General features: G+C 37.3%; 1 pseudogene; it reads right to left on the reverse strand.

Moving 5' to 3' along the window:
- Nucleotides 1-5,095: 5,095 nt before the first annotated feature.
- LOC110562963 (regulator of chromosome condensation-like) lies at nt 5,096-51,415 on the reverse strand (annotated as a pseudogene).
- Nucleotides 51,416-72,089: the final 20,674 nt, after the last annotated feature.

The following is a 72,089-nucleotide window of genomic DNA, read 5'->3' on the forward strand; positions in this document are numbered from 1 at the left end:
CTGCATTCACTCTTCAGTTGAGGGGCATCCAGGCTCTTTCCAGCTTCTGGCTATTACAAATGAGGCTGATACAAACATGGTTGAGCAAATGTCCTTATTGTGTACTTGAGCCTCTTTTGGATATATGCCTAGGAGTAGTATGGCTGGATATTGAGGAAGTGCTATTCCTATTTGTCTGAGAAAGTGCCAAATTGATTTCCAGAGTGGTTGTACAAGTTTACATTCCCACCAGCAGTGGAGGAGGGTTCCCCTTTCTCCACAACCTCTCCAACATGTATTGTCACTTGAGTTTTTCATCTTATAACCACACTTCTTAATGGGACTTCATAAGCCAGAAGAGCTGGAACAGAAATACTGTAGACTCTAAGTGATCAGAGAAGCCAGCCTAGATGACTCTACCTAGCAAGCATTGCAATCACCATATATGAATAAAATAAAATATCCCATGATCAATTCAAATTTAAACAGTATATATAAATGTCTCCCTACAGATGGTGCTTGAATGAAAAAATCAAACTGAATGAGGTTAACTACACACAGGGAAACCCAGGGTATTAATAATGTCACATCTGCAAAATCTAAAGGGAAAACACACACATATAATCTCACACAAACACATCAACAAAACCAATAATAACAATAGGAATCAATAATCATTGGTCATTTATATCTCTAAATATCATTGGTATTATTTCCCTAAGAAAAAGACAAAGACTAACAGAATAAAGACTAAAAGAGGATACTTTTTTTTCTTTCTTTCTTTTGCTACAGGCAAGACACACACTTCAACATCAAGAATAGACATTACCTTAGGATAAAAGACTGGAAAATAACAACCTAGGAACCTGCCACAGAGGGCCTCTGAAAGGCTCTGCCCTGAGGACTATCAAAGCAGACCCTGAGACTTACGGCCAACTGTTGGGCAGAGTGCATGGAATCTTATGTAAGAACTGGGAAATAGTAAGAGCTGGAGAGGACAGGAACCTCACAAGGAGAGCAACAGAACCAGAAAATTTGAACACAGGGGTCTTCCCAGAGATTCATACTCCAACCAAGTACTAGGCATGAAGATAACCTAGAACCCCTATACAGATGTAGCCCATAGCAGTTTAGTGTCCAAGTGGGTTCTATAATAATGGGAAGAGCGACTGCCTCTGACATAATCTGATTGGCCTGCTCTTTGATCACTTCCCCCTGAAGGGGGAGCAGCCTTACCTGGTCACAGAAGATGACAATGCAGCCACTCCTGATGTGATCAGACTAAGATCAGAAGGAAGGAGAGGGGAACCTCCCCTATCAGTGGACTTGGGGAGGGGCATGTGTGAAGAAGGGGGAGGAAAGGTGGGACTGGGAGGGGAGGAGGGAGGGGCTTATGGGGAGATACAAAGTGAATAAAGTGTAATTAATAAAATAAAATAAAATTAAAAAACCTGGGATACAAAGTTACTAAACTGTAACTAATATTAAAAAATAAAAATAAATAATTTCTATTCACAATATAAAAAAAAAGACTGGAAAAACATATTCAAAGCAAATGGACCTAAAAAGCCAGCTGATGTAGCCATTTTAATAGTAAACAAAATAAACTCCAAACAAAAACAAAAACTTGTTTAAAAGATACAGAAGGAGATTACATATTTAAGATAAATGCACTGTAACGACTTTTCAATACTTAACATTTATGTACTAAACAGGGGCACCCATCTGTGTAAAAGTAATACAGCTATAGCTCAGTTCACATAGTGTAACATATCAGTTACACTGATAGTGTAAGACTTCACTTCCCCACTCTCAACAAAGGATAGGTAGGTCATTCAGAAAAAACAAATAAACAAACAAACAAAACCAACAAAAAACTAGAAATACTGGAAATAACAGATATTATAAGCAAAATGGACCTGATAGCTATGTACAGAATATTTCACCCAAATGCAAGAGAATATATCTTCTACTCTGTACTTCATGTCCTTCTCTAAAACTGATCATATTCTCAAACACAAAGCAAATCTCAACAGGTACAAGAAAAATTATTAATTCTACCACTTTTAAAGTTCAACAAGAACAGAAACAACAGAGAGTTAACATATTCATGAAAACTGATCAACTCTTAATGAAAAATGAGTCAAGATAGTAATATTGAAACTTAAGGGTTTTTAGAATTCAATAAAAATGAATGTACGGTGTACCAAAACTTATGAGTCACAATGAGAGCAGTGCTAAGAAAAAAGTTCATAGCACTAAGTGCCAACATTAAACTAACAAATGGAGAGATATCACATTAGCAACTTAACAACACACCTAAAAACTCTAGAATGAAAATAAGTAATCATACCAAATACAACAAGATGGAAAAAAATTATTAAATTGAAGGTTGAAATTAATAAATTAGAAGTAAAGAGAATGATACAAAGATTTTATGAAACAAAAAGGTGGTTCTTAAGTGACCCCTGTGCCCAGATATATTTGGTCCTTGTGGAATTCCTGTCCTCTCCAGGTCATATTAACTCCCCCTTCTTTCATATGATTCCCTGCACTCTGCCTAAGATTTGGTTATGAGTCTCAGTATCTGCTTTGATACACTGCTAGGTAGAGTCTTTCAGAGGCCCTCTATGGTAGGCTCCTTTTTCTCCAACTAAGGACCATGTATGGATATGACCTAGAACCCCTGCTTGGATGTATCCCATGGTAGCTCAGGATCCAAGTGTGTTCCCCAGTAAGGAGAACAGGGACCATTTCTGACATGAACTCAATGGTGGGCTCTTTGACCACACTCCCCGAAAGGAGGAACAGCCCTGCTAGGCCACAGAGGAGGACTTTGCAGCCAGTCCTGAAGGTATCTGATAAGCTAGGGTCAGACCCTCCCCTATCAGTGGACTAGGAAAAGGACAGGGAGGAGATGAGGGAGGGAGGGTGGGATTGGGAGCTAATGAGGAAGCAGGATACAGCTGAAATATAAAGTTAATAAAATGTAACTAATATTAAAAATATATAAATAAATAAAAGGTGGTTATTTTAAAAAAATCATCAAGATATATAAATATTATCCAAACTAACTCTAAAACAGAAAACATCCAAAATTAATAACACTAAAAACTAAAAGTGGGATATAACAATAGACACTAAGGAAACCCAAATATTTGTAAGGACATACTTTAAAAACATGTATTCTACAAAATTGGAAAGATCAACAAGAAAGAGATAATTTTCTCAATAGGTTCTCCTTTACAAAGTTAAGTCAAGACCAGATCAACAATTTAAATATAATTATAACCCACTAGTTAACTCCCAACCAAAAATGCATGGGGCCACAAGTCTTTATCACAGAATTCTATTAGAATTTCAAAGAAGAGTTGATACCAATAATCCTCAAATAATTCCATAAAGCAGAAATATTGAAACTGTTATCCAATTCATTTTATAAGGCCACAATTAGCCATTTGTCCAAATCACAAAAAATTTCTTCAGCAGAAATTTTACCTCTAATAGATCTCTTAAGAAACTTTAGAGCTACCATTTTTGTTGCTGTTGTTTTTTGTTTTGTTTTTCCAAACAGGGTTTCTCTGTATAGCCTTGGCTCCCTGGAACTCGCTGTGTAGACAAGGCTGACCTGGAACTCAGAGATCAGCCTGGCTCTGCCTCCCAAGTTCCAGGATTAAAGGTGTCTACCGCTACCATCTGCTAACCAATTTTTCACAAGCAGGATTTGATGCACTTATTTATGATGTCCAGTACGTCGCCACGTGGCTGCAGGGGTGGGTAAGCAGCAGTATGAATAAAGACTCTCCTCCTTCTATTTTGTTAATGCAGGAACTTAACTCAGTCATCTTTTAGTAACAAACGCCCTTCAGATAATTTCCCCAGCCGTAGGTATTTTCAGCCTAAGAAAATTATTGGGAGGAGTTTATCAATTTATTGTGTGTGAAATTGTTAAGATGTCAACAGTACTTTTGCTGTGTTTCACAAACAAGAGCACATTCAATTAAAATTTCTTTGCAATACACAAACTTTTCAAATTCACGAGGTTGTCCCGTTCGTCAGTTATTTGCCTGATTGCTTAAGCCACATAGTACTATTCAGAAGATCATTATTTGTGTCTATATTGCTCTAGCAGTTTCAGGTTTTCACATCTTATATTAAAATGGTGTAACTGAGTCTTCTTAAATACAACTCTAACTTTATTTAAAGTGTGAATAGATTTCACTCTTTCTTATAAAATATTGTACAATTTAAATGATCAAAACTATTTTCTTAGCCACTGTTATTTCCTTTCCTCAGGACCAGCCTTTGTCCTCCCCCGACCCCCAAGAATTTCCTTCCACTTCTTCCTCAACACTGTTATAAAACCAACCTCCTCCCTTTCCCATACTCTTCCCTGACTGCTCAGCAGGGCCCAGCATGGTTTTCCAGTCCTCTGTGGCAGAAAGGCTGACTGGATGGGGAATGCACAGGTAACACCCAAGGGAAAGTGGTATGCTTTGTTGCGTGTGTTTCAGAGAAGAGCTAGTTGGCTTTTTTAAGTGGGTCACTGTTTTTGAGCCTGGATAACTGTGTATAGCCAAATAGTTGGCTGAGGTCACTCAGACCCTTGTAATGCCTTTGTCTAGGTTTCCTCAGATATGGGCTCGTGGCAACTGGATCTAGTGGCTACACATACCATTTGTCTCCCTGTAAATTACTGTTAGGAGCAGAAAGAATGACACATTGGGAAGTAGGGCTTAATGGTTATTTCTTTTTCAGAGCGTGGACACCAAAACACCAGGGCAGAAAGTTTTTGGTTTTGTAGGCAATGAGCCAGGGCCAGCTAAGACCACAGGAAGCAAGGCAGTGAGGGAAGGAAAGGTTTAATGACATAAGTCTAGAGTAAGTGAAGATCTTTCTCAAACCCTCTCTCTATCTCTCACATCCTGCAAGCATCAGGATGATTCTAGAAAGAGGACAAAACAGAAGAAAAGGATTCTGCTGTGGTGATAGGAAAAGACAGGAGATGACAGCTGCTCAGCGCTGCAGAAGGGCCTTCTGCAATCTGTAGCTGGCCGTTTTTTTCTGTTCTGGGAAGGTGTGTTGGGGGCCAGACTCCAGGCCCACAAAGACTTCATCAGCTCTGTTCCTTGTTCTAAAAGAGAAAGACTGTGTGCGGTCCCACGCTGGACACAGTCAAGACCACAGGGTTCTCCAGTTCTTCGCCAGTCATTTCCATAGTGCTCCAGGAGTCTTCATCCTGCCTGGTGCCTAGCTGTTGGCTGGTTGCCATGCCCCAGGCAAAAACGCAATCATCCTTGGACATGGCATACCCTACAGAAGCCCCATAAGCCACCGAAGAGATAGATGATGGCAGCTTGGAAATGAGAGTATGTATGCTCTTCTCTGCTTCCTTCCCTGGGCACAGCAGCCTGTACCCAGGCCAGACCAGGCTGTGTGATTTTCCTTCTGAATTCATGATGCTGGGCCTCTTCCTTCTGAATCCATGCAGACTGTATAATGCTGGGCCCCAGAAAAGCCCACCCAGTCTAGAGTGGCATTACTGGAGAATGTCAAGTTCTGAGGAAAGAAGCAAGATCCAGTACTTGGAATTATAAGCTGTTGAAAGTTAGAGAATCCAAAGCCATACACATGGCCCTTCTGAGATATGGCAATAGTAAAATAGACACCACAGAAGGCATCCTGGGACCACACACAGCCCTGGTTTCCCCTGGATTTCAGCAGCACACATTTGGGGACTAGGAGTCCTGCAAGGCTCTGACTGCCACCTCGATTGGCAAATTACTCAGGCCCATGGCCCAGCCGACCCTGCTCTCCACAACCCACAGTGTGGAGGTCTCCATCAACTGTCAGCATCACCAAGTGGCCATTCCCTGAAGCTACCTTTACTACTAGAATATCCAGCTGCACTTGAACATGGTGCCTACCATGCTCTTCTTCATGGGTTTCAACAACACGATCATACCATCACTGTCCCCCAAAAAGCCCCATAGGAAGATCACGGAGGGCTGCTGTGTGACTGTCTCCTGCTGACACTTGTACCACCTTCTCTTGTGGTTCTGCTTTCCCAGGGACCATCTCTGTGCCCTCGACTGATGAGTCCCTTCTCAGGGCACCGTCATCATTGCAGCCGAAGAAGTAGACCTGGCCACTTCGGCTCAGGCACAGGGTATGCGTGCTCCCAGGCTGCACAGCATCTTGCAGAACTAATACTAAGGCCAGCTTCTTCCTCTCCAGCACGTGCTCACCCGGACCAGCTGGCCCACCTTCTCCCTGGCCCAGTGTCAGCACCAAGCCTGGTTCTGTGTTGTGGGTCCTGTGTGAGACTTTCGCCTTCTTGCTTTCGGGAATGGCATTTTCTGGGGGTGCTTTTCTCTTAGCTGCACATTGGCTACATTTTGTAAGGGGGGAGGGTTTAGGTCCTTGGTTGATGCTTCATCCTCTGCAAGGCCCTGAGGGTACTAGTTAGATGGGTCTTTTGATCGTCTTATGGGGTTCCAGGTCCTCTACTTCTTCTTTTTCTTGTGGAGCTCCATGCGTTTTATTTTGCCTCCCACTTTTCTACAAGACTCCAAACTCATCACCCAAAGTTTGGCTGTGAGTCTCAGTGCCTGTTTTGAGGAGGCATTGATTATGTAAGCATCTTTAACTAGTGAGCTTTCTGAAAAGCATTGACACTAATTTTTAGTGTTAATTTTGTATCCTGACACTTTAAGCCAGCCCACAGCTTAAATAGCCTCTGGGTAGCCAACCCAGGCGTGCCACGTGGGCAATGCAGATAGGTCCACATACATGGAAGCAAGCCAGATCCTCGGCCTTAGCCAAATGTGGAGTTGTTCGTGACAGAGAGCACTCACCATCGGGAAGGTGGAATTCAGAAACCAGCTCCATCTTTAAGGCATAGCATTCCGCTGCTCTCTACAGTTCCCCCTTTTTGTTTTAGACGCATCAGGCAAGAGTAGAGGTCTGATCTCTGATATTAGAAATAAATTGGGACTTTGTACAGATGTTCATTTAGGTGTCATCCACCCAAAGAGTATCAGACCCGTCTGATACCTTTTTCTCAGAGGCGGGACCTGGGGCATCAACCCGCATGCAATCAGACATGCTCTTCTCTGGGTCCAAAGCGGCTGACCCTGAGTGCAGTGCTTAGCCTCGCATCCTGAGCGTATCATTTTAGCTTTTTATGGTATCCAACCATGCTTGGGGAGAATGTCCTGCTTCAATGGCTGTAAAGGCCTGAATGATCATGGCTGCATCAAACTGTTGTGAGACTCTAATCTTGCATATATACCACAGGCAAACCAAGGAGACCAACACCAGAAGGCCTGCTAACACTCCCATGCCTGCCCATTCCTTCAGATGATTCATGGCTGCAGCAATCCATGTTGATAATCCTGTGGCTAGTCCTGCGTCCACTCCGGTAGAATTTACTGTGACAATGGCCACTCTCAGCTGCTCCATCGTAGTATCGAATTCTCCAGTCCAATTACCTAAAATATAGCTCGATAATTGTTTAGACAGATTTGCAGCACAGGAAAAATTCTCATGTTGTATGCTAGTGACACAAAGTCCAGCATACTTTCATTGACAGCCAGGTTGAGCGATTTGCCATAGGGTATCAATTTGCTCCTGCAAGAGGTCAATCCTCTGATTGAACACCATCAAGCTTCCTTTTAGTTGAGCATTAATTCCTTTATGTACAACTAAGGCATGAGCTACATTGGCTAAATGATTATTCAGGGTCTGAGCCAGTATGACTCATGGCTAATGCCCTGGTGGTAGCTCCAACAGCCGTCAATGAGATGGTAGTAACAATGGTGGCTGTAGTTCCAAGATCCCTTTTCTGTCTGAAGAGAGTCATAGCGTGAGGGGCATCAATGGGCACAGGCACCCAGTGAGGCATGCGAGTAACCAGGGCATACCTAAATTTACTAGCATTCCAGCATTGGGCAAAAAAGCAAGTATCATTACCACAATTACTTGGCTCTATCTGGCTAATAATGAATAAAAATGGGGGATATAGACAAACAGTTGCGGGCTTATAGGAAATATTATGAGAAGCCTTAACCCCTCGTTGGAACATCCTGCGTCAGTTCTAGAACTAGCAGTGGTGTTGTCCGAGGTCTGAGTAGGTTCAGGAGACCATTGCCCCCAGGGGCAAGACGTGCTCCATGCCAATTGACTAACTCCATGTTTTCCTCCAATTTTTAAATTCATTTAAGGTTCTTAAATTATTTTTTCCCTTTTTTCTTAAATTTTTCATCAATTACACTTTATTCATTCTGCATACCCCCATAAGCCCCTCCCTCCTCTCCTCCCAATCCCACCCTCCCTCCTCCCTCTGCTTGCATGCCACTCCCCAAGTCCACTAATAGGGGAGGTTCTCCTCTCCTTTCTGATCTTAGTCTGTCAGTTCACATCAAAAGTGGCTGTATTGTCCTCTACTGTGGCCTGGTAAGGCTGCTCCCCCCCCAGAGGGAGGTGATCAAAGAGCAGGCCAATCAGATTATGTCAGAGGCAGTCCCTCTTCACATTACTATGTAACCCAATTGGACTCTGAACTGCCCTGGGCTACATCTGTGCAGGGGTTCTAGGTTATCTCCATGAATAGTCCTTGGTTGGAGTATGAGTCTCTGGGAAGTTCCCTATGTTCAAATTTTCTTGTTCTGTTGCTCTCCTTGTGGAGACCCTGTCCTCTCCAGCTCTTACTATTTCCCAGTTCTTACCTAAAATTCCGTTCACCTGCCCAACAGTTGCCCATCCGGCTCAGCATCTGCTTTGATAGTCTGAAGGGCAGAGGCTTTCAGAGGCCCTCTGTGGTAGGTTCCTAGGTTGTTTCCTGTTTTCTTCTTCTTCTGATGTCCATCCTCTTTGCCTTTCTGGATGGGGATTGGACGTTTTAGTTAGGGTCCTCTCTCTTGCTTAGTTTCTTTAGATGCACAGGTTTTAGTGGGTTTGTCCTATGTTGTATGTCTATATGAGTGAGTATATACCATGTGTGTCTTTTTGCTTCTGGGACAACTCACTCAGGATGATCCTTTCCAGATCCCACCATTTACCTGCAAATTTCATGATTTCCTTATTTTTCATTGCTGAGTAATATTCCATTGTGTAGATGTACCACAATTTCTGCATCCATTCTTCAGTTGAGGGGCATCTGGGTTGTTTCCAGCTTCTGGCTTTGAAACTTTTTACAGTTAGAAAATTTTGTTGATGAGTTTCTAATTACCCTTCTGTATAGAGTGTTATCTGCAAGCAAAGAAACTTTGGCTTCTTCATTTACTTCCTAAATTTCTTTCATTCATTTATTTTGTCTTCTGGCTTTAGTTACAACTTCTACTAAATTGTTGAAAATAACTGGTCAAAGTGAATGTCCTCTTATTCTTGTTTTTAGTGGAAATGCTTTGTGCTTCTCCTAGTCTTAGTCACAGAAGCTTATTCTATTTTATTACCATATTTTAAGAGGTTTTAGCATTGTTTCTGAAATTCAGAATATGCTCAATCAATTGATTTATTACTTTTTTAAAAATTTTTATCCAAAGCATTGTAGGGAAAAAATCTCTGGTTTACCTACATATACAATTCTAGTTCCACATTAAAACTCCACAATTAAAATTAAAATTATTGACTGTGTGGAATTAATTGAGCTACATTAATGAGGAGAATTTGTAGCAATAAAGTCATTGTAGTCACCAGCCATCATTTTAGAAAATGCAAAATAGGGTGATACAAGACCATAGAGAGAATCTACACAGTCTGATCTATACTGTCAGCCTTGTCCTATAATAGGGGTCCTTGAACTGCTAGGTAGATTATTAGATAAACCTTACTTTCCTCCAATTACAGTTTGATATAGCTAAATTAGATAAAAACATATGACATATTAGAAAGTGAATCCATGTAGTATTCTGAATGATCCATAGAAATTAACTGATAATTAATTAAAACAGTTTTCTCTCATTCGCATTCCTTTCTAGTAATGTGGTTCTAATTTTCTTAGACTGAATAATTATGGATTTAAAGTAACTTTAAAACATTTTCTTGCTTTATTTTTAATGCATACTTCTTAAACATTTTTGGCATGACAGTTATTATGTTGTTATAATACTGCATTTAGAAGTGTTTGCCAGGAATTTGAACTCTTAAAAGTAATCTGTTAAACATAATAAAAGCCCTCACTTTTAGAAAAACTTTAAATTGGTCCAAATTCCACTTTCTCACTACTGTATAAAATAAAGCGATTTTTTTCTCTGTTAGAAGATTATGATTTATTATTACTGAACCAAGAGAAATTTCTAAAGTAATTTAATGTAAATATCTTCAAGTAGTCTAGGTCAGTAAAACAAGCTTGATCTTCAGAACAATATTTTCCTGTAGACAAGAATAGTTTGTCTCACTTTATAGATGAAGAAACCAAGGTTACATGAGCTGTCTAGCTGCAAATCTCAATCAATCAGTCATTCAGCATGCAGGCTCTTCATGTTATATTTCTTCTCACTTGGTTTACTTCCGTAATACTCAAAGGCACTACTCCAGGCAGAAACAACAGTGCTGTCAAATTAAACAACGTTTAGTGCATCTGACTTCAGTCAACTGAACCATGAACACTCCTGACAAAATATTTTATTTAGAAAAATTAAATTTCTATAGAAATGGAGGATATGCACACATGGGTACATATTTCTTCTATTTTGCAATCTTTACCCCAATGTGCATCATACCTATGGGCACTCTCAAATGTAATAGAATATATATTTTATATATTATATTATATTATATTATTATATTATATTATATGGCAATTATTGCTTCCATCTTTAAATGTGTGAACAGAAGCTTCTTAAAAGAAGTATGATACTCTTGCCAACCTTATTGCATCCAGTCTTTCCAGGAACATTTTAAATATTTGAAGAGGTGTGTCTAAATAAAGGATGCTTAAGAGAAGAGAAAAGTTATGTTCAGTAGCTCAGATACAGCAAAGCATATTTTTAATGTATTCCCCAGGTGAAACATTCAGCATATCTCACTTACAGTATTTCCATTACATAATGATTGTTTTCAAATATCAAGCAGAGCCAAACAAACAAAAAGAAAGAAGTAACCTGTATTTAGGAAAATATAGCGTATGTTCTTAAGAAATGTGGCTGCAGTGTCTGAACTAGTTAAACACAAAAGTGTTTATTTTTTGAGAATAAAGGTAGAATAAATTGACGTGATAGCTGATTGGCATGTGGCACTCTAGTAAGTGAATGAGGCAGACTTATCTAGTTTCTATTAAGCCCCCCCCCCAGAGACTTATTACATACTCAGTAATGAATTAATAGTAAAGCAAAAGTGAGAGAAGAAAGTCCTTTACAGTAGTGACTGTATCCTAGTTGCTTCATTCTGAAATGTTACATTCAAGCAGGTTTTATTGTCTCAGATGATCTTCCTTGGTATAATTGACCCTGTTTTCTAATACCTACATGTGAGGCATCACTTGTTTGGTTTTTCTCAGGCTTCACTGCCATAGATAGTAACCAGCAATTCGCTGAAAGTTTCGTCAAAGGCAATTGTATCACATAATCATTATGAAATGTGAAAAAAACAAATTAGTCACAACCAGGGCACTTAGTTATTAGCAACATTCAAAATGGCGTTCCTTAACAGGTGGAAATGACCTACAGATTATTCACGAAACCTATTTGTGTTGAGGGTCTTTAAAAACTTGAATAGCAGGCAAGCTAGATGAATTAGCTTCCCGCTTCTAGGGTGTTCTACTGCTAGTCATTTATTTACTTCCACAATAGATTTAGGCAAAATATAGCTAACCCATATCCAGAAAAAGAAGAAACAGGTGATTATAAATAAGCTTAGATTTGACAGAAGTGCTGATTGGTATGAGAGCCCTAACAAGACCAGTGACAAAAGTGCTTGGGGACCCATAAGCCCTGCATGGCTGCTTCAGTTAGGCAGGTGGCTGCAGATTTCTTACACTATAAATTACAGAAACAGTTGGAGCTCACTTTTCCACATCAGCTTTCCTGTCAGAACCCTGACAAGGTGATCTGTGGTGTTGACTTTTCTAAGCAACTGAAGTTCAAAGGCAGATAGTCTCAGTATGAAATGCTTGGTTTAACCAAAATGTGTTTCCATCACTACTGACTTGTAACTTCCAAATGACTTCTCCTGTCTCTGCATCCATTTTGGGAAGAAAAATTATATTTGGGTGTGATGTACTAATTGAGGTTCCAGACCAATAAATCAGATAACAAATATGTATAAAAATGTTTTAAGTGATTATCATTGAGTATAAGATATAATTTCTCCTATCTCTTTCATCCTTGCCTTTATTTCTTTGACTTGGACTTTTTTTTACTGCTTTATGTGTTAGAGATATTTTTGGGTATTCATGCCACGAATTTTGTGGTTAATAAGTATATCTAAATAGAGATATTTTGGAGACCACTGGATAGGGCTCATGTGTTAGGGCAGCCAGCAGCTAGCTTAACAACTTGAGTTCCATCCTGTGGCCCTCATGGTAGAGAGAACCAATATGTACAATAAACAAATATTATTTAATTATGCATGCTAGCTATTTGGGGCAGTTTAAGTTCACTGGCGTCAGCTATTCAGTTTTTCTTAAAACTTAGAAAAAAAATTGAACAAGCTTTACCTTGGCCAGACTTTTTAACTTTGAAACTATTTGCTGATTGACAATATTCAATGCATAGTTATTTGTGGAGCTAGAGTGACATATGTGGAAGCCCAAACCTATCAAACTTCATCATATATGTGTGCATATGCACATATATGCACATATGCTCATATACGTGGCTGGAGACCCAGAGGTAGAGAGAGAGAACACTATCAAATGAAATATTAGCTACTTAGTATATTGACTTTAAAAATCACAAGTAAGAAATAAATAGTACTAGTAATGATCAGGAGTTTTATGCTTATATTAGCAGATACTTGATATGTTCTCAAATAAATATAGGATAAATCTTATGATAACATAAAATTTTGCAAACATATATGCTATTTTGTTATTTATAAAATATTAGTAAGCGTGTAAAATACTAGGTATCTGGAACATTTTAATAGGTGATTATTATTGTATTTGCTCATGCTTTTCCTTCGGCCCAGCTCCTTTGCCATTCATCTCATGTGTTTCTTCTGGTTTCTCATCACATATACGCATATGCTTTTACATGACCTGTACACACAAGAAAATGAGCGATATTTCCCTTTCTCGATTTAACAGGTTTCACTTAATAAGAAAATTCCCTACATATATCTGGCTAGATTCATTGTTCAAGTTCCATATAGCTGGAAAATGTGGGATACAGAAATAACGTAGAAATCTGTGGTGAAGTGTTTAAAGAGTGAACTTCAGCTCTAACTAAAAGCTTCATCTGTGTACCTGGAGGGAATGCTGGGGTTCAGTCAGCTGTAAGCACCAAGTAGAGGAGTCAGTCAGGTGCAAAGGAAAATAGCTTCCTTCTGATTAGAAGTAGAGAACGAGGGGAAATTGCTCTACTGATGAGCAGGCACATAACAAAATGAAGATTGGAGTGCCTTTTTTTCCCCCCTAACCGTGCTCTCTCTACATCTTCCTGAAGAGAGAAAGGGAAAGAGAGTGATATAACAAAGAGTAAGAGGAAATAGAGCATGGATTTCTAGATAATTAGGAAAATCAGGAATGGAAAAAAGTAATAACTGTCTCACCATTAGACTGTGGTGGGAGAACCGAGTGGAGAAACCTACATACGTAAAACTCACTAGCACACTTGTCAAATGGAGCTACTTTGTTATTCACATGTCCTTGTTATATCAAAGGACTCAGAGGTTGTTTGGTCAAAATTTTTCTTCTAGATACAAAACGTCATTGTGGGGAAAGACAACTTTTGATTCACACAGACCTGGGTTTATATGGCAACTAAGTCTGGTAAGGACAGCCTGATACATATTTTTAAACATATGTGGTTCAGTTTTTCTTATTCTTATTTGAGTGAAGAATAGACACCATATTCCAAAAGCATTGTATTGACAACAAAATCATATTTTCTATGCTTTGTTGCAGAAAATGCTAAATGTACTTCATCTAAAAAAATCTGTCTAGATCACATCAGATATATTTCCTTTTTACACAATTCTGTCTCATTTTTATGCATGTGTTTTGTGTTCACTTGTGTTCATACTTCAAATGTATGCACATGAATGCCAGAGGTCAACATTAATTGTCTCTCTCACTTACTCTCAACCTTACTTTTTGAAATATGATCATTCAATGAACCAGTCACTTGTTTGGCTAGACTACCTTAGACTACCTGGCCTACCGGGAAGCTCTAGAGAGCTGCGTGTATGCACCTCATTTTAAGAGGTTCCAGAAATACATATGTGTGCATGGAGCTTGACATAGGAGTTTCAGGCTTGTACAACAAGAATTTTAGCTTTGAGTTGCCTCTCAGACAGCCTGTTTGCTGTAAAAATTCATCTTGAATTTCAATTATTAAATGCTTAGTGATATCTTGAAGCAGAGCTGCTTGATAAGTCCTAGATATTGACTATAACCTTTTACTAAATTGGTATCTCCTGTAGACACATTTGACTCTATATTGGCAGGTACTTACTTCTGGAGCTTGTATTCTGATGCAATAGTCTATGGCTCTGCTAATGATGATGGAATTTATTTATTGCAAAGCTATTGTTTTAAAAAGGTATAACCTAAAAATGGAATTCATTATTTATCCCTTCAAGGTGAAACTACTGCATACTAAATTATTAGAAATAGATATATTTTTTAATTTAATTAAATTTTTATTTATTACAGTTTAAACAAAGTACATTATCAACTGACCTGATTTCATAGAGTCTCTAAATTTGTCTGTCCTGAATGTATCTTCAAAATTTATTCTGGATTTTTTTTGGTTATCACCTCCTTTTAAATTAAGCTGTATAATAAAAATCAGTCACCCAAACAATGTGGATAAACTAGCCAGAAGGATTTGCTATCTAGTTGTATTTGGTTGTGTTAAAACACACTATGTTACAAATAAAACTGTTACAAACATGGTTGAGCAAATGTCCTTGTTGTATACTTGAGCATCTTTTGGATATATGCCTAGGAGTGGTATAGCTGGATCTTGAGGAAGCACCATTCCTAATTTGTCTGAGAAAGCGTCAGATTGATTTCCAGAGTTGTTTTACAAGTTTACATTCCCACCAGCAGTGGAGGAGGGCTCCCCTTTCTCCACAACCTCTCCAGCATGTGTTGTCCCTTGAGTTTTTGATCTTAGTCATTCTGATGGGTGTAAGGTGAAATCTCAGGGTTGTTTTGATTTGCATTTCACTGATGACTAAGGATGTTGAGCATTTCTTTAAATGTTTCTCTGCCATTTGGTATTTTTCTACTGAGAATTCTCTGTTTAGCTCTGTACCCCACTTTTTAATTGGATTACTTGATTTGTTGCTGTTTAACTTCTGGAAACAATCCAACTCAAATGAGGAATGGATACAGAAATTGTGGTACAGCTACACAATGGAATTTTACTCAGCAATAAAAAACAAGGAAATTATTAAATTTGCAGGTAAATGGTAGGAACTGGAAAAGATCTTCTTGAGTGAGGTATCCTAGAAGCAGAAAGACACACAGGGTATATACTCACTCATAAGTGGATATTAAATGTATAATACAGTATCAACAAACTAAAATCTGTACACCTAAAGAAACTAATCAAGAAGGAGATTCTGGCCAAGATGCTCAATCCCCATTCAGAAAGGCAAAAAGGATGGATATCAAAAGAGGGAGAAAACAGCAACAGGACTGGACCCTGCCACAGAGGGCCTCTGAAAGGCTCTACTCTGCAGGGTATCAAAGCAGATAATGAGACTTATAGCCAACGTTTCGGCAGAGTTCAGGGAATCTTATGAAAGAAAGGGGAGATAGAAAGACCTGGAGAGGACAGGAGCTCCACAAGTAGAGTAACAGAAGCAAAAAATCTGGGCACAGGGGTCTTTTCTGAGACTTATACTCCAATCAAAGGCCATTCATAAAGAGAACCTAGAACCCCTGCACATATGAGGCCTGTGGCAGTCCAGTGTCCAGGTGGGTCCCATAGTAATAGGAGCAGGGACTGTCTCTGACATGAACTGATTGGCTTGCTCTTTTATCACCTCCCCCTGAGGCAGGAGCAGCTTTATCAAGCGACAGAAGAAGACAATGCAGCCAGGCTTGATGAGATCTGATAGACTAGGATCAGAAAGAAGGGGAGGAAAACCTCCCTTATCAGAGCACTGGAGGAGGGCACAGGTGGGAAAGAGGGAGGGGAGGAGGGGGGGAGCTACAGAGGGGATACAAAGTGAATAAATTGTAATTAATAAATATAAAAATTAAAAAAACACACTATGTGATGGTAGAATTTCTTTTATCTTTCATTAATCAAGTAAGATTCATAATATATGCAACTCCTTGACAAATAACAGAATACATAGGAAACTATGTAATATTCACTGAAGTAAATCTCTTCCTCTTCATTCACAATGAATGATATTAAATAGAACTTTCCTGAAAAATATATGCTCATCATTAAAAACTCACCTTGATTAGTTTTATCTGCCAGTGATATTTCTAGTCATTTGTACTTCATATTTGTATTAGGTAAAATATATAAAATGCCTCTATTGTCACATTATATAAGGAGAATGTTATGTTATGGCATTGCTGGGTCTTGAGGTAGCACTATTCCCAGTTTTCTGAGAAAGAACTAGATTGATTTCTAAAGTGCTTGTACACGTTTTCACTCCCACCAGCAATAGAGGAGGGTTTCCCTTTCTCCAAATCCTCTCAAGCATCTGTTGTCATTTGAGAGTTTTTTATCTTAGCCGTAATCATGAGTGTGTTTTGGCTTCTTTGTCAAAAATCAAGTATCTATAGGTGTGTGGATTTATTTCTGAGCCTTCTATTTGATTCCATTGATTCTCCCGGCTGTTTCTCTGCCAGTACCATGCAGTTTTTATTACTGTTGCTCTATTGTACAGCTTGAGATCAGGTATGGTGATACCACCAGAAGTTCTTTTGTTGTAGAGGATTGTTTCAGAGATTCTGGGTTTCTTGTCATTCCATATGAAGTTGAGAATTTATCTTTCAAGGTCTGTAAAGAATTTTGTTGGTATTTTTATGGGAATTGCATTGAATCTGTAGATTGTTTTTGGTAGGATGGCCATTTTCACTATGTTAATCCTACTGATCCAGGAGCATAGGAGATCTTCTGATATCTTATTCAATTTCTTTCTTCAGAGACTTGAAGTTTTTTCATACAGGTCTTTCACATGTTTGGTTAGAGTCACACCAAGGTACTTCATGTTATTTTTGGCTATTGTAAAAGGTGTTTTTCTCTCTAATTTCTTTCTCAGCCCTTTTGTCTTTTGTATACAGGTCTTAAACTGTTTTATTTAGTTTCTTCTCCCGTTTGCTTGTGTTTTACCGTACTTATTTTTTTAAATAAATTTTTATTTTTTTTATATTAACTACAGTTTATTCACTTTGTATCCCAGCTGTAGCCCTTCCTCATTCCCTCCCAATCTCACCCTCCCTTCTTCATCTCCTCCCCTGCCCCTCTCCAACTCCACTGATAGGGGAGGTCCTCCTCCCCTTCCATCTGACCCTACCTTATCAGGTCTCTTAGAAGGATTTATTCAGTTCTTTCACCAATTTAATTTATTTTCCTGTATTTCCCTGAGGGATTTATTAATTTCCTCCTCAAAGGTCTCGATTACCTTCATAAGTTTGATTTAAGGTCCATTTTTCTTACATTTCATGTGTTTTAGGTTATCCAGGTCTTGATGGAGTGGTATAGCTGTTTTCTTGTGTTCCTGTGTAGCCCTGGGTTTTCTTGAGCTTGTTGTCATTCTTCCCTTAGCCATCTGGCTTTCCCTGATGTTGGCAGGCTTGGAGTACCTGATGGCTGCAGTCCCCTGAGTTTGCCCTGGAACTGGCATCATGACCTCCATTTCTTGGTTTCTCTAGAGGAACACTGCAGGCAGTTAGCTAAGGGAGGTGTCTCACCTGGTAGTCCCTGGTCCCTGCTGCCTCTGGGATTGCGGTAGATCTTAGTATAATTTTCAGGTCATACTTATTCAGGAGTTGAGAGGTATTAGAATTCTGATTCTACTAGAAGAGTTAAATCCAACTTATTTTAACATAAATTTATTCTCTGACCTCTCTAATATACATTAAAAACAATAGAACTGGGTTAATTACCCCAGTCCAAGTATATTACATCACTAACTAGCATGGTCCCGTGTACAATTCTCTACATTAGTATCGATTCCTCAAAGACTATAGGTATCATTCCACAACTGAACCTAATCTTACCACTATTTATAGGTTGTATCAAGCCAAGAAACCTGAAAAATTAAATGTGGTATACTCCCTCACTGACTCCTGTGAAATGCTACAGCCAACCATTTATGTACATAAATCACTTTTTATTGGAACATAGACATGTTCATTCATTTATATATTCTGTGTGACTACTACTTTCATGCTGTAATGACCAAAAAATGGTATTGTGTATTTCACAAAGTCTGAAATATTTTCTTTGAGATCTTTTACCAAACAAAAACAAAAACATGTGCCAACTACTGTTCCACATTCCACACTCCAAATAAAAGATGCATTTGAACTGTGCAATAGGGGAATATATATTGCATCTGTCTAAATTCTATAGAGAAATATGTTCAAAGAATAACTTAAACACTTTTGACATGAAAGAATAGTCCCTGTGACACAACTTACATTTGAATTTTGAAGTATCTATTTTCTGGGATAAAGTATATCTGATAGTTACATACTTAGAATGAGCATATTTTAATACAATCACTCAAATACAAGTATGTTCAAATTATATACAGATATACATATGTGTATACATATGGAGTTGAACCAAACTATTAATAAAACTATTAGATAATTGTAATGGTTTCATATTTGTAAAAAGACAATACTTCCCAATATTTTCTGACAGAAACTAAATTTGGAATTGACTCCTATGTTCCAGTGTTCCAAGAAATCACAACATGATCACTGTAATTATAGTAGATTGAGCAGTAAAGGGAAACTCAAGCAATGTTTCATCTGAAAGAAAAAGAAAAAGATGTTATGTTAGAAATTTTTTAATGAGAAGAATTTTTCTTTTTGGTCATAGCATGATCACTGTATGGAACATAAAACATGATATTTATGACTTAAATGTATAGAATAAAATACTTTTATAAGGCAGGAAAACATTTTTTTCTGTTAAATTTATTACAGCGGATTTTAATTTTGACCTTAAACCTGGGTTGCTGGACCTGCAACAAAATAAATAGAAGCATATGCGTTTGGACAACATTCAAATTAGAAGCTTGCTTATAATAGCATAAAAGGAAGCAAAAAGGGGTGGTGACAAATTTTGAAAGAAAGTTTTATCCCATGATCAATATCTCATGTTTCTCATTTCCTTCTAAATGTATTAAATATAGTAAATACTGACTGTTCAGGTAATTTATTAAGTAGTGAAAATTTTGTTCCCATTAAATTTGTTTGTTTTTTTTATCTGTCTATATGGAATACACATGCATGTAGATATGCATGCTTGTATGTATGTGTTCAAGTGTGTGTGTGTGTGTGTGTGTGTGTGTGTGTGTGTGGAGAAAGAGAGAGAGAGAGAGAAAGAGAGAGAGCACTTTAGAGGCCTGAGGTTGATGTCAGAATTTTTTCTCTCTTGTTCTTCCGCTTTACTCTTTAAGACATAATCTCTAGTCCCAATTTATTTCTAATATCAGAGATCAGACCTCTACTCTTGCCTGATGCGTCTAAAACAAAAAGGGGGAACTGTAGAGAGCTGCAGAATGCTATGCCTTAAAGATGGAGCTGGTTTCTGCCTTCCACCTTCCCGATGGTGAGTGCTCTCTGTCAGGAACAACTCCACATTTGGCTAAGGCCGAGGATCTGGCTTGCTTCCATGTATGTGGACCTATCTGCATTGCCCCCGTGGCATGCCTGGGTTGGCTACCCAGAGGCTATTTAAGCTGTGGGCTGGCTTTCCCCGGGGTCCGAGGATTGTTCAATGTTCCTGAATAAACTGCATTGAAAAAAAAAAAAAAAGACATAATCTCTCACTAAACCAGAGTTAGTGGTTCTGCCAGCTAACTTATTCTGAGAATCTGCTGGAATGCCAAGTCTAGAATGGATGGGAGGTGCCATGCCCAACCAGCACATGTAAATTAGATGTAAACTCCAGTTTTCATACTTGTACAAGCACTCCACCTGCTGAGCCATCCTCCCGATTCCTTTGAAGGTTTTTGATAATGATTTAAAAGACATTTTTTTAATTTATTCCACTATAAATCTTATCATTTCATAATTTATATACATTTGGTCATCTCTTTGCAACTTTAAAAGCTTGCTGTACTCTTATGTATATATCAAGGTTTATTCTGCAGTACTTTTTGACTAGTTTGGCTAAATAATGAATGTGATAGGCAATAAACGGTTAGATCTACAGAAACTCCAGTTCTGATTCAAATCTTTACTTTGCCTGAGGCAAGCTAATGTCTGCTGATACCTGTCACCACCCATATCAGTCATTTTGTTAACACAGCCTTGGTTTAGTACTCTGCACAGTCACTGCTGATCACACGATGCTCTTCATAACTTGGATGTGACACGCTGCCTGATGATCTTTTGTTTCATGTGTTCTCCTTTATTAGGGTCAGCAGAGTATTGACATTGAGTTATCATGTCACTAGGCATCTGGCCTGCTACTACATATTTGTCACAATGTCATAATACAAACATCTAAAAATGTCCAAAATTTTCCCCTACTTAATAGGGTGACTTTATTAGGTCACATTATAAAAATAAATTAAAAATAGCATGAAAGAGAAATATTACTGTTTGTGAAAATTATTATGTTTAGTATAGTAAATATGTTGAAGGTTATACCATATTATTGACTACATACAATAAGTGTAATAATTGTATACTTTCATGATATTCCTATATATATATTCATAGCATTTAATCAACCATGTACTTTGCCCCTAACATTGTTTTTTGAGATGGAAAGAGTTTATTACTGTTTGTAGCTTATAGTCCATCATGAAGGAAGTCAGGGTAATAACTCAAGGCAGGAACTAAAGCAAAGACAGTGGAGGAATGCTACTTTTAGGCTTGCTTCTCATTCTTTGCTCATCCTACTTTTATATATCACCAAGGACACCTTCCTCAGGGGCGGTACCTCACACAGTGAGATAGGATGTCCCTTATCAATCACTAATCAAGAAAATGCCTCCTAAGCTTGTCAAAGCTCCAATATGGTACAGGCATTTATTGAGCTCTCCTTTTCTAGATGACCTTAAATATTATCAAATTGATAAAAACATAACCAGCACAATGTCTTTCCCAACTCCATCCTTTAAGCATCCAAAGTTGCATGTTGTTTCTTTCCTTTTGAAGACTTTGTTTTTAGTGTTCTGCATTTGCTTGTATCTGAGTGTGGATATATAAAAATAAGTGTAGTGTCTGGGTAAGCTCTGGCTCCTCTGGAGCTGGTGTTACTGGCCATTGTAAATGGCTTGATGTGAGAACTCTGAAAGGAAAATATGCATTCTTTAAAGACTGAGTCTGTTCTCTAACCCTATATTGGTTGTTTCCAGTCGTGATTCTATACTATCTCATTTTATCATTATTATTATTATTATTATTATTATTATTATTATTTATTACAATTTATTCACTTTGTATCCTGGCCATGGCCCCCTCTCTTGTTTCTTCCCAATTTCACCTTCCCTCCCTTTTCTTCCCCTATGCTCCTCCCCTAGTCCACTGATAGGGAGGTCCTCCTCCTCTTCTGTCTGACCTTAGCCTATCAGGTCTCATCTGGACTGGTTGAACTGTCTTTCTCTGTGGCCTGTCAAGACTGTACCCTCCAGAGTGGAGGTGATCAGAGAGCCTGCCACTAAGTTCACGCCAAACACAGCCCCAGGGGTCAGATTTTTTGACTCAGTTGGTGTCCTTTGGAGCTCCTGTCTCCTCCAAGTCTTTCTATCTCCACCTTTTTTCATAAAATTCCATGCATTCTGCCCAAAGTTTGGCTATGAGTCTCAGACAAGTAGAGTCTTTCAGAGGCAGTCTGCTGTGCTCCTGTCCTGTTCACTCTCTTCTCCTGCATCCAATGTCTATCTTATTTGCCCTTCTGAATGAGTACTGGGCATCTTCTGTAGGGTCTTCCTTTTGCTTAGAGCTTCTTTAGGTGTATAGATTTTAGTATATTTATTCGATATTATATTTCTAATAGCCATTCATGAGTGAGTATATACCACATGTGTATTTCTGCTTCTGGGTTACCTCATTCAAGATGATCTTTTCTAGTTCCCAACATTTGTCTGAAAATTTCATGATTTCTTTGTGTTTTTAATATCTGAGTAGAATTCTATTGTGTAAATGTAAAAATTTCTGTATCCATTCCTCCGTTGAGGGGCAACTAGAATGTTTCCAGATTCTGGCTGTTACAAATAGAGCTGCTACAATATTCTTAACATTTTTATAGCTGTCTTGGGCAAAACTGTTTTTGAATTTGAAAATTTCACTTTTCTATGATATATCTGTTTTTTAATCGATGAGTGTTTTGATAGTTAGTTTAAACTGCCAACTTGACACATTAAGAAACACCTGGAGAGAAAAGCTCAGTGATGGATTCACACAACAATCTGGCTTGATTAGGTGCACATGTTTGTGACGGATTATTTTGACCTCATTAATTCACGTGTGGAAGGACTGTTGGTGGCACAAACCATACTGTTGGTGGCTAGGCAGTCAGAAGTGTATACCAGAGGGAAAGGGAGCTGAGCAAATTGTATAATTCTAAAACTTTATATTTATAATTGATCCAAATTCTAGTTTGCAAATAAAACAAACACTTTATTTTTTTCTTTTACTTTCAGCCACTAAAGGTTATAGCAGAAATTGTCTTTACATTCCCTTCTAAAACAATTTCAGTTACATTAAAAAAAATAACAATAAATTGCATATAGTGCTCATCAAGCAAGGTAGAAATTGCTTCCTGAAAAACAGAAACACAGTTCAGACCTTTGATTTTCCAAGATTGGTTACTGGATGGAATTACATGGCTGACTCCTTGTAAGGGGGACACAAGCCTAGTGCTATCTATTGAAGATTTCAGACAACTTGGAGAGCAGGAAGACACTTCTCATTATGGAGAATTGAAGGTAAGTGAAAAGACAAGATAGAAGACAGTGAAAGGGGAAAAGTGCCAGGCTTCAGGTTCAACAGACTACAAGATTCATAAAGAGATGATGAATGTAGGGAAGAAATAGCTTGAAGAAGACCAAAAAAAAAAAAGATGAAAAGGGCCAGGAGGTCTATTCCCAGAAACCATAGAAAGATAGAAAGTCTTACAAGGACATCACAAGCATTTCTGCAGGAGGGAGTCATAAAAGCTCTTCAATCAAAGGTGATTTCTCACCATAAGTAAAGCCTTAAAGTAATACTTGAAGGATTCAAATTATTTTCAGACAAGTTAGCATTGTTCTAGAAAAAAACTCAAGGAATTTTATAGGTCTACTCAATATCTGCCATCAAAAAACTATACACAATTTGACATCAAATTCAAAATTATATGGTATACAGAAATGAAGAAATTATGGCATGTGATAAAATTAATGAATTTGTTATAGCCAAGAAAATTTCTGATAAAAATAATTAACAAAAACATGAAAAATTACCGTGGTAAATTATGGTATGTTAACTAATTTACATATATTTTAAAGACATAAATTAATTTTCTGAAAGTAAAAAAGCACCATGTATGAGATAAAACAGATGAGTTGATGTTAGAAAGAGATAGTACTTATACAAAAAGAACTGCTAAACTTGGCAACTAACTTTGTAAAAACAGCAAAAATTTAAGAGTCACACATTCCCACAACATTGCATTTTAAGGTCCTATTTTCTGATATGATCTATTTGCCTCTGGGGCGAAACTGACATTGCCTTTGATATTTTGTGTATGGACTATGGAAAGATGAAAACTGGCCTGACGAGATATAGAAGACTTGTCCACTCATCTTGTGTTCATCACTACACATTGCGACTCACACCCAGTATCTCACTTCATGTGAGCTGCAGGTAGGCAAATGCCAGTCCATTCATTGTTGCAGTCCAGTGTCAAACGTGGATGTGACAAGACAAAGGAACCTAAGAGTCTCACGTGGTTAAAGTCTGCAGTAAGGCTTGATAGGTCAAGCTATTTGTATGTGTGTGTGTGCTTGCGATTACAACATTCTTAAAAATAATATTTAATATTCATTGACTTAAATGAATTGATATTGATGTTCATTCATTTGGTAGAATTTTGGTAGATAGCAAAGAATATTTATTATAATAAAAATTGGGAAAAAGTTAAGTATCTACTTTATCTCTGAAGCAGAAATGTGCAACACATTCTACTAATTAATATTAGATAACTTGTATTTTGAGAGATAAAATTGCTTTTATAGGTGCAATGCTTTTAATATTTTTGGCATTCCACACACATTAGTACATGTTACCATACAGATATCCTGTAATAAGGGATATCCTGTAATAAGGGAAGGCAGCCAGTAATTCTTCCTGATAAATCAATCATACTTTACTACTTCCAGAAATTGAAGATCCACCAAAATCAGTTACACTTTAGACGTAGTTTACATGATCAGACGCCAAATACCTTTAAGCCCAGCACTGGAGAGACTAAGGAAGATAGATATCTGTGAGTTCAAGGGCAGCTTGGCCAACATAGTGAGCTCCAGGACAGCCAGGGCTATGTATTTATACATGTATATATTTATACATAGTCCTGGCTATGTATCTACCTATCCCGATAATCCAAAAGAAAAAGAATAAAGAGAAAAATTATATATATGAAACATAAACACATATATGAAATGGCACAGAATCATGAGCTACTAGACAATACCAAAGGTCCTATTTCACTTTATCATTAGAGTTTGAATAGAAAATAATAGAACACTTGAGGCAATGATTGAAGTAATTTTTTAGTGTCTGGCAAGTATAACCTTTGGAAAAGGTAGTTATACATACATTTCCTGACCCTTGCACAGCTGCATGAGCATGGACCTTTGATGGAATACTTTCTTACTATGGGAGGAGGGAGGGAACCACAGGGGTGATACAAAATGAATAAAGTGTAATTAATAAAGAATTTAAACAAAAAGCAAACAAACAAAATCAAGAAGGCTAAGGATGATGAAATCTTGGTTTTTTTTTTTTTTTTTTTTTTTTAATAATTAAACAATGACCCACCCTGCTCTAGGAGCCCTATCATCTATACAGCCTCTGAAAAGTCTCCAGAATTCCAAACATAACAGAGTTGCAGAAACTACCTGTAGCTGGCAAAACCATGCTGTTGCTAGAGCATGAGGCAAATCGTTGTTGGCTGGTCCTCAGCAACCTTACGTCTCTACACCTAAGACTAAGACTTAAACATAATCTTATGATATTGCTGCATTTTTTTAAAGAAACCCAAACTCCAAAATTCTCACTATAATCTTCAGAACCTGTTTTTCTACATTTTAGAAGACATAAAATATAAAATTTGTGATTTCTTCCATTTTTAATTTTTTCTCTTCATGTCTTTTACTTTATAGCCATTCTCTAGCATGTGTTGAATTCCAGCACCATTTTGTAGAGGAGAAAGTAAGTCAGAATGGAGAGAAAAGCAGTGCTGGATTTGATGAAAAGGAAATATGTCATCAGACATGGGAGGAAAAACATGACTTATGGGCAAGAAAACTTGGATTAATTGAAGTATGTTTAGTAGGTTACATTTTTTGTTGTTTGTCTTCAATTCTAAATATTGCCTCCTCATTTTTCAGGGACTGGCATGGTTTCCTCAGATAGACGAACAAGACAGTACTTTTATTTATTTCTATGGATGTCCACATCAAAAGTGGAATGTATTTAAATGCCATTTTATTTAATTATTTTTTTTAATGTGCCTTGGTGTTCTATGGAGATATGAGAACCACCTGTAGAATTCAACTCCCCCATCTTCAATGTGGGTCCTGAAAATTAAATCCATAATATCAGATTTGCCAGGTAATTGCTCATATCCTCTGAACAACCTTGCTGTCCCCAAGTAGAGGTATTTTAATTCTTGGTTTGACATTTAATCAGCTTTGTTCTAACAAGAAATAAGGGATGGCTTTTTTATATTAAATTTTTTATTAATTACATTTTATTAATTTTGTATCCCCCCTGTAGCTCCCGTCCCCCTCCCCTCCCAATCCTCTCCTTCCTCACTCTTCCCACTCTTGCCCCTCCCCCAGTCCACTGATAAGGGAAATCCTCCTCTCCTTCCCTCTGACCCTAGTCTATCAGGTCTCATCAGGCATGACTGCATTGTCTTCCTCTGTGGCCTGGTAAGGCTGCACCACCCTCAGGGGGGAGGTGATCAAAGAGCAGGCCAATCAATTCCTGTCAGAGACAGTCCTGTCTCCATTACTATGGAACCCATTTGGACACTGAACTGCCATGGATGACTGCTGTGCAGGGGAGGGAGAAAACAGGCAACAGGACAGGAGCCTACAATAGAAGGCCTCTGAAAGGCTCTACCCTGCAGGGTATTAAGGCAGATGCTATAACTCATAGGCCAAACTTTAGGCAGAATGCAGGGAATCTTATAAAAGAAGTGGAAAATAGTAATACCTGGAGAGGACAGGGGCTCCACAGGGGTGTTTTCTGAGACTGATGCTCCAGTCAAAGGCCACTCGAGGGATGGCTTTTTACATCTGAGGAATTTATAAATTTTGAAACTGCCTTGCTGTGAGAACTTAGGGACTCATGCACACAATAAAGAAAGCAAAACAACCCACAAATTCCTGATTATTTGGGTACATTAGAATACTCATATTACATAGGTAAATGATCCCTAAAGTTTAGATTAGCCAGTACAGGAAGTAAAACAAGGACTAGATGAGATAAACTTGGCCGTGGAAGAAACTAAAGAAACTTGGTGATCAGAGATAATAGTGGTTAAGCCATAGCACACATGAAGTCCACCAAATTATAACAAAGATATAATAGATATGGTGCAAATATAGTTACTACAGGACAATCAAGGAAGGGTAAGATGATAAAAAACTTAGAGGAGAGAGATAATCGATTGAATGTTAAGAAATGGATTTAAAAGAAATGAAAACTCTTATGAGAGATCAAAGTGGGTAGCTTTGACCCACTAGAGTTAAATTAGTATTTTAATTTTGCATGATTATTGGTAAATATTCACTCTTCCTTACTCTCTGCCTAGATTGTAAATTTTATCAATAAACTTTTTTGTGATTATATTTCTAAGTAAATATGTTTTTGCTAAATTTATTTCTGATATATTTTTATGACTTTGGTTTAAGTAATGTTTTTGAGGCCCAGAGGAAGCTACACAAACCACTCAGACACCGTATAGATGGTTTACTGAACCACACACCCAAAGACTGATCATGATCAGGGAGACAGAGTAGACTTAGGAGCCAAACTGTGACACTGACTGTTTTTCAGAGTTTGCTTATAAAACTGAACATCATAATTAGCTCATAAGGGGGGTTGGGTAGGAAACGAATGCTGGAACAGGGTAAAGCTCTCACTCAAGTTATTCTTGCCATCTAGACAGGCAGTTCTAGCTAATCTTGAAAGCATACCTGACAGGTGGTCCAGCTGTGCTTATGGTTGGGAAATTTTTAGGAACAAAAAGACCATAGAGTTTCTCACTGAACATAAACATAGGCTCCTGTCTGCAAACATAGCCTATAGGAGAGGCTTCTGAGAGGCTTCATCTAGAGATAATGGAAACAGATGCAGACACCCATAATCATACAATAGGCCGAGCTGGGGGAATCTTGTGGAGCAGTGGGAAAAAGCATAGAGGGAACTGGATGTGTCAAGGACACTACAAGAAAACCTACAGAGGAAACTAACCTGGGTCCACAGGAGCTCAAAGAGACTGAACCAACATCCAAAGGTATCATTGATAATAACTGGGGAGGACTTGCTTCCATGAGGTGAGTCCCAAGTTGGGCTATTCAATGGTTTGTCATTCGCTCCGTTTCTCCATCATTATCTCTACATTTCTTGGAGGAAATGTAGGTCAATCATTTTATAGGTGAGTTGGTGTCTCCCTCCCTACCTCTCTACAGGAAGTGATGACTTCAGACTCCTTAACCCCTGCTGTTAGGAGTCTCAGCTCCTAGGAGAGCCCAAGAGAGGATGCTTGAATCTCACTCAGGAGAAGAATTAAAATTAGACATCTGAAGTACACTGAGGGAGGAAACTGGGTGGGAGAGGGTATGGAGAGGGTAAAGGGGTTAAGGATCAGGTGTGTGGGGACAGCTAGTGTGGGAGGGTGGGGGAAGGACTGGGAGAAATAATGGAAATCTGTGGGTGGGGGTGCACCTTTGAGACAGTGAAGCTCCTGGTAGTCTATGGAGGTGACCATAGCTGAGAATTGAGTTCTTCTAATTCATTTATAAATGTAACTATATATATATACATTTATATATATGTATATACATTATATATATATATATATATACATTTATACATGAATATAAATATAATTCATTATACCTGAATTAGCAATATATATGCATATTGTATACAGGGATAGCAAGGGAAGAAACTTTTTCATATTCTAAATATCATGGTAATGTTTATTAGCCAAACTTGAATAGGGAAGACCTGCCTGCCCAACATAAATCATGGAGCCCATACAAATGACAACCATTTATTACCACCAAATTAACTAATTTATTCTCCTTTGGCGTTTGAAATCTGTTGATAAAGATATATTGTAAACAGTATTGTTCTCAGCCAAAAGTTTTCCAGCTGGATCATATCATGCTTTAGTGTATTGTGATATACTCTATAGAGATTACTCTATAGCCTCACACGCATTTTGGTTATTTTTACTGATGCATACGTGCTGCAGTAATAATTTAAGTATACTCCAGTTAGGCTAATACTACAGCACCAGCCCCACAGTTTTTTGTTGTTTTTGTTGTTGTTTTATTTTGTTTTGTTTTAGTTGTATCGCAGCATGCTGTGCAGTGCCGTACTGAGACTTACTATACAGAGGACCACTCTGCAGCACAAGGTATTTCAGAGTTGGTTTAGCTAGCCCAGAACATGTTTCCTTACATTGAGGAAGGAGCAGGGCAATAATATCACGCCACCTTACAGCATGAGTCTCATGGTGATTGGTTTTAGCTGACTCATTGGTTTCTGACTCATTGGTTTAACACAGAAGGAATATTCTGAATTTTTTTTTTAATTATTTAAAAGTACTCCACTTTGGCAGCTAGTTTTTAAGAAATTGTTTTTCACATTCCAAGAAACATTCAGGGCTATCCATAAAGCTTTTAAAAATAATTTTAATAGAAATTCAATTTGTTCCATTCTATTCATTATATTTTATTTTTGATAGTACTCATTTCTGAGCAAACAACAGCCTGTCAACATCTCTAGAGAAAATCCATATGAATAAAGGAGAAGCAAGATCCACTGCTGTTGCAACAGTCAGTGAAAACTGGAAACTTTGCACTAATTATTCAGTTACACATATTCCACACAGCTAATGTGTAAGTATGATGTAATCAACTATCGTGTTACATATAGTTCACTAGTTGCAGATCTTAATATCACATTGTGAAACATAATTTCAGTGCTCATTTACACAAAACAGTGTTGAAAAATAAATCATTTATTGTTAACAGTTCCCAATGGCAGCAAACATTTGATAATACTCCCAATGAAAGTTTACTCTATGACTAACTTAAAATCTTTGATTTAAAGAAATAATTTTGAGAATTATCAATATACTTATAAAGCAGTATTTTATGTGAATTAAATAATATTTTGATTAACTGTTTTTAAAAAGATAAGCTGTGGTATTTTATTTTTATGTGAACACTTAAGGATTTTATTAAATGTTTTAAGCATATAATAGAGTATTATATATTATGTATTACTAATTATAGGTATTTTGTTGTACAATTGAATTATAAAGCTTGTCCATATTCCACAATATATACTCTATGCTTATGAAACATCTCCTAATTTCTTCCAACCCACTGGCCGCCAACATTCCACCCTCTAACGTATGAATATAGGCTATCTCACATCAGTGATCTTATATGAGATTTGTAATGAAGAAGTTCACTTAGATCATATAACAAGTTTTTTTTTTTTTTTTTCTCAAGGTGAAGTAATAAATTTACTTTAAGGCTCAATAATATTTCACTTTATGGAGTCCCTACCCTCTTCAGGTTTTTCTATCTCCTTCTTCTTCCATAAGGTTTCTGGCAGTCTGCCCAAAGTTTGGCTATGATTCTCAGAATCTGCTTCAATTCCATGCTGCGTTGTATTTGGAGACTCTCTGTGGAAGGCTATTGTCCTATTCCCTGTCTTTTCTTTCTTTCGATATCTATCCTGTTTGCCCTTCTGAATGAGGGTTAAGCATCTTCCCTAAGGTCCTCCTTGTTTTTTAGGTTCTTTAGGACTATAGATTTTGAAATCTTTATCCTAGATTATATGACTAATATCCACTTATTAGTGAGTATATACCATATGTGTCTTTCTGGATTAACTCACTCAGATGATCTTTTCTACTTCCCACCATTTGCCTACAAATTTTATGATTTCCTTTTTTTTTTTAATTGCTGAATAGTTTTCCATTGTGTAAAAGTGCCACACTTTCTATATCCATTCCTTCTTTGAGGGACATCACTGTTGTATCCAGATTCAAAATCCTGGGCCCGAGGGAGCCTGCAGAGACTGATACTCCAACCAATGACCATATATGGAGAAGACCTAGACACCCTCCTCAGAAGACACACTCATAGGCTGCTCAGTTTCCAAGTGGGTTCCCTAGTATGGAGGTCAGGGACTGTCTCTGACATAAACGCAGTGACTGGCTCTTTGATTACCTCTCCCTGGGGGTTGCTGTCTTGCCAAGCCACAGAGGAAGATGATGCAGCCAGCCTTGATGAGACCTGATAGGCTAGGGTCAGATAAAAGGAGAGGAGGTCCTCCCCTATGAGGGGACTAGGGAAAGGGCATATGGGGAGAAGAGAGAGGGTGGGTGGGACTAGGTGGTGATGAGGAAAAGGGCTACAGCAGGGATACAAATTAAATAAATTGTAGTAATTAATTAAATTTAAAAAATAGGCATTTGATAAAAAATATTTCCTTTTATATTATATGCACAAATTGAATATATACATACAATACATACATATAACATTTATCCATTATTAAAAAATATATGTTTCAATTGCTTGGTTGTTGAATAATGCTGAATTGATCATAAGAGCACAGCTGTTTCTTTGAGCTAAGGATATTGTGTTCTTTGTGTGTAAGTTTTAGACTGTCCCTGCTGAATAATTTTTTAAGAGCCCAAATATTGTTTCAGCCTTAATCTTTTGCATTCCTGCTAATTTCTCTTCATTTTTATTATACCTTTTCATCTAGAAATAGTCTCTGAGTATATGTGGAATGAGATCTGAACATGCATAGTATTTTATTTCTCTGCTAATAACACATAGTTTTGTCTACCTCCTCTCCATTCCTATGTCATCTTTACATAAATGTTTATTTAAGAGTCCTGGCACTCCAGGAGGTAGAGGCAGGCAGCTGTTAGTTCAAGGCCAGCCAGGTTTACAGAGTGATTCCTGGACAGCCAATGCTACACAGAGAAACTCTGTCTCTTAAAACCAAAAATAAGAAAAAGAGAGAAACTAAGACATATAACCTGTTCACAAGAAACATGAAATATAAAGCCTCAAAGTGATTGCAGGGTACAGAGGACTATGACCCTTAGAAAATGGGTTATAGTCATACACTTTCACTGTGAACTTCATAAGATTAACGACACTTCTAAACTAATATTTTTATCCACTGAAAGAACAGAGTACACAAAGGATGTAATACAGACACAAAGTCAATTATCAAAGGGTTATAGATCTAAGGAAGCAAAATTAACCCTCATTAGTCTTTGTTCTGCAAATAAAATTATAGTACAAAAGCCAACTACTGGATCAGAGAGTGTTAAATAAATAACAGTAGGAACAGGAAATAGTCATGTCCATTCAAGAATTCTGGCTTTTATGTGAGTTCATCATTAACAATGTCAGTCACACTGTCATAAGATCTGCTCCACAAGGAGAGCAACAGAACCAAGAAATCTGGTTTATTTTCTCAGACTGATACTCCAACCAAGGAACATGCATGGAGATAACCTGGAACCCCTGCTCAGATGTAGTCCATGGCAGCTCAGGTTTCTTAGTAAGAAGAACAGGGACTGTCTCTGACCTGAACTCAGTGTCTGGCTCTTTGACCCCTCCTCCCCCCTCAATGATGAGGGGAACATCCTTGCCAGGCCACAGAGGAAGACAATGCAGCCAGTCCTGATGAGATCTGATAAGGTAGGGTCGGATGGAAGGGGAAGAGGACCTCTCCTATCAGTGGACTTTTAGAGTGGTATGGGAGGAGATGAGGTGGGACTGGGAGGGGATGAAAGAGGGGCCTATAGCTGGGATACAAAGTGAATAAACTGTGATTAATATAAAAATTAAAAATTAAGTTTCTTTTACAAATGTGGGTGCCCTTGCATTTGGGGCATAGTTGTTCAGGATAGTGATATCTTCATATAATATAGGATAAACCTACTAAAATCTGTACACCTAAAGAAACTAATCAAGAGGGAGGACTCTTGCTAAAACGCTCAATTCCTATCCAGAAAGGCAAAGAGAGGATAGATATCAGAAGGAGAAAAGAGGGAACAAGTCAGGAGCCTGACACAGAGGATCTCTGAAAGGCTCTGCCCTGCAGACTATCAATGCAGATGCTGAGACTTATGGGTAACCTTTGGGCAGAGTGCAGGGAATCTTATGAAAGAAATGGGAAACAGTAAGATCTGGAGAGGACAGGAACTTCACAAGGAGAGCAACAGAACCAAAAAAAAAAAATCTGAGTACAGGGGTCTTTCTTGAGACTGATACTCCAACCAAGGATCATGAAGGGAGAGAACCTAAGACCCCTGCACAGATGTAGCCCATGGCAATTCAGTATCCAAGTGGGTTCCATTGTAATAGGAACAGGGACTGTCTCTGACATGAACTGATTGGCCTGCTCTTTAATTACCTCCCCCTGAGGGGGAAGCAGCATTTCCAGGCCATAGAAGACAATGCAGCCACTCCTGATGAGACCTAATAGACTAGGATCAGAAGGAAGGAAAAGAACACCTCCCCTATCAGTGGACTTGGGGAGGGACATGCATGCAGAGGGTGGAGGAAGGGAGGGATTGGGACCACAGGGGGAATACAAAGTGAATAAAATCTAATTAATAAAGAATAAAAAAATAAAAATTAAAAAAAAAGATTGGCAAGAAGAAAAAAGGCATCTGGGGAAAATGCTGTTCTGATTCGAGTGTGACGTCTTACAGCTAGTGGAGGAATGGCACCCTAGTAGTGTCTGGTGTGCATTATTATGTTATATTCAGATCTGAGTTTAGTTTCTGTTTGATAATTTTGTGTCAGACAACACTTCATTACTTATTGGAGGGGAACTAAAATATAGCCCACACTTTAGTCACATTAAGATATAGTAGAGAGTCACAAATAGTGATTTAAAGAAGAAATGTGGAAAATTGTGAAGGTACAAGAAAAAATGCAAGAGTCTAGAAACTCAAGTAATCTGATTAAAAATTTTTAGTTACAGGCTTCATTGGAAAACATTAGATTTGTTTTTATTTATAAGAAAAGTATATTAAGAAACTTCGTAAGACAACAGATTAGAAGCCACATCCATGTAACTGGGTAATATATTAGCAAAAGAAAAAAGCAGAACGGGTAGGCAGATATTTTTTTTTCCAAAAGGAAACCATTAGGCTGCTGCCTAGCAGTAGCATGCTTTCATGCCTCATTGAAAGACACACTAGAGCTGTGGAGAAAAATTTTGTCTTAGGTTCCTTCCCTTCTTATTGACAGATTTTAACTATCCCCATGTCAGAAATGTGAGACAGAATTAAAAGACAATGACTTCTTTTACTGGTCATTTACTGATCCTTATGTTCTCTAAATGTACTATTTGCTTCTCTTCTTGTTAGCTTCTTTAATATTTGGATAACATGTAATTTTTAATTTGGCCTGATATCAGCGAGTGGAGGAAAAATGTCACCTGTGAGCAGGAGGCCAGCTGGTGGGTAAAATTTGAGCCTCTTTTCTGGCTTCATCAAACAAGCCTGTCACCAGTCGGGAAAAGAAAAGCAAAACTGTTCTTGTGAAGTAATGAGAAGAGTTAGACATAGGATAAGAAAAACAAGAACAAACAAACAAACAAACAAAAAAACGAATTCCTTTGACAAAGAAAGGACTACTCAGTGTTCTTGAATGATGACAAGAGTTATACATAGGTCATAAAATTAATCTGCCATTAAGCATCATGTTCTTGGACAAAACTCCAACAAATGGATATCAATCTGTCATGTTAACTGAAAAGAGAGTATTTTCCTTACTTGTTAGTAATTATCTGCAAAGACTAATTCATTATTTTATTCGTACATAAAAGAAAATACAAACATTTTGAAATTAAAATAAACTCTTTAAATAACTATATCCTGAGACAAAACAAATCTTCACAAATTAAAAAATTTTAAAATAACTCCTCATATTCAATGTTATTACAGTGTAATAACATAAAAATTTCTCAGCATACAAATCTTTAACAAATACATGAGCTCAAGAAGTTCAAAAAGTTATTGTGATTCTGAATGAGATTTAAGCATTTTCTCTAGGGTCCTCCTTAGTGTTTAGCTTCCTTAGGTCTGTAGACGGCTGTCCTATATTATATGGTTAATAGCTACTTATAAGTGAGTGTATACCATGCCTCTCTTTCTGTTTCTAGGTTACCTCACTAAGAATTATCTCTTCTAGTTCCATCCATTTGCATTCAAATTTCATGATTTCCTTGTTTTTTATAGCTGAGTAGTATTCCATTGTGTAGATGTAGCACAATTTTTATATCCATTCCTCTGTAGGGGACATCTAGGTTGTTTCCAGATTCTGACTACTACAAATAAAGCTGCTATGAGCATGGTAGAACAAATGTCCTTATTGTATCATGGGGCATATTTTGGGTATATGCCTAAGAGTGGTATAGTTGGATCTTGAGGTAGTGCTAGTCCCAATTTTCTAAGGAAGCATCAGATTGATTTCCAAAGTGGTTGTACAAATTTGCAATCCCACTAGCAATGGAGGAGAGTTCCCATTTTTCCACATCCTCCCCAGCAAGAATGACAAACAGCATAGACACCAGAATTTGTATAAGAGAGGAAACAAGATGGGAGTCTACTACAGAGGGTCCTTTGAAAGGATTCACCTGGCAGGGGATCAAAGCAGATGCTGAGACTCAGGGCCAAACTTGAGCAGAGCCCAGGGAGACTAAAAGAGGCAAAGAGGGGTAGGATTAGAGGGATATGGAGGGGACAGGAGCCTCACAAGGAGACCACCAAAATTAAAAGATCTGAGCCCATGAGGTCCTGCAGAGACTGATGCTCCAACTGAGGACCACACAGGAGAGGACCTAGACCCCCTGCCAAAATGTGGCAAATTGGTAGTTCTGTCTCCATGTGGGTATCTGAGGGAGGGGATCAGAGGCTACTTTTGTCATAAACTCAGTTGTCTGCTCTCTGATCATTGGACACTGATTATGCAGCCTTGCCAGGTTACAGAGGAAGAGGATCCAAGCAGTTCTGATGAGATTTAAGAAGCTATGTGCAGACAGCAATAGTGGAGGACCCTCCCTTTCAGTGGACTACGGAAAGGGATGAGGAGAAGAGGGAGGGAGAGTGGGATTAGGGGAGTTGAGGGAGGGGACTTCAATTTATTTTTTCAATTTATTCAATATATTGAATAAATTGTGAAGAAAAAAATTATTCATTATATTGAATAAATTGTGAAGAAAAAAATTAAAAAGAACTTACAGTGGAATGTTGAATGGGTTAAAAAAGAAATCACAAATATATATACTAGAACTAAATGAAAAAGGACAATACAGCAAACATCTGGGAAACATTGCAATTTGTTTTACAAGGGAAATTTAAATCTGGAAATTTAAATTTCCAGGCATGATATGAAAACTAAGGTATATGTATAGAGAAATCTAAAGTCAAAATGTCCGTTTGAAGATGGCATCATACAACACATTAAAGATCCCAAAATTTCTACTAGGAAACTTCTAGAAATTATAAACAAATTCATCCTTATTGCAGAAACCAAAATTACCTGCACAAACTAATAGGCTTTCTATACACTAGTGACAAATATATAGAAGAGGAAATCATGGACATGATCCCATTCATAATAGCCTCAAAAACAATAAAGCACCTAGGAATAAAACGAACCAAGACCATGAAGAGCATCTACAACAAAGTCTTTCAACTTGTCAAGAAAACAATAGAAAAGACACAAAAAAATGTTAATAGATCCCATGCTCATGGATTGGAAATTTTAATATTTCAAAACTAACCATATTCTCAAAAGGTATTTATAGATTCCATGCAATCCTAAACATAATCCCCATCTCATTTTCACAGAAGTGGTAGATTCTAAAATTGTTACTGATTTACAAAAATCAAGGATAGCCAAAACAATTCTAAAAATAATAAAAAAAATACTGGGAAGATTATTATTCCAGATCTTAACAGATATTACAGAGACAGTAATAAAACAATGTGTACAGGGACAAAAACCGACATTTAGACCAATGGAGCAAAATCAAAGACACAATCATGCGTACATATAACTCCAACCACTTAATAATTGACAAAGATGCTGAAAATAAGCTAGAAAAAGAAAGCACCTTCATCAAATAATGCTGAGAAAAAGGGATGACCATATGAATAAGAATTTTCTAGGATAGTCTCAATCTTTATTTTAAAATTTGCAATTCAAAGTTAAATTATATATATATATTTTACCTAATATGGTTTTAATATCTAAAATATATAAGCAGCTTTATTAAATAATGTGAGGGCTGAGATAGTTTTCATAAGAACACATAAGCACAAAAATATTTACAAATGTTCAACATTACTAACCATCAGGAAATACAAATTCAAAACACAATGAGATGTCATCTCACTCCACTAAGAATAGCTACCATCAAAAACATAAAAATTATCAGTTAATGCCAAGAATGTGAAAAGATGGAGTCCATACATTGTTGGTAAACTAGCAAATCTATTACAAAAAGCATTGTGGAGTTCCCTCAAACATAAAAATATGATACAGCAAACTTACTACTAGGTGTAGACTGAAAGGGAATGAAATTGGTTTTCTGAAGAGACAGTTTCAGCATTATTACAGCATTGTTTATAACCGTTGCAATAAAGTCGATGTAAGTTTTTATCAAAGGGTGAATATATATGGAAAATGCACTGTATTTTTCAATGGAATGTTACTAATCCATAAAAATGAAATCTTGTCATTTGTGTACCATGTACACTTCTTGGGGTTATAATGTGAAATGGAATAAATGAGGTAGAAAAAGCTTACACTGCATGGTCTCAAGCATATTGACCATCTGAAGAAGCTGACTTCATAAAAAGCAGGGGGATGGAAAAAGTGGTTAACAGAGTCTCTAGAAAGGGAAGCTGTCTAAAGATATATATAGAGAGAACAACCAACAAGTGCAAAGTTACAGTTGTTAACTAACATGCCAAAGGCAGAGTACGCATATATTATAAAAAATATAAAGGAGAAAGAGGGGATTTTGAATTCTGTCAGAGCAAATACCTATGATGATGGATGTGCTAAATAACCTAATATGATCAGAAGCCAGTGTATCATGAAGCATGTATTAAAACAAAGTGATCTATAGAAGAAACATATACAATTTTATTTATCAAGTTAAACATAAGACATTTTATATGGGGATGTTTAAAGTAACACTAAGTCTAGGAACACAAAGGAGGATGGGAAGGGCAGAGGCATGGGTCCAAGAGGAGTTGGGTGAGTATGATCAAAGTACCTTGTAAAAATTTTGAACTAATAAAACAAAAAAGAAAAGGAATAAATAATTGATTGTGACTTAGTATGGTGAAGTTATTAACTGAATGTGAATACATGTTATTTAAACTTTGGGGGCTACATATTATTCAGGTGGATGGTCACCAATTTAAAAATGTTGAAAATATACAATTCATATAAACACTTAGAATAGTATAAATTGTCTATTATAATGACTGATACTCTTATTATTACTTTATAAGAACATATTCGTTTAGGCAAACCTAGACTACTTTTATGATATGCAAAATTATAAAGATACAAATATGGGATTTCTCATTAATATATAAACTTGTTATTATGAACAGAAATCTTTAGCTAGACTTTTCATCAAATAATGCTGAGAAAAAGGGATGACCATATGAATAAGAATTTTCTAGGATAATCTCAATCTTTATTTTAAAATTTGCAATTCAAAGTTAAATTATATTTTTTTCAAAAATTCTGTATAACAGAGTTTTGAAAAAAAAAAGAGTTTTGACCACTTTACTACAAACCTAAAAATATTCTATCACAGAATTCACATATCAGATAGTCTGCATATCAGATATTTATATTATAAGTAATAACAATAGCAAAAGTACAGTTATGAAGTAACAATGAAAGCGATTTTAAGGTTTAGATCAACACAGTACCTATGGTAAAGGGTTGCAACTTTTGGAAGGTTAAAAAACACCTGATCCAGTATAATGAAAACTGCCCATCATGGAGGAAGATTCCTGCTCAGTATCAACTTGTTTCATTCTTGGTATCTGTTACCAATGTGTGTGGTATCTTTAGTGATAGAGTTTTACCATAATGTATTGGCAGGGAATCAACAGAAATACCAATCACTTGGATTGTTTTGAGGGACCCTGAAACACATCTAACAACTTGAGGAAGAGATATCACATACCAGACATTATTTTTAATAAATTACTTTATTATTTATTGCAATTTATTTACTTTTTATCTCAGCTGTAGCCCCCTCTTCTTCTCCCAGTCCCACCCTCTCTCCTTCTCCCCTCTATCCTGTTCTCTTAGTCCACTGAAGGGGGAGTTCTCCTCCTCTGTCATCAGCCCATAGATTATCAAGTCTCATCAGAACTGTCTGGATCCATTTCCTCTGTGGCCTGGCAAGGCTGCATCTCCAGGGACAAGTGATCACAGAACAGACAACTGAGTTCATAACAGAGGTAGCCCCTGCTCCCTTTACTGAGGAACCCACATGTAGATTGATAATTAGCTTCCCTAATAATGCTGAGAGAGGCATTTATGTATGAATATAATAGCAGAATGTCTTTAGGAGTCATTTTACTGCCATCTTCTTGTATCAGAACAATAATATTTAGCTTTCCATTAAGTCCCTAACCCATCAGCTCTCTTTTTCTTGGCTACCCAAATGGGATTGGGCATGAATTTTATCCTAAAGAACAAAACTGAAGATACCAGAAGATGGAAGGGCCTCCTGTGCTCCTGGAAAATGTATCATTCTAGCAAAAGCAATTTCAATGCGATTTCAACAAAAATTACAACTCCATTCTTCACAAACATTGGAGAAAACAAATTTAAAATTACATGAAAGAAAGTACACAAGAACTCAAAAATATAATAACACTACAGAACATACCACAATACCTGAGTTTAAGTTACTAGGAGTAAAAATACCATTTTATCACAAACACACACACAGACACACACACAAACATTAAAAAAAAAAAAGCAGATGCATTGCTTTGATCAATGAAATAAAATCAGGGATCCAGATGTAAGTTCACACACTGCGGCTCCATGATTTTGACAAAGGTGCCTATAGCATATATTGGAGAAAAAAGACATGTTATATTTGGTCATTAATATTTACTATTGATATTTAAGTAAAGCTGTGGTTAATCCTAAACAGCTGTTGAACCAAACCACCACACAGAGACTAGGATTCACTTTGTTAACTTAGAACACAATGCTGGACAATATTTACTCCATCCTAAACCTCCAAGCTCTCATAGTTTCCTACCATTCAGATTTTACCCATTACACTTGCTTTTAGTGATACCTTAGGTCTGGTTCATTTCTCCACATCATTCCAAGACCTCTCCTCCTGCCTCTGCTTTCCCAGCTTCTCCCCTCTCCCAGCTCCTCTGCCTCCCACTCCCTCCTATCCTCTGGCTCCTTTCCTCCTCTCTCCCTCCTACTCCTTCCTCTCCATTGCTCAACATTGTGTCTGGTTGTTTTATTTTGGCATGTTTACACAAAGTTGAGACAGGTGATGTTTAGAAAAAGTATCACAATGCAATGTCCTCATTGAAACCAGAGAGTGGGGAAGAGAAATTAGCATTTGAATGAACAAGGGTAAGGTGTATACATTCCAAAAGGACATTATACCAACAAAGGCAGCATCTTTAACCTATAGTGTTGGGGAAAATGAGTGTCTATGTGTAAAGGATTGAAGCATCCTTATAAGCATACTTATCTCTCACCCTGTACACAAACCAATTTCAGGTAAATCAAAGATCAATCATAAACCCGAAACTCTGAAACTTCTAAGCTAGAGTAGAGTGTTCCTTTCAGAATACAGGCAGGATTAAGGACTTTCTGGTTAGGACTTTGATCAATCAGGAAATAAGACCAAAAATTAAAAAAAAGGAAAAAATTCCTGAAGCTAAGAATCTCTTATTTCCAAAACAATTTTTAATAAACTGAAGTATCAGCTCATACATTAGGAAAAATATTTACTAGCTATATATTTGACAGAGAATTAGTACCGAGAAAGTATAAGAAACTAAAAAACAAACAAAAAATCCACAAAAACTACCCAGCTTACAGCTTGGATGCAAAGAAAATAAAATGTAATTAATGTAAAAAAATAAAAATTTAATAAAAAAAAGAAAAGAAAAAGTAGTGGGTTATTAAGCTAAACAGATTACTGAGAGAAGAAAATACAAATGGTTGCAAAATGTTTTTTATTGCTACATTTGTTGTCATTTATTATTATTGTTGCTGTTAGTATTATTATTACTATTATTTACAATTTATTCACTTTGTATCCCAGCTGTAGCCTTCTTCCTCCTGTTTCCCCAGTCCTACCCTTCCCTCCCCATGTCCCTCTTCTAGTCCACTGATAGGGGAGGTCCTCCTTCCCTACTATTTGACCCTAACCTATCAGGTCTCATCAGGACTGTCTGGATCCTCTTTCTCTGTGGCCTATTAAGGCCACCTCCTCAGGAGGAAGTGATCAAAGAGCAGGTAACCCAGTTAATGCCAGTGCCTGCCCCTCCTACCATTACTAGGGAACCCACATGGAGACTCAACTGCCCATGGGCTATATCTGAGCAGGTCTAGGTCCTCTCCATGCATGGTCCTTGGTTGATTGATCAGTTTCTACCTCCCAAAAGTTGCAACCCTTTACTATAGGTCCTCTTACTGTGTTGATCCCAACCGTAAAATCACTTTCATTGCTACTTCATAACTTTATTTTTGCTATTGTTATTATTTATACTATAAATATCTGATATGCAGACTATCTGATATGTGAATTCTGTGATAGAATGTTTTTAGGTTTGTAGTAAAGTGGTCAAAACTCTTTTATACAGAAATTGTGAAAAAATATAATTTAATTTTGAACTGCAATTGCAAATTTTAAAATAAAGATTGAGACTATCATAGAAAATTCTTGGTAGAAACTATCCTAGAAAATCTTGGCCCAGATTTTTTTGTCTCCGTTGTTCACCTTGTGGAGCTCCTGTTCCCTCCAGGTCTTTTTATCTTCTTCTTTCATAAGATTTCCTGAACTCTGCCCAGAATTTGGCTATAAATCTCAGCATCTGCTTCAGTCTACCTTCGTGGGTAGACTTTTGGAGACTCTTAGGACTCTGAAGGCTCCTGTCCCATTCCCTGTCTCCTCCTACTTCCTTATGAATGAGGATTGAACATCTTCCTCGGGTCCTCCTTGTTGTTTAGCTTCTTTAGGTCTATAGATTTTAGTGTGTTTATCCTATATTATATGGCTAGTATCTACTCATAAGTGAGTATATACAATGTGTGTCTTTCTGCTTCTGGGATACCTCACTCAGGATGATCTTTTCTAGTTCCCACAATTTGCCTGCAAATTTCATGATTTCCTTGTTTTTAATGGCAAAGTAGTATTTCATTGTGTAAATGTACCACAATTTCTGTATCCGTTCTTTGGTTAAAGGGCAGCAAGATTGTTTCCAAATTTGGGCTTTTATGAATAAAGCTACTATGAACATGGCTGAGCAACTGTCCTTGTTGTATGGTGGAGCATCTTTCAGATATATGCCCAAGAGCGGCATAGCTGGATTTTGAGGTAATACTATTCTTAGATTCTGAAAAAGTGCCAGGTTGATTTCCAAAGAGGTTGTACAAGTCCACATTCCCACCAGAATCATTTCTGGTAGAAATGTAAAGTTGGTTCCCCTTTCTCCACATCCTGTCCAGCATGTGTTGTCCTTTGAGTTATTCATCTTAGCCATTCTAATGGGTGGAAAGTAGACTCTCAGGGTAGTTTTCATTTGCCTTTCCCTGATGACTAAGGACGATGAATATTTCTGATATTCCTATGTTGAGAATTCTCTGTTAAGCTCTGTACCCCATTTTTAAAAATTGCATTACATGTTCTGTTGGTTTTTAACTCCTTGGCTTTTTTATATATTTGGGATATTAGCCCTCAGATCTTCACCAACCTTACAAAATATTTTTAAATGCTCATCATACTAAGCTGTCAAAGAAATGAAAATTATTGTCATATGTGTTTAATATATCTATTACAGAATGAATTTTTTAACCAAAAGTAACAAGTATTATGCATGTATTTTTGTTTTTTATTTTTAATTATAATAAATTCCAATGTTAGGATGAACATTGCTGCAAATAAAAAATAAAACCTAATCAATTATTACTTCACTAAGTATAAAGTAAGTATAATTTTTTATAAAGTCTTGTAACGGAAAAGTCAAATAGGTAAACAGCCAAGGGAGGCAGCCAGTGAGTGAAGGAAATAAGAGAAACTATCTAACATAGCATGAATTCTGGTTTAAATGTTTTCTCTCTCTTTGTCTCTCTCATTGTCCTCATGTGCTTGAATGCTTAATGCTCAAGTACTCAAAGGGCTGTGTTATTTGGGGAGAATGTAGGAACTGGGAGTCAGTACATGGATGGAAGGGAATGATTACTAGCTTGGAGGGTCTATTTTCTCTGGCCAGTTCTTGTCCTCACTGATTCCTGGTGAGCCTTGAAGGGAGAAGAATTCCACAATAGATGGAATTCCTTACCTTGCGTTTTCTGAAACAGTTAACAAATGAAACTTGTCATCTTTTACATTGCTCTTTTATCATTATAGTGATAAAAAACAACTAACACTACATGGAAAGCACTGCTCTTCTGAAACCAAAAGGCCAAGCTCTGATTTCAACACCACTACTTGTCAACAGTGATGCTATTGGTGAAACAACAAAATGATCTGTGCCTCAACTCTACCTTCTCTACAGCTGGGCAAATAATAAGCCTTCCCTCCTCAGAGTGTGATTCCATTAAGTAACATAGGTAAAATGACTCCCACGTAGAAAATATTCATTGCATTTGTAGGACTAGTTACACTTGCAATACATAAGCCACTGGGGAAAAAAATGGTCTCTTTTATGCATTCTTATGTATTGGGAATTGTCTACTCATTTTTTTTTCACAACAGTTATTTAATTTTTTTTCTGAGTATATGGTAATATTTTGAGGTTAGATGAATATAAAGACTACTGAACTTCTGTAAAATATATAATTTTATTATAATATAAGTCCAAAAGAGTTTGCATGCTTTATGTGTGTGCATTTGCACATGCTGTGGGTGTGTGCATGTGCATGTGTGTGTCTGTGTGTGTTTGTGTGTGTGTGCCTGTGGAGGCTAGAAGAGAATTCTAGGTCCTCTGAAATTGAAGTTGCAGATAGTTGTGAACTGTCTGAAATAGTGTCTGGGAACAGAACCCAGATCCTCTAGAAGAGCAATGAGTGGTCTTCAAACAGAGCTTTCTCTCTAGCCCAAGGCTACTGATCTTTTAAAATCTGAAGAATGACCTGTAGAAAGACTATTTAGGTAATTTCTGTATGCTTACAGGATGAACATATTATCATAATTGAAGGCTTGTGTGAAATCTGACCTTAGTTACTAAAACCTGTCACTAAAATTATCTATGATTATAAAATCTTGCTGGCGGACCCTCCCCTAAAGGCAAGCACAAAATTTGTAAACTAAAAATATGAATTAATATTGAATATTCAAGCATTCAGAGAAATACTTTAAAGTGGAATAAGAGCATGAATATTCAACATAAATTCATATTTGAGTTCACTTTAAATTATTTTTTATATATCCTATCTTGTATATTGTTTAGAGGGATGGAAGCATACATCTAGTTAATGTAATTTTGTGGCTTTTTAAAGCCTATGTATAATAATGGAACACTGATCTAAAGAGAATCATGTTACAACTACTTTGTCCTTGAGCACTGATTGAACTAAATAAGAATTGAAATTCCTATTAAAACTATTTATTGCACTGTGTTTGTTACATTTAATCTTTTAGCATAATTCAGTAGTTAATTATTTTTTAGTAATTTAAACACAGTAATTATTTCAAGTAATGACAGGAGGCAGAGAAAACTGATAAATAGATAAGGAATATTCTAGTGCCTTTCTCCTAAGAGAGTGTCTCACTATCTAAATACACTAACTAAATAATAGAATTTTAAAGGAACTATTAATTTGATTTGAATTTTGCTTTTATCTGGAAAATAGATCAATTGTTCTGATCTAAATTTCAATTTGTTCTCAATACTTCAGTGTGAATGAAAAATCAAAGTTCATTTCTGATGTGTTAGATATAGTCAAAGAATCCGTTAGTGAACAGCATTTGCAAATTCTAGAAGTAATTTTATTTAAACCAGGCCCCACACTCATAAAATATGTATAAATAAATGTTATTCTATTCTCACCAGGGTTCTTTCTTTAGTTTTCTTGTGTCACAGCTTAGGACATTGAGAGTAATGAGGGGAATATGATCACAGAACTAGCAGAATGAAGAAAGCTTGGCATGAGGCCATGGATATGCACGTGTGCGCTACTGTGAGACAGTTTGTGAATATATGCAAAAAGTTTAATATTTCTGATTTACAGCATTTCATTTCACTTCCAAATGAAGTATTACATCAATTTTTTATAAAATTAGTAAGAGAATGAATATTAATTATATAAAGGGACTCTGGGGAAGGACAAACTTCAATTCAGTTTCAATGATCTTTCAGACAAGTACAATTGTTTATTAAAAACATGATAAATCTTCCCAAGTGCTTAAATTATTACTGGAATTATCATAAAGAAATTCATTTTCAGTAAAGAGTTTTAGTGTGTTTAATATCAGAGATCAACTAATCTTGTCATTCATTTATGGTGTTTGTGAAACTGGCTGTATAAGGCCATGATGTTGGTATTATACATTTAAAAAGTTTTACTTTCATGTATCTGATGATTAGAAGCTCACTTTTTAAATTAGTATGATAACAGCATTGTTGTTATTTTATGGATGTGTAAACAATGGTGTGAGAAGTAATAATACTTTGTTATTATTTTTTGTAATTTATTCATTTTGTATTCTGGTTGTAGCCCCCTCCCTCATCTCTTTCCACCCCCACCCCCCATCTCGCCACTATACCACTGATAGGGGAGGTCCTTCTCCTCTACTACCTGATCTTAGCCTATCAGGTCTCATCAGTACTGCCTGAATTCTCTTCCTCTGTGGGCTGGTTAGGTCACCCTGCCAGGGGGGAAGTGATCAAAGAGCAGGTAACTGAGTTCTTGTCAGAGACTGCCCATGTTCCACTTACTAGGGAACACATACAGAGACTGACCTGCCTTTGGGCTACATCTGAGCAGGGATTCTAGGTCCTCTCCATGCATGGCTCTTGGTTGATGCATCAGTCTGTGCAGGCCCCCTGCGCCCAGCTATTTTGACTTTGTTGGTCTCCCTGTGTAGCTCCTGCTCCTCCTGATCTTTCTATCTCCTCTTCTTCCATAGACTCCCTGCACTCTGCCCAAAGTTTGGCTGTGCGTCTCTAAATATTCTTTGATTCACTGCTGGGTGGAATCTTTTAGAGAACACCTGTGGTAGGTTCCAGTCCTATTACCTCTCTTTTTTACTTTACTGCTTCTGGTATCTATCCTGTTTGACCTTCTGGATGAGTATTAAGCATCTTCCCTAGGGTCCTCCTTGTTGTTTAGCTTCTTTAAGTCTGTAGATTTTATTAAGTCTTTATTGCTGGAAACAAGATGAACTTTTTCAGTCTTAGTGTTTAGAAGCACCTGAGTTAGGACTTAAGTGAATCCTGCCTCTCTAAGGACTAGATTTTAGGGATCTTGGTGCTTGACTGCAGCTTACAAACTTCCACAGAGACACAACTAAAGTCCTACTCATCTATGATGTCTATGAAGAATAGCAACAATCAGGATGGAACAATTGCTCTAAGGGTGCAAAAATGGCACACATACCTTGGTGGTAACCAAGAGCTCTCTAATTGGACTTAATCTTAATCTTAATCAACAAGAGGAAAATAAGACATTTTGCTCTAAACCTAGCCCAAAACTCAGGGATAGTTTAGTAATGGAGTTTGTACAACCACCCCAATTAACTCAACCAGCATAATTCCTAACTACATCTTACACATATGTCCTTATACCACAGGTTAGTGTAATACTTACTCTTTTTCAATGAACCTTCTGGGTGCAGTATATGGAAACCACTATGGAAAACCATAACCAATCAAAACGCAGTTAAGAAGATGAGTCCCAACAGACACATGTACAAAACAACCTGGCAGAGAAGCCTCGGAGAATTTTGTAAAAGATGGGGCTGAAAGATTGTAAGATTGAGAGCCACAGAAGATGACAATGCAGCCATTCCAGATGTGATCTAATAGATTAAGATCAGAAGGAAGGAGAAGAGGACCTCCCCTATCAGTAGACTTGGGGAGGGGCATGTGTGAAGAAGGGGGAGGGAAGGTGGGACTGGGAGGGGAGGAGGGAGGACGTTATGGGGAGATACAAAGTGAATAAACTGTAATTAATAAAAATAAATAAATTTAATTATAAAAAAATTTCTCAAAAAAAGGTAAACCTTATTTTTAAAAATGACACCTCATTCAGGCAAATATTTGAATAGTTTCCAAAAGATTCCAAAAAAATCTGCTTCTTTCTAATAAGTTCAATTCGTTCAACTATCATTTACTCTTGTGAAAAATCTTGTAACTTCAAGCAGACATTTTCTTTTGTGTAACTCTTACAAAAATATTATCTGTTCATTCATTATTTCTCCATAGAAATTCCACCAACTAAGAGAAATGCTTAATCAAAATATTAGAAATCTTCATGCTTATAGCAGTCTTGAAATGAAACATGGCATGTATGCATAAGTAATCTGGTGTGAAGCAGGAATTCAGGAGGAACCAAGACAGCTGCATTACTACTGAAATGAAATAATATTGAAGAAGGATGTGGTGTAGTGATGTGAGGCAATATTTTGTCAAAGATAATATTAGGCAATCAAGGAATCCTGTGCCGTGAAGAGTAGAGATGGGTGAATTTTGGTCAGGCTGAGGATTAAAGGAAAGTCATAAAATATTGGTTAGTTTTTGTCAACTTGGCACAACCTAGATTTATCCTAGGAGAAAAAAAAAATCTCCACTGAGATATTGCCTCAATTGGAATTGGCCTGTGGGTATGTCTGTGGGATTTCTTGAAGAATAATTAATGTAGAAGGGCCCACCCCAATGTGATTGCTACCAGCCCTAGATCCTGGGTAGTAAAAGAAAGCGTTCTACCCTGCACAGGTGTAGCCCATGGCAGTTCAGTGTCCAAGAGGGTCACATAGCGATGGGAAGAGGGACTGCCTCTGACATAATCTGATCGGCCTGCTCTTTGATCACCTCCCCCTGAGGGGGAGCAGCTTTACCAGACCACAGAAGATGACAATGCAGCCATTCCTGATGTGACCTGATAGACTAAGATCAGAAGGAAGGAGAGGAGGACCTCCCCCATCAGTGGATGTGGGGAGGAGCATGCATGCAGAAAGGGGAGGTAGGGTGGGAGCGGGAGGGGGAGGAGGGAAGGGCTTATCGGGGAATACAAATTGAATAAAGTGTAATTAATAAAAAAAAAAAAAGAAAGCGTTCTAAGCAAGCCATGGAAAGCAAGCCAGTAAGTAGAATCTTTCCTTCCTGCCTCCAGGTTCCTCCCTTGAGTCCCTAACCTGTTTTGTCCTAGTGATGGTTTGTGACCTAAGAGTTGTAAGATTAACTAAACCTCCCAAATTTGCTTAGTTTATCACAGCAACAGAGAATAAAACTAGGGAACAGTACCTGTTTCCTACTTAAAATTTGGTTCTTATGGTCATGGACACCATTCAGACTGTGCTCAGAACGAGAAGGATAATAAAATAATCTATAAAGATTAACACACACACACACACACAAACCCTACTTAAGCTAGCAGTGGAGTTAGCCACCCCTGGGTGGACCAATACTTTTCCTCTTACTTGAATAATTAATATTTGTGCACTTATGTCTTTTTTTTTTTTTTGAGACAGAGTTTCTCTCTGTACCAGCCCTTGCTGAATTTGTACTTGCTCTGTAGACCAGGCTGGCCTTGAACTCACATTGATCTGCTTTCTTTTGCCTCATGAGGGCTAGGATTAAAGGTGTGCACCACCACTGCCGAGCAAGATGTCTTTAAGATTCATCCAAGTCTTCTTTCTTGTAGAATTTCATTATTTTTAAAATTGACTAATATTGTAGGTAAGCACACATATAATGATAGCATGATGTCTTTACACATTCCTTTGACATTGGATATTTTGATAGTGAAATATATAAGTGTGCAATAGTGATTTTAAGGGGACAGAGGTGAAGGAAAATGGGGAGCTATGAACATAAAATCTTAGTTCAGCAGATGAATAAGCTCTAGCTATTGATTATAGAACGTTTAAACTTTAGTAGATAAGTTAATTATATTTTTTAAACATTTAAAAACGGGACTTAAGACACTCAAAAAAAATTGTGACAATCAAGCTTTATAGTATACAATGGACAGGCTTCAGAAACATTCTGCCAAGTCATTATTGTCATTGAGAAGGTAGGATTGTCTAGGTCTTTTGTATAACTAAGTCATAGATGTTTTAATTTTGTGCTGTCTTCCCACACATAGTATTTTAGATGGAATTGTTATATGTGTTATTCACATGTGTTCAAATAAGTCTAAAAAATCTTGAATTTGATACTAGCACCTGTTTTTTTGGGGAAAAAAAATCCCAGTTTTCAATTCTTATTATACCCAGAAACAATAAACATAGAAGACATTTATGACAGAGAAGCTGCAAAGACCCAGTATTGTTCACAGAAAATTTATTTCTTAAATAAAGAACATGAATAAGAAACAAAATGAAGACATCACCATCATTCTGCTACGTCATGTAGTTAGAAATGCAACTTCATACAAGCTTTTGTCCTCTTCTTATATCAGAGAAGGCTTAGCGTTGATAAAGAACATCTACAAGAGATTTGAAGACACAGAGATATTTAAGGTATATTATTAATAAACTAATGCAATGGATGTTGGAAATACATGTTTTTTGTTTGTTTGTTTGTTTGTTTTTAAATGTAAGCTATATCAGCCAATCAGGCCAAACTCTCCAAAAAGTGATCTATCTCTTTGAATTTGAGCATTTGTATTTCAATACTGGCCAGTGTTGCCAGGAATCCATTTTTATCATGGAGCCTGAAAAGGGCTGGAGAGATGGCTTCATGAATAACAATGCATGCTGGTTTAGCAGAGAACTTGAGTTAGGTTCCCAGAACCCAAGTTGGGCGTGTCATAATCACCTATATTCCCAGCATGAACATATCTAATACCTCTCTCTGACCTCCATAGTTTAGCACAGTTCACATATGCATATTCCTGTACACAACACATCATCAGTAATAAAATAAGTAAAATTCAAATTATAGTAAAAATAATTTTTTTAACTATACACTCCATTTTTTATTTTATTATTATTTTTTTATCAGTTACATTTTATTAACTCTGTATCCCAGCCGTGTCCCGATCTCTCATTCCGTCCCAGCAACTCCCTCCCTCCCTCATCTCCACCGTGCCCCTTTCCAAGTCCACTGATAGGGAGGACCTCCTCCCCATTCATCTGATCCTGTTTTATCAGGTATCTTCAGGACTGGCTGCAAAGCCTTCCTCTGTGGCCTAACAGGATTGCTCCTTCCTTTGGGGGTGGGGGGACCAAAGAGCCAGTCATTGAGTTCCTGTTAGAAATAGTCCTTGTTCCCCTCACTTTGGGAAACCAATTGGTTACTGAGCTACCACAGGCTACATTTGAGTGGAGGTTCTAGGTTATATCCATACATGGTCCTTGGTTGAATGTCAGTCTCAGAAAAGACCCTGTGCCCAGATATATTTGGTCCTTGTGGAGCTCCTATCCTTTCCCCATCAGACTAACTCCCCTTCTTTCTTATGATTCCCTGTACTCTGCCAAAGGTTTGGTCATGAGTCTTTGCTTTGAATACACTGCTAGTTAGAGTCTTTCAGATGCACTCAGTACACTCTATTTTTTAAGAATAAACATATTTTAATGTTGTGGCAATAGTTTACAATGAAACCTACAGGAAAGAGAATATCCAAGATGGCAGTGACCAGCATGCACCATATCAGAGGGGCACAGGATCCGAAACTCCTAAACTGGTGAGTAGAGAGGCAGCTGAAGCCAGAATATAGACACTGAGGCTTCCTGGTAGACAGGGGACAAACCATGAGCTGAGACCAGTTGGATCTAGATCACCCTTGGATGTCTCAGGGGACTGAGAATGGCGAATATTCAACCTCCCTGCCCTTCCCCTTCACCCAAGCCTGGCCACCCTCCTCAGCAGAGGTGGAGCACGTACCTACGGCTCCACGCACAGACCTCCCTGCTCTGGACCTGAGACAGCAGAGGCAGGACTCGTGGGTCTGCAGCAGCAGCAGAGGGTGGCCGTCCTCCCTTACCAGGGCCTCCCAGTGGGTGGCTGTAGCAGCCTCCCAGGTCAGCAGCTGTGGTGGCAGGGTGGCAACTCGCCCTAACAGGAGCCTCTGTGCTCCATGAATGAGACAACAGAAGACGCTCCCGCCAATAAGGGTCTCCTTGCCCACCGGACGAACATTGGACACCACTGAGCTGACGGATCTCCTGCACTCTCATTTGCCTCTGCAGGTCAAAATCTGAGAGAAGAGAACTGAGGCAACCCCTGTACTTTCCTATTAGGCCTACTAGCTAGTGAGTGCACCTTCAAGTGAGTGCATGCGGAACCCCAGAACCAGGGCACCTCTATTCTAGCAGCCAGACATCAGATTCCTCACACCCACAGCCCCACTGTGGGCAACACAGGCATTCTTGGGACAGAGTTCTCAACATTGAAGCCCCTGTTCTGTGGGTCTCCCAGTGGAGTCCAGGCAAACAATTCCCAGACCCAGACAGATCTGAATAACAGGAGGACAGTACAACAGGCCTGTAGGCCACTGAATTATTCAGGGCACCTGCACATTCTCACTGCACCTGTGAACATTGCCAGCACCTGTACCACTGCACTTAAGCCCCACTTTCCAGGCATCTAACATGCTCTAGCACCCTGTCCTTCAAAGCACACTTCCATGCACATGCTTGCACTTTCTCCCCGCACTTGTGCACCTATGTCTGCAACCTTCCTCCCTTAGATTCAGTTGAAACACCAATATCCACTTTCAAACCGGTGGACCTCTCTCATCTTCCTAAAGAATACTCCAGACACCAGAGAAAGAGGGACCCAGTCTGAAGTACAGACTCGGGAACAAACAGCAAAGGTTACATATAAGCAGATAGCTGGAGGTCCAACAAAAATCAGGACATCATGGCTTCATCAGCGACTCCAAAAAACAATGGACATGCAAATTCATTGGAAACACAGGAAAATGATCTCAATTCTAGGCTTATCTCTGATAGGCACATAAAGTGGAAACGAACAAAGCTTTCAAAGAAATAAAGGCAAATATAACCAAACAAATAAAGGCATGGGTAGAGGCACAATTAGTGGCATAGAGAGAGGAAACGACCAACAACAACAAAAAATAGAGGCCATTATGGAAAGACAAGAATCCACATTCAAACAGATGAAGGAAATGGTACAAGACATGAAAATAGAAGTAGAATCTATAAAGAAAACACAAATAGAGTAAACCCTGGAGCTAGAGAACTTAGAGAAAATACCAGGAATGACAAAGGTAAGCATCACCAATAGAATAAAAGAGACGGAAGAGAGAATCTCAGGCACTGAAGATACACTTGCAGAAATTGATGCATCTCTCAAAGAAAAAGTAAAATCACAAAAGGTCCAAACAAACTAGAAATCAATAAATCAATAAAAAGAGAAAAATCTAAGAATAATAAGAATAGACAAAAAAAGATGATTATAGGCTCTAAGGTCCAGAAAATATTTTTTATTTTAATTTTGTTTTAGTATTAGTTACATTTTAACTCTGTATACCAGCTGTATCCCATTCCCTCATTCCCTCCCAACTCCTCCCTCCCTCCCTCATCTCCTCCCTGCCCATTTCCAAGTCCACTGCTTGGGGAGGACCTCCTCCCCTTTCATCTGACCCTGTTTTATCAGGTATCTTTAGGACTGGCTGCAAAGTCCTCCTCTGTGGCCTAGCAGGACTGCTCCTCCCTTGGAAGGTACAGAGGTAAAAGAGCCTGCCATTAAGTTCCTGTCAGAAATATTCCCTGTTCTTCTTACTATGGGGAACCAATTGGTTACTGAGCTATCACAGGCTTTATCCTAGCAGAGGTTCTAGGTTATATCCATACATGGTCCTTGGTTGAATGTCAGTCTCAGAAAAGACCCTGTGCCCAGATATATTTGGTTCTTGTGGAGCTCCTATCCTTTCCAAGTCATACTAACTCCCCCTTCTTTCATATGATTCCCTGCACTCTGCCAGAGGTTTGGTTATGAAAATATTTTCAAGAAAATCATAGAAGAAAATTTTCCCAACATAAAGAAAGAAATGTTTATAAACATACAAGAGGCCTACAGAAGACCAAATAGACTAGACCAGAAAAGAAACTAATCAAGTCACATAATAGTCAAAACACAAAATCTACAGAACAAAGAAAAATATTAAAAGTAGCAAGGGTAAAAGGCCAAGTAATATATAAAGGTAGACCTGTTTGAATCATACCAGGCTTCTCAACAGAAATTATGAAAGAAAGAAAGGTCTGGGCAGATGTCATACAGACTCTAAGGGACCACAGATGCCTACCCAGACTACTCTATCCAGAAAAGTTAAACACCAGCAAACCAAGTAATCTAATTAAAAAATGGGGTACAGTGCTAAACAGAGAATTCTCAATGGAGGGATATGGAATGGCAGAGAAACACTTAAAGAAATGTTCAGCGTCGTTAGTCATCAAGGAAATGCAAATCAAAATGACCCTGACATTCTATTTTACACTCATCAGCTTGGCTAAGATCAAAATCTCAAGGGACAACACATGCTGGACAAGTTGTGGAGTAAGGGGAACCTTAGTCTGTTGCTGGTAGGAACGTAAACTTTTATAATCAGAAATCAATCTGGCACTTTCTCAGACAATTAGAATAGTGCTACCTCAAGAGCCAGCTATGTAACTCCTATGCATATATCCAAAAGATGTTCAACCATACAACAAGGACATTTGCTCAGCTGTGTTCATAGCAGCTTTATTCATAATAGCAAAAATCTAGAAACAACCTAGATATCACTCAAGGGAGGAATGGATACAGAAAGTGTGGTATATTTATACAATGTAATACTACACAGCAATTAAAAACAAGGAAATATTGAAATTTGCAAGCAAATGGATGGAACTACAAATGAGCATCGTAAGTGAAGTAACCCTGAAGCAGAAAGACACACATTGTATATACTCACTTATAAGTGGATATTAGCCATATAATACAGGATAAAAATACTATTATTTAAAGTTCTGAAGAAGCTAAACAACAAGGAGGACATAAGGAAGATGCTTAATCCTCCTTCTAAAAAGCAAACAGTATAGACATTGGAAATGGGAGAAGACAGGGAACAAGACAGGAGCCTACCACAGAGGGCCTCTGAAATTATCTATTCAGCAGGCTATCGAAGCAGATATTGAGACTCATCTCGAAACTTTGGGCAGAGCACAGGGAATCTTATGAAAGAAGGAGGAGATAGAAAGAGGTGGATGGGACAGGAGCTCTACAAACAGACCAACAGAGCCAAAAATCTGGGCCAAGGGAAGCCTGCAGAGACTGATGCTCCAATCAAGGACCATGCAGATGTAGCCTAGCCTATAGGCAGCTCATTCTCAATGGGGGTTTCCCAGTAAGTGAATCAGAGGCTGTCTCTGATATAAACCCAGTAGCCATCTCTTTTATCCCTTCCTCCCTTTTTTTTGGGGGGGGGGCAGGGGGGCAGAGAGTGACATACTTGCTAAGCCACAGAGGGAGAGAATGAAGCCAGTATTGATGAGACCTGATAGGTTATGGTTGGATAGCAGGGAAAGATGAACTTCCCTATCAGTGGACTAGGGGAGGGGCAGAGGAGGAAAAATGGAGGCAGGTGGGACTGGGATGAATGAGAGAGGGTGCTACAGCTGGAAAACAAAGCGAATAAACTGTAGTGAATAATAAACCAATAAAATAAAATGCCCTTGTATGGTAGTTGCCACAGTTGTGAGCTACATTTTAGATCCTAGAAATGAAACCTAGTTTGTGTTCTCTAAAAAAAAAAAAAAAAAAATCATCAAGTGTTGACAATCATCATCATGACTCTCAAACCTCTTCATAGATACCTTAAATTAACATAAAATACATACACAGTGGTTGAGAAATATTTTAAATTATTATGTCTTCTATCTTCTATGACTATCTTTCCTTTTCGTTTATGAAAATCACCAGTCCATCATTGTAAAATCCATGCTAACCGACTATAGTCTTTGCAATGAACATTAGCTCCGAGACTTACATATTCTACTTATTTCTTTGTCCCCTGAGACCTATGACTTAAAAATATTTAGAGGTGGGTTAGTGCTATTTTCAAGAGACTTGGAGGGAAATATATGTTGGTGTTTTTTGTTTTTTTTTTTTTTTTTTGTATATTTTACTATGTGTATGCATCAAATTCTCCAAAATGTAAAAAATTAAAATAAGAGAAAACATACAAACAGAAATAATTTAATAATATGCATATGCCCATATACATATATGTATACATGTGTGCACACATACATACATACAACTTGAGATAAATTGCGGATATAAATTGAGTGACATTATTCCAGGGGATCTGTGAACAATTGTCTACTTATCTTAGAGAAAGAGTCAATCACAGACAAAATAAGAATGCCATAAGAGTCCAACATGTGGAACTTACGAGTTTATTGGGATTCCTTGTAGGAGCATGGATCACTCACAGGCTACTGGAAGCGCATTCTAATTTAAGCAAGAGCTCACAAAAGCTATAACTCTACAGCCATCTTCGCAACTCTCAGGTGGGTAGACATGAGTTATACCTGCTACAATGGATAGCTTCACCTTGGTTGATTGTCCCTTTCTCTTGTATTTACAGTGCTCTTCAACAGAAATATATTTTACTTTCCCAAGATGCTGTTATATTTACTAGACTCTGAAGGAGTGAATTACCAAATTTAGTTTTGTAAGCCATGACTGGGTAATAACCTGAACATCTTGGACAGCAACTTCTATAAATACTGTAAGCTTACTCAGCAACCATGTCTCTAATATTTTAAAATTCTAAAGGCAATGGTGCTGACCTGAAATTAACCTCAGTGGGAAACAAATAAGGACATAGACAACGAAAAATTAAACTGTTTAGGTGGAATTTGGGGATCACTAATGTAAGAAAATGTTTGCACTGGTGATGTGCTTCTTTCTTATCAGGGAAGGATTCAAAATGCACTTATTGAGGGCCTTCATTCTGGTAACATCACATAAAACTCATTCGTTTCTTACTATTCCTGGATCATCTGACATTTTCTTTTGAAGTTGTAAGATAAAGCCACCTTTATTGAGACTTACAATCATGGCACAAAGTAAGCCGTCCCTAAAGATAACTCCTTAATTTTGAAAGAATCCTACCACTGAAATGTCATTCATTTTTCAATAAAACATTGACATCAGCTAGAATGATTTAAAACGGCATTCGAAGAATTCAGGAAAAGGATGTGCTGAGTTTCATATAAATGTTCAAGTAAGACTATAAAATTATCTTTAAAAGATGACATGACAATGTCAGATTTTAATTGTGGAGAAATAGAACAAAAAACCCCAATCAGTTACTGGTTTAGATCCAGTAATGGATGCTGTAAACATTGTAATTAATATAAAAATTTTTAAAAAGAACTAACTCTTTGAGAAGGTCGTTTGTCCTTTGGAATATTCTGCAAGTTTATTCTGAAAAGTAGCCTCTCTTTTCATCTTAGCTACCAAACACTCTGCTTTGCTTTTCTTATAACAATTAAAACAATGTTTATTCACTTTGTATCCCACCTGTAGCCCCCTTTCTTATCCCCTCCCAATCCCACCCTTGCTCCCTCATCTCCTCCATGCCCACTGATAGAGTCCACTGATAGAGGAGGTCCTCCTCCACCTGACCCTAGCCTATCAGGTCTCATCAGGACTGGCTGCATTGTCTTCCTCTGTGGCCTGGTAAGGCTGCTCCTCCCTCTGGGGGAGGTGATCAAAGAGCCAGCCACTTAGTTCATGTCAGGAATAGTCCCTGTTTCCCTTACTAGGGAACCACTTGGAGACTGAGCTGTCATGGGCTACATCTGAGCAGAGGTTTTAGCTTATATCCATGAATGGTCCTTGGTTGGAGTATCAGTCTCAGAAAAGACTCCTGTGCCTGTATTTCTTGTTTTTGTTGCTCTCCTTGTAGAGCTCCTGTCTCCTCCAGGTCTTTCTTTCTCCCCCTTCTTTCATAAGACTCCTTGTACTCTGGCCAGATTTTGGCTGAGTCTCAGCATCTGATTTGATACCTTATAGGGTACAGTCTACTTATGTTTCAGATGGGGTATTCTATAAGGATAAGAAACAATCACATTTAGCAGTCCCCAAACACCCTTTCAACCTCTTTTGGAAAATTTCACCAATGCAAAACAAGTACGCAAATTAGTATGCTAGTTCTGAATAATAATCATATGAACTAGCTAACAACAAATAAAAATGACTGAAACTGCCCAATAGGCTCCCTTCCTCCCTTGCTCTTTCCCTTGTATTCCCTGCCTTTGAAAGACGTTCTATTTAATCATCTTGGGTACTATATTTCTTGTGTGTCCTGAAATCTTATTTTTGTTTGATTTTTTATCAGAATGTCACTATGACTCAGATTCAAAAGGTCAACATCTTGAACAAACCTTTCTGTTTTTGTTTTTGATACATTTTGACAATTTTATTATCCTTCTTCTTATCTAATATAAAAGCTTGTCTCTCATATATGGTTGTGAGCATGCCTGGGAGCCATACCTGAAAATAATGTTATTTTTTCAGGAATGATTCAATATATTAACATTATTAATATTGCATTACATACACAATAATAAAGTAGGTGAACGAGGTTATCAGTGCCATCCTTCTTTATGAGTAGCAAGTAGTTACAGTACATTATTTATTTAGAAAAATATCCATGTTTAAAAGATAAAAGCCCACTTGCATTTTTCAGAATCAAGTCAGTAATCAATATGGTTTTATGGTCACACATTTTTGGTGTGCATGTTAGTAGATTATTTCAGATAAAAGCAAGATATAGGATTTGAAGATTTTTTTAACTAGCTTAATATTTTCTAATTTTATTTCATATTATTGTAGTCTTATGATTCCCCATAATTTAACTCATCATCTCATCTTGGAATTTTATTTGTTTGTTTGAGACAGGGTATATCATAGCACAGAGTGACCTCATTCACCATATCACTGGCACTGACTTTGAACCCCCTCCTTCTGCCCCCTCTTTTCCTTCTCTTGTTCCTCAGAAAAGGGGAACTCCCTTTCCAACAAGCTTTTGCAATATGCTTTTTGCAAGGAATTTTGTAATGTACACTTTAAGCAAAGCTTTTATCCTGTTTCTTTTTTCCCTAAGAAATCTGAAAAATACTGCATTAAATAGAAAAGTTCAATATAACTGTGATGTGTATAACCATGTTTTATTCAATTCTGTATCTTCTCTCTTGATGCTGAATTATTCTATACTTAACAACATAGATTGGCCCTTCACAATGTCCTATTGCATATTGCACTGTGATCATTTTTTAAAACAAGGCCTTTTCTGCCTTAACCTCCTCTTTCCAAAATTTTCATTTGCTTTTCGTTCTCCTCCCTCACTAGTTCTATGACTGAGAGCTAACATCAGCTAAAAGTTTTGACATCTAGCATAATGCAATGACCATTGTTTTATACTTCCAATTGTTCCATTGCTTGTTTCTTCTTGCCATCTTTTCAATGGAGATACCTGATAAGCTAAGGTCAGATGGAAGGGGAGGAGGACCTCCCCTATCAGTGGAGTTGGAGAGGGTCAGGGAGATGAGGGAGGGAGGGTGAGATTGGGTGGGAATGAGGAAAGGGACTATGGCTGGGATACAAAGTAAATAAACTGTGATTAATATAAAAAAATAAAAATTATAAAATAAAAAAAAACATTCAAATGAAGTTAGGTTTAAATAAAGCAAAAAATATAAAATAAAATAGGGATTGAATGAAAAATTTAAAAACTTCCAAATGATTTCTAGTTCTTGAAATCCTGGTTGTTTTAGTTTTTTCCATATGAAAAATCATGGTGATGCTCCACTAACAACAAAGAGATTGATTCTTTAAATGTTTGTTTTTAGTCTGTCCTTCCTTTGTGTGACTTGCATGATCAATGTGATCCTCTGTAATTTCTCTTTTAATACTCTCCCCAGAATATTATACATTTGGTATGAAAACAATGAAAAGAACCCTCCCTCAACATCTAAAGGTGTACATTTTCAATTAAATCCTAAATCATGTTTTTCATTTCTGCTTCTCTGGCTGGTAGACTATCTGTTTGCCTGTTTGTCTCATTCCCTCTCCCAACATGCTCTTCCTGAATGTATGTATTCCAACTTGTATATATTCATACCTGTGGTATGCATATAACTGTACAAACACATAACTCTATATGCATGTGGTTGTATTTGCAGAGCAAGTTCACATAATTTCTAATGTGAGGAATACAGATATGCAGTAATTGAATGATAAAGCTGATAAATAGTGGGAAATAGCAGTAGAGAATAATGAATTTTGTGTTTGCAATATTGCTACAAATGGTGTTACTGGCCATGAGTTTCAATTTTATTTTCATGACCAAAGAAACATCTCAGAGATTTTCCTTTAAAATGTTTCACTTCTTATCTCCCACTGATAGAAACTTGTTATTTATCAACTCTAGCAGGGTGATTTAAAGTGAAGCTGGATGCCAGCTTTCTTCTAGTGATGAGATTTTTCAGGTTAAATGCACTTGCTTTGGAATTGTTCCAATTTCAAAAGCGTTACTCAGAAGTATTGTAAGTTCGTGGCACTGGGTATTTAAAAGTATATAAGTTTGAAAAATTTGAAGGTTTTACATTTTAGAGAATTTAAAATTATTGCCCTTTTTCTCATATTTTACAAAGACTGGACTTGGTAAACATATGTTAACCAAACTTTGTACACATGTATAAGGAAAGTAATTATGTCTAGTATGCTCTGATTTTTTAAAAATATTTTTTAAAATTTATTTATTTTTACATTTTTTTCTTTATTAATTACACTTTATTCCCTTTGTATCCCCTCTGTGGTTCCCTCCCTCCTCCCGTATGCTCTGGTTTTTAAAAGTTTTATTTTCTATTTGCGTTCACTTTGTTGCTTTACTTATGCACAGAAATGAAAGATAAAGATTACCCTCCCCCTTCTCTCTGTTTTCAGTGCCAAGAATGGAACCAGAGACATGTTGGCAAACAGCCCAACTCCACTATGTTATGTTCTTCATCAGTGTTTCCCAGATAACATATATTTTCTTTCGCATTGCTGGGTGGAAACAGCTCTAAAGCACTGAAGCTGCCATTTTGCACCCATCCTTCTCTACATATAGCAAAATAGAATATTTTAGCTTATATTAGCTATGGTTATTGGAATAAGAATGATTTTTAGTCAGTGCCTTAAATTATTGAAGTTAAAAATTTGTTTGATAATATATCTTTCTTTTTTTTATAGCTGAAGAGGTATGAAATATGATAAATTATGACTGAAATGTTACATTTATATAAGAATACAGGGCTTTGCACAACTTAAGCCAATGCATAAAAAGTGGTCTTGTGATAATTATTTCTCTGAATATATTGTGGGTACACTGGTTGATAGGTGCATATGGGAGAAATCCATCTTCTACTGTTTTGTAGAAAACGCTGGACAAGTTTCATTTAAAACATATTTCAATAAAACATTTATGTTAGTATTGCAGTTCTTATTGTACGTTCTTCCCTGAATTGCAGTTTTCTAGTTGCCTAAAGATTTTTGTGCCAAGTGTAGAATTCTGAGGTATACATGAAGCTTCCTTTTCCTTGAGCACGCCTCAGCTCTGTTCCTATACAAGTCTTCCCATTACCAATACTGCATGACCTTCGGATATCTTCTATCAGTATATATGAACTTGACGGAAAGTAGCAGTTAGCTCACCATTGCATAATTAAACCCCAGTAACCTCTACAGCATGGAACTGAATCTCCCCTGTGCAATACTATGACTCCAAGTAATTGCTAAGCCTCCATGGTTGTAACTGGTAATTTTTCAATACAAAAGAAGGTTAACAGATGTTTCACTTTCTAACACTGTAGACAACACACACAGAAATCTAAGCACCACTAAAAGTAGAAGTTGAAACATTCATAGGTCACATAAAATATAATTTTTAAAGCTGCTCATATATATGTATACATATATATGAGTATACATATATACTTATTGGTAATCAGGAAAGTATTTTTCATATGTGAGCTCACATAGCATTAAGAACAGGGTTAGTGCAGGTGATGCTATTTCAATCTCCGTGAAGAAGTACATAGCTCATATACTAATGTAGATAGCCTAGACCCTGCAGTATTACTAATGTGATGCCTAGAAATTGAAGCTAAAAATAAGTCCAGATCCCTCATGAAACTGAAAAGTTTCTGTAAAGCAAAGGATACCTTCATCAAAACAAAACGACTGCCTACAGATTGGGAAAGAATCTTCACTAACCCTTTATCTGACAGAGGACTAATATCCAGTATATACAAAGAACTAAAGAAGCTGAAAAGCAGCAAACCAAGTAATCCAATTAAAAAATGGGGAACAGAGCTAAACAGAGAATTCTCGACAGAGGAATATCGAATGGCAGAAAAACACTTAAAGAAATGCTCATCCTCATTAGCCATCAGGGAAATGCAAATCAAAACGACCCTGAGATATCACCTTACACCCATCAGAATGGCCAAGATGAAAAACTCAAGCGATAACACATGCTGGAGAGGTTGTGGAGAAAGGGGAACCCTCCTTCACTGCTGTTGGGAATGTAAACTGGTACAACCACTCTGGAAAGCTATCTGGCGCTTTCTAAGACAAATAGGAATAGTGCTTCCTCCAGACCCAGCTATACCACTGCTAGGTATATACCCAAAGTTTATTCAAGTACACAAAAAGGACACTTGCTCAACCATGTTTATAGCAGCTCTATTTGTAATAGCCAGAAACTGGAAACAACCCAGATGTCCATCAACGGTGGAATGGGTACAGAAATTGTGGTATTTTTATACAATGGAATACTACTCAGCAATCAAAAAGGAGGAAATCATGAAATTTGCAGGCAAATGGTGGGATCTAGAAAAGATCATTCTGAGTGAAATATCCCAGAAGGAGAAAGACAAACATGGGATATACTCACTTATATAGACCTATAAGATATGATAAACATAATGAAATCTATACACCTAAAAAAGATAATCAATTGAGCGGACATGGGGTAAAATGATCAATCCTCATTTAGAAAGACAGATGGGATGAGCATTGAACGTAAGACAGGAGTCTACTGAGCGCATCTGAAAGACTCTAACTAGCAGTGTTTTCAAAGCAAAGACTCATGACCAAACCTTTGGCAGAGTACAGGGAATCATAAGAAAGAAGGGGAGTTAGTCTGATGGGGAAAGGATAGGAGCTCCACAAGGACCAAATATATCTGGGCACAGGGTCTTTTTTGAGACTGACATTCAACCAAGGTCCATGTATGGATATAACGTAGAACCTCCACTCAGATGTAGCCTGTGGTAGCTCAGTAACCAATTGATTTCCCAAAGTGAGGGGAACAGGGACTATTTCTAACAGGAACTCAATGACTGGCTCTTTGGTCTCCCCACCACCGAAGGGAGGAGCAGTCCTGTTAGGCCACAGAGGAGGGCTTTGCAGCCAGTCCTGAAGAAGATACCTGATAAAACAGGATCAGATGAATGGGGAGGAGGTCCCCCCCATCAGTGGACTTGGAAAGGGGCACGGTGGAGATGAGGGAGGGAGGGAGGGAGGGACTGGGAGGGAATGAGGGATCGGGACATGGCTGGGATACAGAGTTAATAAAATGTAACTGATAAAAAAAATAAAAATAAAAAAAAAATTAGTCCAGATCAATACGCTGGCAATCTCTTCACATTTTAAATATCCACATAATGACTCTATAACACATAGGTAGCTCAGCCTCACCTACTGGATTTCCTGTATATGTAAGAAATGGAGTTTAGAGACATTAGGCTAACTACTCTCACAGTTTTTAATTGCGTACTTTATGCAACTTAAAATTGCTTCAAAAATATGCCTTCTTTGCTCACTTTTACTTCATGTATAACAGGCTTCATTGTGACATTTTCATAGCATAAGTAATTATAATATCATTATAATTTTTTATAATAATAGTAATGCTTCTACTACCCCTACCTGCTATTCTAATTTCTTTTGAAAATGGGATTATTGTACAAACAATATGAATCCTGTGTTACTAAAGATGGAAATAAAATATACGAATAAAAGTCATAGTTATCTGAAATTTTGTCCTGACATAAATATAGATTTCTGAAAAAAGAAAGATTCACGTTAAATTTATAGAGAATGCTATGACCCTAGATGCTGTCTAGATTATTTTACCACTCCCTATATATTATTATATTACCTCCCTGATGAACACATTACATGAATTGATTTTAATTGATGTGCTTACTGTAAGATGCATTTTTACTCAACTTTCATCCTTCAAAGATATATACAATCATTTCCATGTTGTCAGAAACACCATGTGAAATATTGACCCTTACCCTTGCATAAAATAATATGGAAAATTCATAATTAACTTAAATCTCACTTGTTTTCTGTGTTACTCAGTAACGTTACTCCTGTTAAATGTTACCATTTTATTCACACAATCTCACTGAGAACAACAGTGTCTTGTTGAGTTACCACTTGAGTTAATTCCAGTAGTAATACTTACACCGGTATGTCCTGATTCCCAGAGCCTGAACTCTGTTAGCCTCTCCAGTTGCAGCCAAGGGCCTGGCAAGATCAAAGAGATGAACAAATGAATGGTAAAATGAAGCAAACTATTTCTCATACAATTTTTCTGTTATTAATTCCTTTTCCCATTATTCTAATCTTCAAGTCAGGAATAAGCCATTTTCCAAAGACTTTTATTTAATGCATACTTTCTTTCTGTTTTTTTTTTTTTAATTTTTTTATTTATTACAATTTATTTGCTTCGTATCCCAGCTGTAGCCCCCTCTCTCTTCCCTCCGAATCATGCCCTCCCTCCCTTTTCTCCTCCCATGCCCCTCCCAAGTCCCACTGACAGTGGAGGTCCTCCTCCCATTCCATCTGATCCTATCTTATCAGGTTTCATCAGGAATGACTGCATTGTCTTCCCCAGTGTCCTGATACATTTGCACTTGTCCCAGGGAGAGGTGATCAAAGAGCCAACCACTGAGTTAATGTCAGAGACAGCCCCTGTTACCCCTACTAGGTAACCCTTTTGGAGGCTGAGCTGCCTTAGGCATATCTGAGCAAGGGTTCTAGGCTATCTCCATGCATGGCACTTGTTGGAGTATCAGTCTATACAAAGACTGCTAGGCCCAGAATTTTTGGTTCTGTTGCTGTCATTGTGAGCTCCTGTACCCTCCAGGTCTTTATTTTTTAAATATTTTTAAATTTATTTCAAGTTATTCACTTTGTATGCCACTGGTAGTTTCCTCCCTAGACCCCTCCCATTCTGCCATTCCTCTTCTTCTCCCATGCCCCTCACCTGTCCACTAATATGCGAGGTCTTCCTCCCTTTCCATCTGACCCTAGTCTATCAGGTCTCATCAGGACTGGCTTCATTGTCTTCCTCTGTGGCCTGGTAAGGCTGCTCCCCCCTCAGGAGGAGGTGATCAAAGAGCCAGCCAACTGAGTTCATGTCAGAGACAGTTCCTGTTCACCTTACTATGGTACCCACTTGGAAAATGGGCTGTCGTGGGCTACATCTGTATAGTGGTTCTAGGTTATTTCCATGAATGGTCCTTGGTTGGAGTATCAGCCTCAGAAAAGATCCCTGGGCCCTTAGTTTTTGGTTCTGTTGTTCTCCTCATGGAGCATCTCTCCCTTCTAATATTCCTATCTCCCCCTTCTTTCATTAGATTCCTTGAACTCTGCCCAAAGTTTGGTTATGAGTCACAGCATCTGCTCTGATACCCTGCTGGGTAGAGTCTTTCAGAAGACCTCTGTTGTAGGCTACTGTATTGTTCCTTGTTTTCTCCTTCTTCCAATATCTATCCCATTTGCCTTTCTGAATGAGGACTGAGCTTCTTACTCAGGTTGCTCCTTCTTTATTAACTTCTTTAGGTGTACAGATTTTAGAATGATTATCCTATATTATATTTCTAATATCCACTTAAAAGTGAGTAAATGCCATGTATATCTTTCTGCTTCTGTGATTCCTGAACAGAACAGCAACACAACAGGCTCTAATATCAACAATCAATAAATGGTACCTCATGAAACAGAAAAGCTTCTATAAAGCAAAGGACACCGTCATCAGAAACAAACAACATCATACTGAATGGGAAAGGATCTTCACCAATCCTATATCTGACAGAGGACTATATATACAAAATATAAAAGAACACAAGAAGTTAAACAGCAACAAAAATAGTAATCCAATTAAAAAATGGGGTACAGAGCTAAACAGAGAATTCTCTATAGAGGAATATCAAATGGCAGAGAAACACTTAAAGAAATTCTCAACATCCTTAGTCATCAGGGAAATGCAAATCAAAATGACCCTGAAATTTCAGAATCGTTAAGATAAAAATCTGAAGTGACAGCATATGCTGGAGAAGATGTGGAAAAAGGGAGAAACCTCCGCCATGCCGGTGGGAATGTAAACTTGTACAACCACTTTGGACATCAATCTGGCGCTTTCTCTGACAACTAGGAATAGCGCTTCCTCAAGATCCAGCTATACCACTCCTGAGCATATATCCAAACGATGCTCAAGTATACTACAACTACATTTACTCAACTATGTTCGTAGCAGCTTTATTTGTAATAACCAAAAGCTGGAAACAATCCAGATGTCCCTTACCTGAGGAATGGATACAAGAAATTGTGCTTTATTTACACAACTAAATACCACTCAATAATTAAAAACAAGGAAATCATAAAATTTGCAGGCAAACAGTGGGAACTAGAAAAGATCACCCCACAGGTCTTTCTCTCCATCCTTTCATAAGATTCCCTGCACTCTGCCCAAAGTTTGGCTATGAACTCAGCATCTGCTTCAATACGCTGCTGGGTAGAGTCTTCCAGAGGCCCTCTGTGGTAGACTCCTGCCCCATTCCCTGTTTTCTCTATATTCGGATGACTATCCCATTTGCTTTCTGAGTGAGAATTGAGCAACTCCCCTGTGGTCCTCCTTCTTGCTTACCTTGTTTAGGAGTATAGTTTTAGTGTGTTTATCCTATATTATGTGTCTAAAATCTACTTATAAGATTTATATAGTATACACCACGTGTGTCTTTCTGTTTCTGGGTTACCTCACTCAGGATGATCTTTTCTAGTTCCAGCCATTTACCTGCAAATTTCATGATTTCCTTGATTTTAATTGCTGAGCAGTGTTCCATTGTGTAGATGTACCGCCCTCCAACAACTTTGACTGAGGAGCTTCCACAGAGCCTCCTGGAAGTTTATTTAAGACAAGGAGACATCTATATAGTTTAAAACTATACAGCTGCATATGTGCTTGGATTTGCCTTTTGCTGGGGCAGACTCTCAGTTGGCTACCAACTTAATCCAATTTCGCTGGCTCTCGCTCTTTATTATGCCTAAAGTCAAATTCCTTACTCAACCACTAGGCTGGGATAGGCCACCTTCTACAAGGGCAGGTAACGACTTTACATATCTGTTAGCTGGGCATTGCCTATGTCAAAAACTATTAAAAACATTCTTTTCAGAGCCAGAAAATACAACATTTGTGGGTCACAAAACAGAATTTACTATGTTTTCCTTCGCTTTCCGTAAAGCACCTTTTATTGCTTTTTTGTTTCTTCCCCGTACTATGTTACACATCTATAGAGTTAATCATGTCTTGTTCTCATAAAAAATCCACCTCTTGGAATTTATCATTATATACTTTGGTTGTTCTTTCTTTATTATGCATTACTCTTTTTCTAAGCTACCATATTAAGTACATTTGACCGTGATCATTTATATGATTAATATTTTCAATTCATAATCAATTCTTTACTCTATTTTCTAACATTGGAATACAAGCATATTTAGTCCAGTCAGTATCAAGAAAAAAATATATAGAATAAGTAGATAATGTTACTATCCTAGCTTGTAAAAATCTCACACATGTGTGAGAGAGAGATAGAATATGAAAACCAGTGAGAATTCAGGTCCTTAGCTTTTTAAGTTTGTTACTGGTCTTTACATAAGTCATTTGACACCATGGTCTGCTACATCTTTCTCAGTATAGACTGTGGACCAGCCACAATCCAAAAATATGCTTGACTTAGACCCTATATTTTGCTTTAAAGGAATAGAAAATGCTTATGTGTTTGGTGAAGTGTCAAATTTTGTTTCCAATTGTCACTGTTTCAGAATTCATTATATTTATCTTTATTCTACTATTCTACCCACATCATAAAACTTTAACCAAGAAAAAATGTATACGTTTCATAGCTAATATGGTTAAAATTTTGCAGCAGAATAGAATATTTTTCATTTTCTGTATTAAAGATGTACTTACATAATTCAGTATATTTGCAAGACTATATATCTACTCAATTACATAAAAATAGAAGCCTGAATCCTCTGAATATGTGCCTTTCTCTTACTCTACACAACAGCATTATTTGAATTTTACAGATGTAAATGTGAAGGAATACTGTCTTTTCCACTGGCAGAGCTAGAAGATGGCAGACTTCAGGTTCACGGTTTTTAAAAAAAGAGTGAAGGGAGAGAATGAGTTTGAATAGAACAAAGCTATGCATGCTGGACTGTCAGTTGTGTGAACCAGGCTCACCTATTTGAACTTTTGATACCTGTTTCATGTGGATTGATTTTCATCTTTCTTTCACTGAGAGTTTTAAAATAAATATCACTGTAAAATATAAGCAGAAGAAAGAGGTCAAAGATTGTGTTTTTCCATAGTTTTGCTTTTTCTATTTTTATGTATACTGAAATTTATATTAAGTCATATTCCAATATACAATAACTGGTTTGGGAGAGAAATAGCATAACCTTTTTCTTACCAAATGCATCTACCTGCTTTATGGCTTTCTTTCAAATAAATAGTAGATGATGTAAACAATATTGAATTCTTATTTTTGGAAAATCAGCCTAAATGTTAAGTAGGATTATTCAATGATAAATTTAAATAGTGGTATAATACAACAATATGCAAATGTTTAATTATTACTGGTGAGTGTCAACTTTTGACTTCTGGAAATCAATATCTAAAATTGTCATTTGTAAAATATATTAGTAAATAATAGTAGCCAACAAATATACAGGAAACAGAAACCATATTTTAATAAAATTAATTATTTTAAATGTGCTTTGTTTTCTAGTGTTATCCAGGAAATCACCTTTCCATTCTATAAGTGGGAAAAAGTAATTGTGCTTAGAATTAAAATATGTTCTGTTTCTTTTTTTTTATGTCCTTGCACCTTAGACACTAAACAGTTTTTAGAAAATCAAGAGGTGTTTGCAGAAATATGTCAAGTATATCCTGTGATGTCTTGGAAAGGGACCAACTCCTCCTGGGAGACCAACGGCATGTCTGGCCGTTACTGCCTATAATGTGAGTCAGAGCATCGAGTATTTAAAGCTGGACATTCTCTACTATTCATTATGAAGGTAAGGCAGAAGCTGCTCTAGACCTTCACTTTCTTACGATTGCATGTACCTTTGAGCAAAATGTTTAATTTTGTATTTTTGCCACTGATTTATAGACAGCATAGTGATAAACTACAAAACTGGATTTTTGCCAAAGGTTTTAAAAAGTCAGACTGAAAATTATAAGTGCAATGATTTAAAAAAAAATTATTCTCTGCTTTTAAAAAAAGATACCAAGTGAGTAATTTTATATTTTTTTAAAGTTTTAATTCAGTGTGACATGATAAACTCTTTTTTATTTTTCACAGAATCATAACTCTACCTAATAGGTAAAGTACTTAGTATAGTAGGAAACTAAATGACCCCTCTCCCCCCAAAAAACGAGCTTGTGCTGTGATATTCTTTTCATCTTTAGGGTCACCTTACATTTTTTTTAGTGTTTTCCTGTAATTTTTATAGTGGTATAATTGTTTGAAATTTAGTATCAGATATATTTACAATATCTTGCACATAGAGAAACGAATTTGGGGTGCAAAGAATTAGTCTTCACATTGCTAATGAAACAATGATTCAGAAAAGAGTCATCAATGGAACCCAGTCTGAGTAGGTGAAAATGTAGTCCCACTGAGCTCAATGACACAGTTTAGTAATTGGAAATTGAAAAGCAGGTTTTACCTGCCACTAATTTCAAACAAGAATCCAAGTAACCTCAGGCATAGTTTGATAATGCGTATATACTGGTATCAGTAAATGGGTCATATACATAATAATATGGAAATATCCTAAACAGTTAAATCTTTATAAACAATTATGGTGATCATCATTTCCAGAGGAAGATGTGAAATCCAACATTCAGGAAAACATTTATACTGATTCAGAATATCTCAAATCTCCTACCTCCTTATTTAATCCACCTTAAGGAAAAAGGAACTAATGAGAAAGAAAACTCATTTTTAGAGACTGAAAATGATGTTTAGGTCTTCAATGGAAATATCTTTATTTTGCTTTGATTTCCTGAATATTGCCTTAAATATGAAGTGGAGGTATGAGTCACTGCAATTTAAGTTGAGAAATTATAAAATAATTCTGTTGGCCGCTCTTAAAAAATGAAAATTAGTTTATAAATATTTTTGTGTATGGACATTAAGCTTGTCATTAGGATATTTTGCATACCTTTTGTTATATAGTTAAGTGGTGGATAATGAGAAGTAATTATTCTTTATTTTTCTAACATTTTGTAGTACTGAGGAAAGGTTGCCTTTTACTAGAAGAAGCATTTCAAATATGTTAGGGTGAATTAATTATATTCTGGTTATGATATAATTGTAACAGAAAAATAAGTTATAGGTTCATCCTCTTAGAAATAAGCATATAACCCAGAACTCATCTTACAGGGACAAGGTTTTCAAATTATTTCATGTTTGGGTGGATTCTTAACCCCACCTAATCCTCGGAAAAATGTAAGGCAATGTCCTCTAAGAAATGCTATAAATTATTTTTTTTTAAAAAATAACTGGTTGTTGAAAAGTTTTATGAGTTATTAAGATTGACTTTTAGTTTATTTTTTTGCTCTTTTAGAATGCGAATCTGCTGTTATTTTGTTTTTGCATTTTGTAAGGCAATCTGACGTCGTGCAAATTTCCTTTCTGTCCTTTATTCAAATGACAGTCTTCTTTTTTTTTTTTTTTTTCTTCCCTAGAGGTTCAGAGTCATTTTCTGATGTCGAAGAATTTTAGCAAACTGTTTCTTGAACAACTTTTTGAGGAATACAAAAATCCCTTAAAAGTTTAGGTTCTGAAACAACAAGGAGGACCCTTGGGAGGATGCTTAAATCTCATTCAGAATGGCAAACAGGATAAACATCAGAAGCAGTAGAAGAGAGGAAACAAGATGGGCTTCTGCTATAAAGGTTCTCTGAAAGGCTCCACCCAACTGGGGATTGAAGCAAATGCTCAGACTCACAGCCAAACTTTGGGCAGAGTGCAGGAAAGCTTATGGAAGAAGGAGGTCATAGATGGATAAGGAAGGGACAGGAGCTCCACAAGGAGACCAAAAAAAAGCCAAAAATTCTGGACACAGTAGCATGCAGAGACCAATGCACTAACCAAGGACGATGCATGGAGAGGACATAGAAAACCTGCTCAGATGTAGCCTATAGGCATCTCAGTCTCCATGTAGGTTCCCAAGTAAGAGGAGCAGGGACTGTGTCTGTCATGTACTTGGTGGGTTGCCTGCTTTTTGATCACTTCCTGCTGGTGATATAGCCTTGCCACAGTGGAAGAGGATCTATGCAGTCTTGCTGAGACTGCCCTTTAGGTGGACTGTGGGAAGGGGTTGGGGGAAAGAAGGAGGGAGTATGGTACTGGGAGGAGATGTGGGAGGGAGCTACTATTGGGATATAACATGAATAAATTGTAAAAATTAAAAAGTAAAAAGTAAATACATAAAATGAAAAAGTTTGGCTTCTGGATTATGTATACTTCTGAACATACTCCTTAAAATATTGTTTTAATTATTATTTCTTATTATTTTCCTCTCACACAGATATCTATTAAAATACCTGAACTTTTCTATTACGTTATAAAATCAAACTTATTTTTCCACCCCTTTCCTTCTATTTATTATTATTATTATTATTATTATTATTATTATTATTATTATTTGTTTTTAACTATTTATTCACTTTGTTTCCTGGTTTAGCCCACTCCTACTGGTCCCACCCTCTCTTCCTCTTCCCTTATTCCTCTTCTCTAGTTCACTGATAAGGTTAATACTCCTCTCCTACTGTCTGGCCCTATTCTATCAGGTCCCATGAGAACTGACTGGATCCTCTTCCTCTGTAGGCTGGCTAGGTTTCCTCACCAGTGAGAAGTGATCAAGGAGCAGGAAATCGAGTTCATTTCAGATATTTTCTCTTCTCCCCTTACTAGGGAACCCACGTGGAGACTGAGATGTCTATGCGCTACATCTGAGGGCGTCTCTCACCATGCAAGGTTTTTGATGCATCAGTCTCTGCAGCCCCCCCTGGGCCCAGCTTTTTCACCTTAGTTGGTCTCCTTGTGGGGCTCCTGTTACCTCCTGGTCCTTTTATTCCCTTTCTTCCATAAGATTCCCAGGATTCTGCCCAAAGTTTGGCTGTGAGTCTCTGCAATGGCTTAGATACGCTGCTGCGTGGAATCTTTTAGAAGACAACTGTGTTAGGCCCTTCTTGTTCTTTCCTTTTATTGCTTCTGGTGTCTATCCTGTTTTTCCTTCTGAATGAGAATTAAGTATCTTTCCTGGGGTCCTTTAGCTTCTTTAGGTCTGTGGATTTTAGTATGTTTATTCTACATTATATGGCTAATATTCACTTAAAAATGAATATATACCATGCATGTCTTTCTGGTTCTGGGTTACCTCACTCAGGATGATCTGTTCTAGTTCCAT

Source organism: Meriones unguiculatus, chromosome 18 (genome assembly GCF_030254825.1).
Source record: "Meriones unguiculatus strain TT.TT164.6M chromosome 18, Bangor_MerUng_6.1, whole genome shotgun sequence".
NCBI classification, from domain to species: domain Eukaryota; kingdom Metazoa; phylum Chordata; class Mammalia; order Rodentia; family Muridae; genus Meriones; species Meriones unguiculatus.